This window comes from Schistosoma mansoni (genome assembly GCF_000237925.1).
Source record: "Schistosoma mansoni, WGS project CABG00000000 data, supercontig 0137, strain Puerto Rico, whole genome shotgun sequence".
NCBI lineage: Eukaryota > Metazoa > Platyhelminthes > Trematoda > Strigeidida > Schistosomatidae > Schistosoma > Schistosoma mansoni.
In genome coordinates, this window is record NW_017386040.1 from 438762 (window position 1) to 510850 (window position 72089).

At 32.9% G+C, this 72089-nt stretch overlaps 2 protein-coding genes across 2 annotated transcripts; one reads left to right on the forward strand and one right to left on the reverse strand.

Annotated features, from left to right (window-relative positions):
* Positions 1 to 3482: 3482 nt before the first annotated feature.
* Smp_204650 (unnamed protein product) lies at positions 3483 to 3770 on the reverse strand (the record flags this gene model as incomplete). Its single annotated transcript, XM_018788875.1, has 1 exon — positions 3483 to 3770. One exon carries the CDS (start codon positions 3768 to 3770, stop codon positions 3483 to 3485), a length of 288 nt encoding a protein of 95 aa, XP_018646507.1.
* Positions 3771 to 4936: 1166 nt separating this feature from the next.
* Positions 4937 to 32681, forward strand: Smp_156820 (normocyte binding protein 2a, putative; the record flags this gene model as incomplete). The annotated part of the gene is made up of 9 exons (XM_018788886.1): positions 4937 to 4972; positions 11582 to 11812; positions 14170 to 14419; positions 17223 to 17341; positions 19228 to 19369; positions 20303 to 20439; positions 21084 to 21185; positions 23190 to 23291; positions 32460 to 32681. The coding sequence occupies 9 exons, from the start codon at positions 4937 to 4939 to the stop codon at positions 32679 to 32681; spliced, it is 1341 nt and encodes a 446-aa protein (XP_018646508.1).
* Positions 32682 to 72089: the final 39408 nt, after the last annotated feature.

Genomic DNA, 72089 nt, shown 5'->3' on the forward strand with positions numbered 1-72089 from the left:
TTTTTGTATAATTATTTCAAAGGATTGAAATCATCCCATCAACACTGGTGCAAATCCATCCAGTTGACGAGTCTCAAGTACGACGAAACAAGTCTTCTTGAATCACACTGTTAGACATATTCTATCCATTCTATAAAGATTAACACAGTTATTTCATTCTTCTATAGTACATTATTTACTATAAATGGCTAAGAAATACCCACTGATTACACAATAGAAAAATGATTATTTAAAATTATATACTAATGGAAAATAGCAATCTTCACTTACTCATTTATTTTCTATGTATGAATTAAATTTAATTGAATGAAAAACGAATGAAAATCCGAAAAAGCGGCATTTAATCCTAATCTTTTATATTAAATGATTCTAATAATCATATTAGTAGACTTTTGCTAATACAGTTAACTATATCACCTGATTACAAAATTACCCAAAAAATTGACTTTTGACCAATCACTTTCAGTTATTGTATATGCAAGTACATACTTTGCACACAAGCTAACATATACTAAATATAACTATTTGTAGGTGCATTTTTTGTCATGTGAAAAATCAATTAATTTTTTGAATACAAAACATGACCTAGTTTGACTTAATTGTTGGTGAATAAAACCCTATATCTATCTATCTATCTTCTTATTTTCATGTTTTATTATTTGGGTACATTATTTTGTTGTTTATAGGCGTTGGTACGAATATCTCTGAACGAAATCTCTTGACGCCTAGAATAATGTAGAAGACGTTTCATCCAGTCAGCATTGAATGAAAGCGTCTTAGAAACATCTAGATAAAAAAGATGGATTATGTAACACATTGTGATTGGATAATTACAGCACTTAATATGCTTCTAGAAGTTTCTAGAAGACCATGGTCAGCTAGAACTCTATAAATATACCCGATTTCCTAGAAATAGATTAATTTTAGAATAGAGCTTTTATTTATACTTTGCTCCTTTTTTCAGTGATTTGGAATCAAGTATAGAATTAGTCCAGATTTATAGGCAAGAGCCAGGAAGCCAGTAACAAACATTCAAGCAACAGACGTGTGAGCATCCCGCCTATAATTTTGCTTCTGATAGTAACCAACTAATGGTTGTTTTTTGAATAGTGATTTTATAAATACCAAAAGAAAATGTAAGAATCATAAGGGGTTTTGCGGATATTATAGTGGTGACCAGTGGAGTTCTGTTGAGAGATAGTAACTCACTGAAGACAATGGTGGACAGTTGCTCAAATTCGTGGGTCGGTTGAAGTTAGACATTAACACCGTTGGATGCCGATCGGTTCAGTAGTTTAGAGGTTAAGCGCTCGCGCGCGAGACTGGAAGGTCCTGGGTTCGAACCTGGCGAGGCGGGATCGCGGATGCTCACTGCTGAGGAGTCCCACAATAGGACGAGATGGTCGTCCAGTGCTTCCAAGTTTTCTACGGTGGTCTAGCTTTAATTGACTCATGATCTCAACTATTGAAAATGTAAGAAGTAAACACTTTATTGTTGGTTAGCTTGATTTAAACTAGAACATTTAATAGTAAGGAGTCAAGATAAATTTTCTTTTTGTACCACATAATGTAATATCGATTAATGTATAGTCTAGTAAAAATGGCAAATCAACACCACTGATGATAATATATAAAAAAACTGAATTTGTCTACTTTCATTTCGTACGTTTTTTATTCTTATATATAAGTCTTATTTGCCTTCAAAGTTTTGTCTGAATGTTCTTTTAATCTTTCTTTCTCTCTCTCTTTCACTAATCTTTTCGTTTCTCACTCCATTTTTTTATCTTTATCATGGAATTTGTTTTTAATAAGGGTTGATAGTGAATATTTTTCTTTAAAAATCACATTTTCTTTTAATCGTGGTTCTCGTTTAACTACTGTTATATTTATGCACCGGACTAAGTGACCGGAGGAGGTGGAGATAGAAGGTAAATATAAACAATGTGGGAGTTTTTTTTTGTGCTTAAAATGTTGAACAAAATATATATGGATACAGGCACATGTTTTAATCATTAAAATCATATATTCTATACAAGGATTTTTGATTTTCTGTTAAGATAAGTAAAAAAAAATGGAATTTAATTTATAACAAAATTTTTTTTGGTATAGATGATAGTTATGATGCTATATGTTCCACATCACGGACTGACTTTTTCTGGAAAACTATTGAAAATAAGGAAGGACTGAACAGTTATTTTGTTCTAATATGGAATTACTCACTGGCACCACAATCCGATTGGGAATCAAACCTTGGACTTTCAGGTCTTTAAACTATCAAGTAAACTTCGGATTACTGATTTGATATGTAATACTTTATATTTCCATTACTTCAATCGACTTGTGATATTGTGTAACAATCATCTATTACCTCACTCTTAATATGACTGAGCACCACTGGTCATTGCTTCTCACTTGAACTCCAAGAATTAATTCTCAGAGTTAGTCATTATTAGTGTTTGTCAGGGTAAATTATTTTGTTCATATTGTTTATAATAACAATCTTTTCAAATTTTTATGATACTTGTATTTTTCTTCCTATTTTTTGTACAGGTGCTTGTGTGCACATGTTGTGTCTATTATTCAGCTATTTGATCCTTGTAAGCAACTTTTCAATGACAGTACTCATCCACGACCCAAAATGGGATTGAAGTATGAGTAGTCTAATGATGAAAGCTATAAAACTGAATGGTAATTACGAAACATTTTACTGGTGCAATAACAAGAGAATTGTGAATTCAAAAGCGGATTATGAGAAAAAAACAATCAAGAACAGGCAGTAGTTTCAAGAAAGAAATGAATGGCTGAACGTAGTACATAGACTAAATATGTAAACTATTAATTCACTAAAGTATCTGGATTGTACATGCTTCTTACTCATGCTCCATTCGTTCCAATTCGTTTAACTGCTTAGATTATTTTGAAAAATAATTCTGGCAAGTCAGGCAACATGGAGAAAGTTGTTGATATGTTCATGTATTGAACTGCCAAGTGTTCAGTAAATGATGTGGTCGTAAAGTCTCTTTGCTTAATTATTCAAAGTTGTAGCATACAAAATTAACAACTTTTTCTCAGATATACGGGGTTTATGGGGACTATAGAAGCGTTATAGCTTAAATGTCGAATTATTCTCTGTTAGACCACTGTGGTAAGTCAAAAAAGCACTGGAAATCTGTTTCATCTTAATATGGGACTCCTTAATGGCAGGTCGGACACGCGCTTCCAACCTAGAGGAACGAACCTAGGAACATTGGCTTTGTATACAGACATGTAACCTCTAGACCAACACCCACTAAGGTACATATTCAACTTCAGCTAAATCAAAATATTACAGGATCATCTTCCACCTTTCATTTTTTTAATTATTTCTATTGTGCATCATTGTTTTCGTAAGTGACATTGATTTTGGACATACATTGTTCCCTGATTTACAGCAACATGACCCATATTGACTTTTCCTATTCAAAATGTGAATAAAAACATTCTTAACATATGTTAAGTCTATATAATATCAGTTTAGAGCGATGATGATCAGTTTGTAAAAACGCATTTGCCGAGCAGTTTGACCGTCTAACGCTCGCACGTAAATAATCATATCGATGAACAGCCGTATAGATTATAGCCAAATCTGCCTTCATGATTGTTGGTGCCACTATTGCTGTTACTGTAACTGTTGTTACTAGTGATACTATCCATATGGTGGAGTTAAACCTATTTTCAATGATGAACAGAAAGAAGAAAAAATACAATTTCACATAGAAATTCCGCATCATTTATTGCAAAGAAGTCACAGAGTGGTGTCAAACTAACCAAATGTCGAAAAAATGCCTAAAACTTTCAGGTATAGCAATAAACAAGCCTAAACGTCATGTTCAGTTTGCAGACTAAAAAAACAATTTTACTGTCAATTATAATAATTGTACAAATGAGAATAAATGAAAGTAATGCATTGATTTCTACTGACTTCATGTACATATTGATATAAGGAATGAAAATAAACTTTCGAACTATCCACATTTGTGTTTTTGATTGTTTTACCGGTAGATAATGTATGGGGTCTCGTACGTGTTACTGTAGTGAGGAGTAGGGAGTCCTGACAATCAGATAAGTTTAACCAGGTAGACGATCCGATTGATTACAAAACCATTTGATCATAATTGATTATTGTTAGCTGTAAACAACACAAAATGACACGAATCCTACTTCTGTCGAGTGTAGGTTCACCGTCAAAGTCATCAAGGTATTATCATTCACGCTCAACAATTCCCAATTACAATCAATTAGTTTTATAATCTATTGTGTAAAAAACTTTTACATCTAATGATTAAGATCAAACTTTTCTGTCAGAAATCAACCTTATCTTTCTATCTTTAAATATATATATCATTTATACCAGTATGGACAAACTGCACTGACAAGTTACAATTAATCAATAACTACCAATCGGTTATAGTTTTCTTAAACACAACATACAAAAGTATGCCGTGCTTACTAACTTACTACGTTATTTCTTTTTTTTTTAAAAAAAATTACAAAATACAAGTTACCATGGTAACCGATTTCGTTTAATATTTTATTATTATTATATTTTCAAAAATACTTAAAGTTTTTACTATAACAAAAAGTTTGTTTTACTCTGTGATGTTTTCATTTTTCAAAGCAGATGGATTAGAAATAATAATGCATATCATTAGTCAATGAATAATGATGATAATCACGATATAATAATGAATTTGTTGCTATATGAATTATATAATATATAGAAAATTGAAGAAGACAGATATATTGTCTTTTGTTTCCAACAAAATTCCCATTAAATGTATATATATGATATATATTGAATAAGTTTAATATATGTAAACATACAGTTGAATTAAACATTCAATATTCAATATTCATTATTGAAGTTATCATTTTGTTTCTATGAGATTTTGTTATAATGTCTGGATTGTATTATCGTCCTAGTACAAGTGAAGTAAGTCATTTTCTTTTATATATACAGTCTGTTTATTGGTAGTGGAGATTTGTAATTCAAGTGGATGATTTTGATGGAGTTTTGTTCTCTGAGCTAGATGATTTGATCGTAGAGCTTTCATCGTCCTTCTGAACGACATCATTAGTAGAAACTTTGGGTCGTTTAGAAGGATGATGAAAGCTCCACGATTAAACTATCCAGTTTATTAGTAGTTTTTGTTCATGATGCATAATTTATTTACGTTGCTCTATTTGATAGTATTTATAACTTAAAATATGTTTACACCATTTATATCATAAAGTAACTTAATTTAGGCAATTGGTTGAAAATTAGGAAACATTGGATACTTCAGTAATGTATATCAATGAATCTACTATAGAGGGTTGAGTTTAGAATCTCTTAGTCTTTTAGTGATCGTTACATCTCTAAACCACTAATTTGGTTTGTATTTCAAATTTTTATTGATTTTTTATTTTGTGCAACTGTGAAACATTGTTAGTGGAAGAAATGTCTAAAACCTGAGACGATTGAAATCTAATGGTCATGAGTTCCGATTTGAAGTTGTGGGATTATTTCTCGAAATTAATTTATAATTGTGATGTTTATTAAACCTGGAAATTTGTAATAATTTCAAAAGTCTGGGACTGGATAATAAACAATAATTAAATGCATCAGAAGTGATAACGCTGTTGGTAAATAAATACATGAACACTTGAACATAGGTTAATGTTCAAATACATTAGATTGCTCAGTTGAATAATGGACATATTACGGCAAACAGAATTATGGTCACTGATACCAAGTCATGTAGAAACTTGTAAGTGAAGATGATCTAGTTACTCGAGTAAAGAAAATCTAAGGTCTAAATGATGTTCTGTTCGACTAAGATAGTTACAATTGGCTGATCACTGGATTTCGACTTGTGTCAAGTGTGTTTAATGCTGAGTGTTAGCTGGGTTATATTGATCAAGCTGCGACGTGGCTCTTCTTTTAAATGGCTAGATTGCGACTTTACGCTATTGGAGGTAAATGGATAGGAACCCATAACCTGTTTAGTTCTCGTGATGGGAGGTATATGAAATACCATAAAAATTTATTTGAATTGCCCTGAGACTCTTTAGTGACAAATAAGATTGTGCCGTCTGTGATTACGAAAGAAATGGAAATACTTGCGGGACAAAAATATTTAAAAATACTAATTTAAAGTCTTTATTTTAACTAAGAATAGGGCCTCCAGTTAAAACGGTCAACATCTTGTCATAAAATGTTATGGCCATCCTATGTTTCTTCCAAATTTAGTCACCAAGATAGGAGTAGGGTAGCTAGTGTACACTGTTATCAATTAATTACTCTTGATTAAAAACACTATATATTGGAGATATTCCAACAAAGTCACATACATATTAGCCAATTATTGAATCGAAGGTAAGGTCATGTTATTCAAGCTTTACTATTCATCGATACGATGAAATATTATTATGAGATATCATTAAGTAGCAATTTTCACAGAGTTAAGGAAACATATAGTATGTTGGTGACGACTCTTCTTAGTGTTTATTCACTTAGAAGTGGATCGACTAAATACACAAAACCGGTTTATACACAGATGGATATCGTTTGGCTAAGTTCCTCATTGAGAAAATTAATTATGTAGCAGATGGAAATTACAAACTGTTCATTAATGAAACGTGAAATAACATTCATAAAGGTTTTGATAAAATGTGATAAAGAGAACGTATACAAGTTTTGAGATAAATGACGTTCTGGAGATTACGACTACACTTTGAATCTTAAATGATTTTATATTCAAATCATCTGTAAAATGGTTCCAAATAATACATTATCACATTAACACATTACAACTTCATTTGGAAGTAGTATCAATCAGTTCGGATGTCGGTGTATCAAAGGCAATTCTAGTAAGATTGTGATAAAGTTGTAATAACTGTAAAAATGCAATGTCACTAATAAAAAATTCTAAGATAAAACGACCTATGAATGACTTTCATTCATGAGACTCCTCAGCAGTGCATATCCACGATTCCGCCTAACGAGATTCGAACTCAGGACCTACCGGTCTCGCGCTCTAACGCCTAATCTCTAGACCACTGAGCCGGCCAGCATCCAATCGTGTTAATGTCTATCTTCAACTAATCCACGAAATTGAGCAACCGTCTACCATTGACTGATAGGTCCTGAGTTCGAATCTCGTGAGGCGGAATCGTAGATAAGCACTGCTAAGAAGTCCCGCGATAGGACGAAATGGATGTCTTGCGCTTCCAGGTTTTCTATGGTGGTCTAGCTTCAATTGACTCATGAATTCAACTATAAAATGTGTTTTACTATGAATTAAAACTCATTAGATCTCAATATTTTCTTTGTATTGGTGATTATGTTAGAAGTTATTTCTTATCAATATTTAAGATCATTTTTTGTTTAAACTAAGTGATCACTTATAATTGTACGGCAATACAAATCATCAAGTAGTTCTTATATTTTGAATAAATAAAAACACCTTATTATCTAACATTTCAAAAAAAAGAACTAAGAGCTCTATAATCACTTTAAAAATATAGAACTGTTGTAATGGTGGAGAAGATTTGTAGCTCAGGTGGATGATTCCGATGGAGTTTTGTTTGTGCTGATGATGTCGATCAGAAGGACGACGAAAGCTCCACGACCAAACCATCCAGCTCAGAGAATAAAACTCCAACAGAACTATTGTAAACACAAAAGCTGACAAGGGCAAGACAACAGTAGTCATGAATAAAAAGGAATATGATACTAAAGCTTTTCAAAGTCTTTCCACTAGTCCATATCGAATGATTGATTCAAAATATCTTCAAATAGTTAAAAATAAAGTCAAATAAGAGACAAGTCAACTTTTGAAAGAATTAAAACTAGTCATTGGTGTCTTTTTATGGTTTATGCTATATCCCAAATCATGCACTAATTGACGTCACATTTTTATGGTTTACTTCAAATTCCTACTAAGACCTATAGTAGGCTTTACAAACACGCCATCATGTACACTATTTAATTATCTGGACAGCATATTAAAGCCACTTCAACATAACTTACATAATATAATTAAAGAGTCCGATGATTTTAAATCGAAAACATCGGAATGAATTATCGAAAAGAATGAAACCATGGTAAGCTATGATATTGTCTCATTATACGCTAGTATTCTTATTGATAGATACTTAAAGTTTATTAGTAGTTTACTAGAGAATGACAATATTTTATCTGACAGATATCCTTTAAGCATCAGTCTAATTATGAAATCCCTAAAATGTGCTTAAACTCAACTTTATTTACTTTTAACGGGGCATTATACAAGCAAACAGACAAAATAGCAATCGGATCTTCTGTGTAACTGATTGTAGCTGACCTGTTTATATCACATATAAAATTAGATATTTTCGCCAATGATATTAAACCACGAATTTGGCTCAGGTATGTAGATGATACTTTTGTTGTCATAAAAAAGACTCATCTAATATCTTTTTCTAAACTGATCAGTGCACTCTCATCTCACATCAAATTTACGTATGAAAATGAAAATGAACACGGTAAGCTACCTTTTTTAGATTCTTAGTTAAAAGAAATCTAAGCGGAACTCTAAATCTAACCATTTACGAAAAACCAACGCACTCAAATAACTATATGGATTTCAATTCAGCACATCTATTCAGTGCAAAAATCTCTCTAGTCCTATTTCTTTTTTGAAGAGAAAACAAGATTATTACATCTGAAGAGAACAAATAGACAGGACGAAAGCACATAATTAACATCTTACAACTTAATAATTTTCTTATGAAGATTATTAAAAGTGTAATAAGGCGAGACGTGTTACTGCTAAATAATAATCTAAATGAAATACCATGCATTGGTACGGTAGTTTTACCATACCGCCGTGATACAAAAGAATAACTCCAAAGAGTTTTAAAACAGCACAGAATTGAAGTATATTACAAAACAATGCACACCCTTTGAAATGCTTTAGTTCGCACAAAGGGTTAAATTCCTTTTGTGTGAACATGAAATTGTGTCTAAAAATTAGGCTATGTTGATTGCGATGTCTTCTATATTGATGAGCCATCTCGTGAAGTCTTGACTCGAGTCAATGAACATCTTAAATAAACAAAGAAACCTCCTAACAATCCTGTAAAGCTGGAAAGACTCCAAATTAAATCCGTAAAAGCAGTTCATGACATTTTCAATAGCTATCACGTCGATGGTAAAAACACCCAAATAATACAAAAGGGCTTTTTCAACTACAATGAAGGGCGAGTAGCTGAAGTACATTGAATGTGTCCACCATTGAAGGCACGGGTGATTGTTGTTATTATTACCCAGTTTCAGAAAACATGATGAATTTAAATTTTTCTTTTGGCTGGACATAAGAGTCAGTGTGAAAAGTTATTGAAAGTAATTCTCATTTCCTTTTTTTAATCAATGTTTCACTGAATGATACTATCGAGAAGCCAACGTGGCTTTATGAAAAAAATATTACAAGTATATTACATGCATTCGTATAGGGTTTATGTTCATTAAATGCATGTAAAATGCTCGTAAAGAGAAAATAGTGATTGATTTCGACCTTCGAGATCATCTGGTCAAAGGAAATTACCTAGATGTTATGAATCCATATTTATCTGTACAACGTGATTCATAAGTAAAAATATCGTTATGTCTAGGATGAATCAGTGATACTTTAGAGACCTAAAGTACACCACGACCACAGAAGTTATTGGTGACCTACTTTAATCTATAGATCAGGTTCTCTGTTGGATGATAAAACATTTTTAGCCTGTGATCAGATTAAATTAGTATTCATCTTCCTAACGTTTTACTGACTCAGATATGCAAAAGTCACAGAATGCACAGACAGCTTTATTGTCAAATGCCAAAAGACAAACCTTGCAACTCACGAGTATTTTACTGACCGTTAGACCGATCTAGATGGTCATAGCAAGGTGAATAATCCCTTTCCTCATGGTTCATCGACCATACTTACGTCTCATCTGCCATACGTCCTCGACATATCTCATATGACTTATTTAGGTTTGTTTAGCAAGTAGAAAACTTGATGTCATAGGTTCATGATTTCAGTTCTGAAACCGAATGCAACTGACTGCAAAACTGTTCCGTAGAGCTCAGTAAGAACTTAGATTTAAACATTGACACACTACTTGATATCTACAAATGATCCTCATATGCATTAACTGTGTTTCCAAATTATAAATATATCAAAATCGAAAATAAAACATTATCTGCTATCCAACATTCCCTATTGTGATCTTAGATGGTTGGAAGTAGTTGATAAAAAGGCATGCTTCTTCTAAGTTGCGCAAAATTATCAGTAAGGAGCACCTATTAATCTCAAGTGAACTAATGCTTCTTATTTTCCTTAAACCCAGAACATACAGTCCTCTTATACAACAGAGATTCTTTCAATTCATATCAATACATGATAGTGATCTGTTTTTAGATTTTGCAGGTTACCACAACACACTTTTGTCTGGATATTTAGATTACTTTTGATTAACTTCAACACAAGTTTCAAGTATATATTCATCTATATAAAAACAACACGACTTATTAATGGATAATAATAATGCAATACATAAGTAGGTATTAAGTAAACCAATATTTTTGGAATAGTCTATATCGCTGTGTGTCGTCTTCCAGCTTGAAAATCTGATTATCATAGGATTATTATTGCCTATGAAGAAGTTTATAGTTTAAATAACTCATCTGATTTTATTGAAATATGGTCTAATAAAATACTTACGTAACCAACTTTCTTAATTCTGTTCAACCAGTTATCTAAGTATAGTTGATCTTTCCTGTTACCAAGTAACTTGTATACGATATTAATTATTCAGAACTTTTGATTAAATATTGTTAGCGTCAACTTGAACATTATTGTGAAGATGATTTTTATCACAGAGAAAGTATATACTACTTGTATTATGTAAGGAAGTAAAACTTAAATTTTAGAAAACATTTTTTTCACTGGGTTGTTGATGTTTGATATAAGAGGTTGACTATCTAATGCCGTGGTTAAGATAATTAATTAAATTCTTCTAACTTTTAATGAACAACTTTAAAGTGAACAAAAGAGATGGAAATATCACTTTGATGGATGCTAAAAGTTATTCAGATGTTATACGAGCTATTTTTACTGTACATCATATAGGCTTATAATTGACAATGCATGGTATGCATGCAATATCATACTTTGACAAAAGTTAGAACTGTAGACCATTAGATATCAACACAATGGTTTAAATATGAGAGGCTTTCTTCAAGGTCTGAAGGTTTTAGATTCGATTTGGAAGGAGTAGAAGCTTGTGGGTGCTAATGTTTTTTTAGGATTCGTTTTAATTATCATGTTCAAACAAATAACGGAAGATTTTCATCAGTCATGCGTTATCTATTCTTGGTTCCTCAAGGTGTTTGCAAACCTGAAAATATTCTATGACTAATTTCATACTACTTTAGTAGTACAATCACAACACAAAATAAGCGACGAAAATCTAATTTAAAAATTTGCCAACGCTTTTGATGATTTACTGATTTTCTGTTTTATTGACATAGCTAAACTCAGAAGTGATGGACCAAGAAGGAGAAGATGATGAGAGCCCATTAAACAGTTTACTGAATGATGTCCCAAATTATATGCAACCTCACCCTATAAAATCTAAACATAATTCAGCTGTGAAACCAGATAAAAAGAATATCAAGGATAATTCAGTAAATATTAAAAAAATTTCTTCTCGTTCTAGTGATCAGCAACGTCATCATAATCAAAAAAATAATCCAAATATTGTAAGTTCCGTGAACTATTCATACAGAATTTGTTTATTCATAGTCTTTTACATTTGTGTTCTGAGTTCCACTGGTTCCACTACTAGCCACCAACCAACTCTGCTTATAATACCTGGGACGTAAAAGTAATATCAACGCAATTCGTACGAGATGCACATATGTTAAAGGTGACTTATTAATTGTAGTCTTCAACATTAATGGGGAGATTCAAACAACCAATACAAATGAATCAAATTTCACACCATTGCAAAAGCCAGTGGTAATCTATGCTCAGTAGCTAAGCGGATGACACGATGTCGTTTTAAGTGGGTCCCGGAGTGAATGTCAACACTAAGATATAGTTAACCACATCTGACGAGTCTAAAAAAGAATGAAACGCTCATCCTGTATTCCACTGTTAGCCACTGTTCAAGGTGATTCGATGAATTGTCCCACATATGGCTAACCAGTAAATAGTGTACACATAGATTTTTTAATTTTGTTGCTTGATCATACTTCTTTGAAGATGTTTAGACTGAACTACCGAAAAAAACGTTGGATTTACTTAAGTTCAGTTCTTGAGATTCTCAAAAGTATAACTTTCTTGCTTAATATCTTTCATTAGCCCAGAGCCCAACTAATGGGAAAATGTTTGTTTAAGTTTAGACGAAACTTTTCATGGGTTATAATTTAAGTATGAACATCAGCACTGATATGTAACCATAGTCATTTGAAGAGTCTTAAACAGAATGAAATAAGTGTCCTCGATTGCATTGGTATTCACTTTACTTAAAATTGATGTATTTGATAATGACAATTGGCTTTTAGATGGTTGTAAAACAAACTGGGAACAGTAGTTATTTAGTATTTTTAGTAGGTCTGTATGTGATTATTTATGCATATTCTGACATTCTAGATAAATTTAAAAATCTTCCGTTATAGAAAATCTTCTTGTTGAAAACTGAACAAAATCTCACTAACACGAAAAAATAGTATTTTAATGCATAGATATGAGAAATGTTTTATTTAAATGTTAAAAACATGACGAGTTTACAGTTGATTGATTATTGAGTGTCGACCAATTTCATGTTTGCCTACTTCGGTAGTGAGTCACTAAGTTATAACCCAATAAGTTTAATGATAACATCTCAAAATGTAGAGCTGGATGATACTGGTTCGAAACGTCAGTTTCTTTAAATATTGTAAGTACGCCTTGATGATAAGTGACAAATGTCGCAAAACCTAGATCAATCAGGGTTTTCTGGAAATTATCTTCGGCCACTTAACACATTATAAGTTTCTTAGATTTGTGAATATATGTTATTATCAAATGTTAATGATTGCAGACTCTCCAGGTTAGTAGCTTTCTGTCAATCAGATTTTGTCATTCATTATCACACCACATGAATGACCATGTCTTTTTGTCTAAGTTATGAATGAATCGATCGATGATGGATAATTATTTACACTGAATTCATTTCATAGAGAACTTATACAGTTGGATTTTTTTCTCGTCATTAATCGATGTTATTTGAAGAACTTTTTAAAACTAGGTAATATTAAACTTTGTTTTACCATAGTTAGCGATTGATTTACATCATGTATCCAACACCGCGGACGTTATTAAATCCACTGGTTTTGTTATAACTTGTACCTACCTATAAGAGAGCAATGATTTATCGATCGGACCAATAACACACGAAACCCGTACGAGCAGACTAGAGCACTTGTCGATCCTGCTATCTGCCTAGCCCAGCCAGTTAAGTCCAGAACACCAATAACAACCTCTGCAATATGAATCATTATTCTCAAACATACTGGGTCTATATGCCAATCAAACAGACCAAATCACACCATGAAATAGAAAATAGCATTTGTACAATTTCCAGCCAAATGTAGCTGTGAATGTGGGAGGCAGTAATCAATAGACTTGGGATAACTCAAGAACGGTAAATCTCATAGTAATAGTCTATGAGTCAAAATAAAGCTCATAATAAGAGGAACATAAATATGAATAGTTAAGTTACTTAACAATTATACAATAGGAAATATACATATCATATTGGTCCATAAATAGTCCTCAAAAGTTACCATTCATAATTCTCTTCGAGATATAGCAGGTTCATGTTATTAAGACAAACTAATTAGCTTTCAACCATTGTATAGAATTCCAATAAGATTACTATTTCCAAGTTCATTCAGATTATATTGTAGTGAAATTTAGCATCCAATATCATCCGAGAATTAATGTCTTATTATTGAAGTGGTTGATTTTAGGGAATGGATCTTTTAATTAATGACAATTAATGAAATTGATCTTCAGTTTTTATGATTTAATATTGTTGAAAATCTTTTCTATCGTATATTATAACAATTAGGATATAGATCAATCACATGGTATTCATGATTTAAATGAAAATCGAAATCATTTATCAGAGAAACCATCATCCGTTGATAGAAATTCTAAATATTGGCCACAATATCTTAGCTCAGATTATTTAGGTCCAATCGAAAGAAATTTTGAATTAACTAATTGGGATTGGTTACGATTAAATGTACTTGGATCTGGTTGGGAAGAAGCGCTTAAAGAGATACCAGTTAGTCGTCGGGAAGCATTAAATTTACTTGGTAAATTTTATTTTTATATGTTTTCTCTTATATATTGCTTATATAAATATATCAGAATTTATTAGATTATATGATTGGCAGCCTGTTTAAACATCTGGGCTACCTGTTCCTGTCATCTAGATATTTCAACAATTTATCTAATTTTGTTTGTTTTAATACATCATTATGGCTATTCATCGCACAACCTATTCATCAGGTGCGTTTCTGAAAAGTGTAAAACCCTTGGCTGTAAAGGTTACAGAAGGTGTAATCAGAGATATCGTCGGTTGCTGGCAATATGCAGCGAGAAGAATGTACATTATTCAGATGTCGATTGACTGGGCTGCTAACTTCCAACTGGCGATCATTCAATATTTACCGTCAGGAAGTACGAAGAAATAAGAAATAGAAACTTGTTGAAGTACTTTGTGCTGAGAATTCTATATTGTACCAAAAATGTAATATTGAATAAAGCTAATAATAATAAATAATAAATAAATAAATACTTTAAATATACAGACAATTAACATCATGGATTGACTAACTGGACTATATTGTAAATCAGAAAGAAGTGAACAATTATTTTATCTTAATATAAGGATTCACAGTTGTATACTTACGATCTAACCAATAAACGGTTTCAAGTTATGATATGGTCATCGGTACACCCTTATCAACTGAACACTTGACCCTAAGAGTAAAATACTATTTTCTTTTACACAAAAAGGAAACATTTTTTGTAAATATCATGCTGGGGGAACAAATAAACAATTCAACTCATTAAACTATGAATTAGGATAGTATCTTCGAGTGAAGTAAAAAGATATCAAGGTTAATGATTAGCAACAATTATTGTTTTATTATGATGATGATTCGATTTTCAATAAATGGATTCGATAATTTACATAATTGTTTTGTTGAAATCATAGCTTGTTAGTTTTGGCATAGATAGTAGATTTTCATAGAGGGTTAAATAATAAAATGAACAAGGTGGTGAATTGATAATCTAGAAAAGTGTTATAAAGGTAGGATACTTGTTATAGCGCTAGGGTTTCTTGTTATAACAGTCCTTTCACTTTATACACGTATGTGGGATGGTAATTTACCTTAGACGAATATATACACTAGATTTCCCACCCAGTGTCTGTTCTACAGGACTTTAACACAAATCAGATCAAGAACACGAGATAAGCCTGACTATAACGTCAATATATTTCCACACGAAAATCTGACACAATCCAACAACAAGAACAATCAATCCATAATAATAAGGATAGGGGAATATATATAACGCATATAACACCTGTCATCCTATTTCCACACCAAAATCGGACACAATCCAACAACAAGGAACAGTCAATTCATAATATATAAATAGCTGAGACTGATTAGTCTCTGTTGGTTGCTAATAAGTCACAAATAGGATAAAAACTGAGTTTTGGATTTCCACATACTAACCACTGATCAACATGATTAAAGAAAAAACAATAGTTTAGAAAGAATCATATGAGAATACTTTATTTTCTTAGATGTCTTACCAATGTTTTAAAATCCATAGTATTTTACTATCGACATTACGAATAGACTTTCATTCACAGATAGATTATTTATTAGTAGTTAGATTAAGTAAATATTGATTTAAATGAGAGAGAACCATAAGAATTCAAGTAAAGTGAGGATGTGATAGGGTATGAAAACGATATATCATATTCATAGGGTGTTTCTAAGAAAACTTTGGTGAAGTATTGTTTTTTCTACCAACTTGTATTATTCTATGACTATAAAACATAGACAATGGAATTGGAAGATGTGCATATTATTTAATGTTTGATCATAGATATCTTCGAAACACCATTTACCTATTATGGAACAATAGAGAAATGTTGATGTTTGGCTTAAGGTACTAAGTATAATGATATGATTTGCAGTTCCACTTTCCTATTCTCTCTAGCTCCGATTACTTCAAACATTCAAATCTTGCAAGGAAGCCTTATTTGATAAAACCCCAGAAGTACTAATTCACATTTAGATTTATTTAATTGCATATAGATTAGATCCAATGATTATTTACGATAGAATTTATCAAACTGAACAGTTGATACTTAAACGGGAAATTACAGTGAATGAATCGATCAAGATGGCAATGCCAACTAAATCTACACAAAATTAATACAGAAAATCTCACTTGAAAATCAATACAGAATCTTACGATTTTTCTATCAAACATAATAAATTGATCGATGAGGCTGTGTACCTTTATTAACTAAGGTATCTGAGGTATGTGCTACGTTTGCCTAACCAACTAACTCGACGTGCAATAATGACTAGATTAATAATAAAGTTGAAGAATGTTAGGACTAGCCAAAGCAAGATTTAGTATCTATTCATAAAATCATTAACTTGTAGTCTGAAAATTGTTGTTGATTGTTGACCACTCAGTTAGAGACTAAGTGGTTGTGACCATTGGTTTGAGACGTTGAGTGACATGAATCAGAATCGATCGTAATCATGCAAATGAGTTCACTCTTTGCTTCTCCCTAGGTCTTGATTTTTGAATATTTCATTTCATCTTCTTGAACTATATTTTCAATGTTTAGTCTCTCATATCATCACTGCTTCAACGGTTGTGTAATGGAAATCAAATTCGACAGGTGAACTGATAACATACACTATGTGTGGTTTGAATGCTTTCAGGTGAATGACCAATATTTTCTGTTGTACAGTTTCTATATACGAGAGCCAGAAAACTGTTTTAGGTTAATTTGTGTCGAATTGACAATTGTTGTACTAACATTCAATTAAATTCTCATTTTAAATCATTTAGTGATTATGAAAAAGAAATTACTTCGAGCAGCAAGTGAATTAACATTTTACAAAGAACGTGTTACTATTTTACAAGATCAATTAATTCATCAAAAAAGAAGTGAAGAGAAATTGATTCGAGTAATTTATATATATTCATGAAATTCATAAATGTTCTTATATATATGTATGAATGGTTTATGTATCTTTTCACTTATAGAGAATTCATCATCAATCTCGACTATATAGTCAGTATCTTCCTTGTGGGGAAATGACTTTTTTAGTTATTCCAAAAGTTGAGGTCATGGGTCTGTTGAAGCTAGACCATCAAGGAAAACCTGGAAGCACTGGACGACCATTTCGTTCCATTGTGGGACTCCTCAGTAGTGCGCATCCACGATCGCGACTTGCGAGATTTGAACTCAAAGACTACCAGTCTTGTGCGCGCGAGCGCTTAACCTCTAGACCACTGAGCTGGTCGGCATCTAACGATGTTAATGTCTAACTTCAACCGATTCATGAAATTAAGCGACACATCAACCATTGTCTTTAGTGAGTTACTATCTCACAACAGACCCACCATAGGACGAAAAGGCCGTCCAGTGCTTCCAGGTTTTCCATGGTGGTCTAACTTCAATTGGCTCATGATCTCAACTATTGAAATTACTACAATATCTACAAAAACCCCTTATGATATTCCAAAAGTGTTGTATCAGACCTTTTTTAACGACCTTGTTTGTAACTGTCTATTTTCGTAGATTTTACTGTTTTCATTTTTGCCGACTGTCTTTGTTGACTGACTTCTGTCATAGGGGTTTATATAGTGGATCTATTTCGATATGCCACAAGTTAAACTGACAGAAATAGTCAGTATAAATGGAGCAGAAATTGGATGCTACAGAAACTATGAAGACATCCAATTACAAGCAAGGTCATCAGAACAAACTGATATAACATTTGTGGAATAATTGGAAGCCTCACTTCTACTTGAAGTAGACTATGAATGTGTCATACAGAGTGATGAAGAAAGCACTCAAATTTCGCTATTTAGTTTAGAGAACAATACATCACCAAAAACATCTATCTTGGCTAAGATTTGTTTTTATCATTTCAGTGATTTTTATTATCAATTGATATGAGTAATATGGACATTTCTGGAAACGAGTGGTGGTTTTATTTCAATGTGGTATTCCCAGTTTATCTGATAAAACCCTCTGATAATTTTAATATTAGGCTTCTATAATAAGGGTTGAAAAGAGGTTGAAGTTGTTTTTATGGATGTTCATTTAGTTTGTAGGTTGTTCTTGTTACAGATCGCTCTCACTTGGGGTACTATTAGAAACTAGGTAGGATTGAAAAGTTATTTTGACCTGGTACATGAACTCTGGTAGTGTTGTAGTTGTGAATCGTTCTTCAATTGTAATCCGATTGAGATCAAACTGTGACGGATACAACTTACAAATCAAATAAATATCCACAAAATTCCTTTCAAATAAACAATTGTTTTTGTTAACTAAACATACATAAATTTCTGGTCAATAACTTTATCTACACTTTACTTATAAGTTCCAGAATATACGTTATAACAGACTTCACTAATATTTATTGAAATCTTACTCTATAGCGTTTCTTTGATAATAGGGCCTTAGGTCGCGCTCAATGTCATGGATTGATCGAAGTTAGACAATAATAAAGTTGGATGCTGACTCAGTAGTCTAGGGATTAGGCGTTCACGCAAAAGACCTAAGGTTCTATGTTCAAGTCCGCCTGTTGGATCGTGCATGAGCACTTTTAGAGAGTCCCATACTACAAAAAATTGACCGTCCAGTACTTCCAACTCTAACTTAAGTTGATTAATGATTAATTTAATAAAATTCAATAATCTTCGCAACCCCATATTGAAAATGTGATATTATTATTCTGCATGAAAAGCGCTTAGAACTTAACATATAACACTTGAATCTGTTCAATATTTAGTAGATACTACAACTACATTTTTATTTTTCTTGTGCATCCCTTGTGTTTAGCTTCAAGCTGAATTCAAATCTCAATCATTGGATTTAGAAAAACTTAGCAAAAATGCTTCAAGAGTTCCATTATTGGAGAGAACAGTTAAACAGCAAGAAGAACTTATTTGTCGATTAGAAACACTTCTTGAACGTCAAAGAAGTAAGTCAATATAGTTTATTTTTTTAAAAAGTACATAACTTAATCAATATTTGAAAGTGACTAAGCATATGGAATTCCATTTACAGGAACCATTCATATTTATGTTGTCCAAGGTTAAGATTGCTTAGTAGTTCCCATATGCAAACACGACTTCATATAAGATCAAGTCTAGAATTTTGTTATTAAAATTTGCCTAGTTCCAACTAATAAAAATTTGATCATAATTAAATGAAGAACGACTAAAGAAAAACAAAACTGAAAGGTTAATCACTCTTCATTTCCGTTATCAAGGTAGTACAAGATGAACTTGAAAGCTCAAATTTTATCCCTTATAAACAAATAAAACCCACAACACTTTCAATAGAGGCGGGAGGCAGAGTAAATCTTTTTATTAGTTATTTTCTAATGTTTTCATTGTATTCACTTCTAAGTATAAATACAGTTCATTGGTTAAAGTTAGACATTAACACCATTGGATGCCGACCGGCTCAGTGGTCTAGAGGTTAAGCACTTACGCGCACAAGACTGATAGGTTTTGAGTTCAAGGCAATATCGTGGACGCGCACTGCTGAGGTATGCCACAATAGGGCGAGATGATCGTACAGTGCTTCCAGGTTTTCCATGATGATCTAGCTTCAATTAACTGATGAATTCAACTATAAAGTTGATTGTCATTTGACATTTGATATATATCTATCTATCTTTTCTTTTCTTTATTAGAACAAAAATTAAATGTAAATCTTTCAAATTATTCAATGAATCCATTAGATAATGAATTATTAGAACAATCTTATAATAAATCAATAATCAATAATCAATCTAATAATTCAGATCAATCAATGATAACAACCGTTACATTAAGAAATTTATCTAATGAAAATGAACAATTACGTAATACTATTATGGAATTAAATAAAACTGTATGTAATTTAGCTAAACAACAACAAGATAATAATGAATATCATCAAAATATTGAACAAAAATATTATGAAGAAATTCAAGCATTAAAAGAACAACAAAATCGTTTAGAAGAACAAACAATTATTAAAAATAAAAAAATGGATCAAATTGTAAGTTTTCTTTTGTTTCCTTTTAGGGGGGGGGAGATTTTTAGTCATTTTTACAGTTGAATTTATAAGTTAATTGAAGGTAGACCATCATGGAAAACTTGGAAGTATTGGATGGCTGTCTCGTCTTATTGTGGGACTCCTCAGAAGTGCGCAACCATGATGCTCACTTCAACTAACCGCGCTCGCGCGCGAGACTGATAGGTCCTGGGTTCGAATCTCACGAGGCGGGATCGTGAAAACGCACCGCTGAGGAGTCTCAAAATAGAACGAAACGGCCGTCCAGTGCTTCTAGGTTTTCCATGGTTGTCTAGCTTTAATTGGCTTATGAATTCAACTATTAAAAATACATATTTTTTAGTATAAGATTGTGGAGATTGTTGAGATGAAATGTTCGCGCGTGAGACTGAAGTGATTGTCAATTATAAATCGAACAAATCTCAGCAATTGCCCACCACATCAAAATAAATATATACTGTCACTTATATTCTTTAGTAGCTTAGAGATACCTTGGGTTTTGGAAAAGTGGGATAAATAGCGTTTATAAAAGAAACTAGAAGAGGAGAGGAGTAAAAAGTGAACCCATAACTTAGTATACACAATACATTCATTTTAATGAAGTTATTTCAAATTCTATTGTTCTTCAGGAAAATGAAAAGTTTCGAACAGTACTTGCAGATAATGAACGATTAGAATTATTCAAATTATTGGATAATGCTGAATTGAGAATTAAAGCATTAGAAGAAGAGGTAGGATTATTATTTATTGCCATATATATTATTGAAATAAAATGAGTAAATGTTTGTCAATATATAAACTAATAGTTTGTCAGAAAACGGGTTCTCAGTGTATAGAAGTTATTATTTCTGTAAATTATATTTTAAACTACCTCAGCAATTGAGATCAAAGTAATCCTAACGTTTCGTCAAGCAAACTTGTCCAAACGTCTTCAGGTAATAATGCATAGGTATTTTGGACATTTTCAATAGTTCTCCAACCAATGCCAGTCTGTGATGATAACCATCAAGTAGTCCAGACACGTTTTTTGAATGAAACATTGGAATTATTCGAATTTCAATTGTAGAGATTATCTCAAATATAATTTTCATAGATAATGAATAAAAAGTGAGTAGTTTACAAAAAATCTACATACATGTTTATAGATTGTTATAATCAGACAATGTTCTTTGCGGTGAAAAGTTATTTCATGCATTCAAAGACTGAGCTCATCATACAACATTTCAGAATAAAGTCATGGTATTGTAGATGGCATCGAGATTCGATTGACTATGATCACCACTACAATAACATTACGCGCCAAAAAATGATTTGGTTCCTTTGATAGGTCGAAAACCAGAAGGCTGTAATTGGTCCAGATAAAGTATATTTATTGTCGATCTCGTGGTATAGAAAGAATACCGAGACGTGCCAAAGAGTACAGGCAAAATGGCAGAGCGAAAGAAAGTTCGAAAAAACAAGATGGACAACGAAACGAAAAGTGATTTTGATACAGTTAAACAAAACGAGTACAGTAAAACAATCACTGGTACAATTGGTTATAATTGTTTCCATTATACAAATCGCGTTCTCGTCAAGAAAAGCAGGTCACTACACTATGAAGTTGGGTGTTCTAATTCATTTGAGTGTAGATAATTTTCTAAATATAGTAGTCTACAGTGAAATAGAGTATTGGACGTAAGTCTACTTTACAAAGAATCTTTATAGCTTATGTAAGAGGTGAGATCAAACTATATAAGGAGAAAAGGTAGTAGATATACGATAAATTACTTTAGATGATCTATTTCTGTCTACTACAAGACCGCTAACGACCAAGTGTTTTAGTCATATCTTAGGTAACCTATAATTGTTAAGTGTTTGCTGAATGGATCTGGACAATGACAAGCTATAATATAGAATCATAAAAAGGACAGTATTTGGTTTATTGTCCTTCACCGGTAAGTGATTTCTATATGGTAACTCAATAAGATGTTAACATTAACTTTCGTTTCGAACATGTTATAGTTTATGAATAGTATAGTATAGTTTGTTACAGTGTGATAGAATATATATATTGGTTCATAAAGATTTTTTGAAAACTATCTTTTTCGGTAGAAAACTACATGTAAATACGCTATTCATCTAATAGCATTAAAAATTTCATTTTCACAGCAAAAAATAATTATCAGAAGGAGTTTTGTGGAGATTTTAGTAATTTTATAGTTGAATTCATGGGTCGATTGAGGTTAGACCATCATGGAAAACCCGGAAACAGTGGATGACCGTTTCGTCTTATTATGAGACTCCTCAGCGGTGCGCATCCACGATCCTGCCTCGCGAGATTCAAAACCAGGACCTATCAGTCTTGCGCACCCGAACACTTAACTTGTAGACCACTGAGAAACAGCGACTAGTGGAATTCAACCGGGTCTGTTGTGAGATAGTAACTCACTGAAGACAGTGGCGGACAGTTGCTCAATTTCTTGGATTAGTTGAAGTTAGACATTAACATCATTGGACGCTGGCCGGCGCAGTGGTCTAGAGAATAAACGTTAGAGCGCGAGACCGACAGGTCCTGAGTTCGAATCTTGCAAGGCGAGGTCGTGGATGCGCACTGCTGGAGTCCCACAATAAAACGAAACGGCCATCTAGTGCTTCCAGGTTTTCCATGGTGGTCTAGCTTCAATGTGCTCATGAATACAATTATAAAATTAAAAAAGTAATTTCTAATAGCTATTCTTATAACTTTATTTCAGCTTGAACGTCAAGATATTAGAGTACCGAGAAATTCTAATGATACAGGAGTTTCACGTAGATCTAATTTATCAAAAGAACCTTCTTGGAAATACTCTGGTCCAGTAAGTTAAATGTAATATTAATATGTATCCTAAGATATGCGCTTTCATCATGGTATTCTTTTCTTCCTGTAAATAGTTATATACATGGAATAAAATTTTACAGTATTTTAACATTTCACAAAAATATTAAACATACAATTACCATATTGTTATGACTTTATAAAAATAAGAGGACGTATGCTAATCCGTTATTGATCTTATGTCCGGTTTTTACCACGTGACTTATCCACCAATCCAAATACGACTTTTCCAGTCTTAACACTGTGCCAATCAATGATGTTCAACTGGTATGAGGAGTCTAGCTTCCTTATGGGTCCCTTGTCCGCCTAATCCTTCCAATTGAGTCCAGAACACCAATTACAGGTTCAGCTATGCGAATCTATGCGAATCATTTATTTCAAGCATACTCTGTTTATATACCAGACAGCTAGACCATATCACACCATAAAATAGAAAACAATATTTGTACAAGATCAAGCCAAATATGGCTGTGAACGTGGGATACAATAATCAATAAACTGAACATAATTTGGGAACAGTAAATCGTACAGTAATAATTCATAGGTTAAAATGAAGCTTATAATGAGATGGATATAGATATACACAATCTAGTTACTCAATAGTTAACCAGTAAGAATGTGCATAGAATAATAGTCCATTAATAGATCCCGGAGGTTACCCATACTTATGTCTTCGCTAGGATATAACACAAATAACTGTATATTGTCTTAATATAAGATTAAAAAAGACTTTGAAAAATTGTCCAAAAGTCAAAATTTTTCAAATTTTATCATTTATTTCTTTTATCTCTCTGTTATAATGTGCAGTGTCTATCAGTGAATAATACTGTTCACAAGGAAGACAAGTTGAATTCGTTATAATTGCCATCATAATAAGTATGATTTATGAACAGACCAGTCAGATTTAGGATAACAGGTCTTGAATTTTGGTATTAAATTCATTCATCCATTTGGCTAAATAACGTTTTTGGTATTTTAGTTGATGTCAGTTCGTGATGAAAACTTTTAATCTACTTCCTAACCCTAACCATCAATTGTTAATCATAATTCTAATTACTCACATTGGTTTATAACCTTAGTTCTAGTTAGTGTATGGACATCCTCAAGGTCACTTTGGTGTCGCTGAAAGGCCGTCCATGAATTATAGTCTCATCATTTTTCATATTGAAAAGAGTTAACAAAAATCAAGATAGAAAAAAAGAGGAAAGTATACAAGACAATCGGGTTTAGGATGATACATTGTTATTCTCAAGTAAAAAAGCCTTAATTATATCATAAATAGCTTAGACTTACTTTGGGTTGGTTGATAAATAAATTCAGCATATCACTCCAGTTACTAGATACTTTTGAATATCACACCTCTCTCTTTTATATCAATAATTATCGTTTTAAGTTAGTCAAAATTAGAAATATATGTTGTAAGAAGCCCATACTAATAGTTTTAAATTTAAATTCACTTCTAATGGTAAAACGTTAGCTTCTGAGGAAGAGTTGGGTGGCGACTAGCAGTGAGATACAGGACGCATGGTTCATCCTATTTGGGACTTGTCAGCTGGGTGTACCTGAACCAAAGTGTTGTTATTCGCACTGCGCGTTTATGTGCATTCTTGATTCCACTGCTAACCACCATCCAATTCTTCTTGAAACGCTAGTGACTTAATGTCAGTATTGAGGCAGTCCTCACAGGATACACATATGCTCGAAGAGATTGATTTTAGTCCATAACATTAACGGAATGATCTAAATGAGTTAACGCTTTACACTTGATGAACATACCTCATCATAGTGGATTCGAAATTCAAAGTATTGGATAAACTAGATTCAGCTAGAAAGCTTGATCAACGATCAATTTCTTAAAGATACTCTCACTCAAAATTTTTTTGGTCAGTTGATCAATTGATTACTATCATTATTCAATCAGGGAATAGGGGTTCTAAGTTATTGTTCCAATTAGGCCGCCCACCAGCATTCTCCATCCAACTCTGTCCTGGAAAGTCTTTTTCAGTTGTTTTCAGTTGCTATTCATTCTCTTAATGTCTGCCTCTTTTCACTTTACTTGGGGGATTCCAAGTTAGCGCTTGTCTAGTGATGCAGGTTGATGATTCCTATAACGTATGTGTTATCCACCTGGAGCGTCTTTTCCACGTTTTCTCTTCATCTGGAAGCTGGTTTGTTCTCTCCTACAGTAGGGGTAGTTCTTTTTCATTATGTACAGTTAAAAGCTTGATTTTGCTACTAGAACATACTTTTAGCTAGATAATTTCAATATAATTAATTAAAACCAATTATAAACAGTAATTGTTCTCAAAGTATTTTGATTATCTTTTCAGATAACATCCTAAAATTAAACGTTTATGTAGAATAGATGGAATTTCAACTGGATGGAAGTTTAACTGCCCACTGAACCATGTGTTGTAATTCCGAACATACCGTTTATCACTGATATATTGACACAAAGTTTTGACATTTTTGTGCTATTGAGCCTTCTTTAAGCTTTTTGGGAAGCATTAAATAGTCAAATTATATTTTTAAGAAATAAATTCAGGTGAGAGTCACGTACACTGTCACAAAACTCAACAGCGGTAGATGATTCGATGACTCAAGTTTGTTAGACATTCTTTCCATTTTATGGTAGAAACTAACTCTCAATTATTATTTTCATCGCTCCTCAGGTATTAAAATATTCGATTAATAACAAAGGTATAAATAGAAGTTAAATAATAAAAATTTTAACTCACTTCTCTTACCCATTAACAACATATTTTGGTAAACTGGTGTGTCAATATTCCTGACTGAGAATTTAAGACGGGATCTTCAGCTAGGAATAAAGTTGGTAGTGGTCGGAAATAACAATATTTGAAAGAAATGTACTAACAAACGTCAAACACTATTAATATTTGCATGAATTGAAACGTCTATGAAAAAATTTACGTATTTCTAGTACTTGTTTACTACTGAAACCATTGAGTGTTACTACATTATTTGTATGATTCATTATTTAAAAGAGATAGAGTCCGTTCTCGTTTTATTAGTTGGGAACGAACTACCTAGCCAAAGGCCGAAACATCTTTACGACACAGCTCCGGGGTAACGTAAGGGATATGTTTCAAAAAATGACACTGTTGACTGGATAGAGATCAGTCTAGTTCACTACTCTTATCGAAGCACGGACTGAAACTTCTTTACTCACGGTATTCACCAAGGGTACCTGGGTATACATCATATATGCCTATGTGTATAATATGGAATTTATGAGTCTTGGACTTGTGTATTTCTGGTATGCATACAGAGTAAACTGGTAAAGAATGTCCTTGGGTATTGCTGGTGTTCTATGGAAACTACTATTCTGCCGCAATAGTTGTGCTACTGAGTAAATAAAAAACAAAATATCCAGATAAGCCAATCTACTCTACCAATAAACTTCAACAACTGGAAGGGGTATCTGAAGAATCGGTTAATTTATATTTAATTCCTTAGGAAAACACTAATAATAAACAAACCAGTTGGCGTCATAAAGATCTTTTGATCAATTCATATTATTCGTGTTAATATTAACACATGGAATAGTTGGTTAGTTAGTTCAACCAATCGTTGCTTTTCTTTTTTTCCATTCAAATAGTCCAAAGTACCACTTGGAACAAGTGATATACATGCACGAAAATCCCTAGAGAAGCCTATTCCAGAGTATGATTCATACTAGGGGCAATATTAACAAATCATTTTAATTATTCAAATTCATTTTTCGAATTGGTATGTATTTTTATTCTGAATTTATCAGTAGTTTTAATCCCATAGAGTTAGATTTTTAATTCTTTGTGTTTGGCATAGTATGGTAAATATTTCTTTAACTTCTTATTAACTACTTATGAAAAAGTTAGTAGCGTTCGAAAGTTTTGACAAAATAATGGGTATTTCGAAATTTATATCACAGAAAATGTTATGACAAAATTATGAATATCAGTCAAACACTTGCCCAAATTTTTTGAATTATAAGTGATTGTTGATAGTAAAAAATCTCACTCATAATTTTCATCTCACTAAGAATTTCTGATGATGAGCAAAACATCTTTTTAAATTTCAGTTTAACCTCAGTGAGTGCACAATACACATGGCCGGCTAGTCTAGTTGAGAGCTGAGTACTAAGATTGAATTCTGTGAATAACTTTATCCAAATATATCTGAATAACAGGAATAATATATTTCTAAAATCTCGGCGAATGAATTTGAAGTAAATCCAACGTTTCGCCTGGCAATCTGGTCAAAGCTTTTTCAAGGAATTATTCCTTGGAGCTTTCATCGTTCTTCTGAACAACAAAATCATCCACCTGAGTTACAAATCTTCTCCGCCATTGGTTAGGAATTTATATCCTTAGTTGATCGAACTATTTTGTGTGATATATATAACAGACAGACATTGGAAAAATATACATGAAAAACCAGAAAGCACTAGACACTTGTCTCTCCACAATATGGGATTTTCCAGAAATAGGCAACCATGACCCTATTTAACAACTAAACCCAGGACCCTCAGGAATCGCTGCCAGTGCTTAATTCCTAAACAACTGAGTTGGTATCTTTAGAATTGAATTTCTAAATTCCACTACTCCGCGATGACGTACACCATGAGTGAACGCCAATGATCATGGCTTTTTACTGGAGTTCCGAAATCACAATTGAACATTAACTATTAGTAGTTGCAATTCCAATCGTTGGATATCAACTAAAAAGGTAAAAAAAACTATGTTCTGGCAATAAAACCGTAAGTTCCTGGATTCAATCTCTGGTAGAGCCATTGATTGATACTTCTGAGGGTTCCCATACTAAGATAAAATGGATATCCTATGCTTTCTAGATTTTAGTAAGTGTATAACCAAAATCAGTTCTTGATGCAAACTATTAAATTATATATTCCCCATAAACCACATTTCCTTTAGGCTCTTAAATATAAATTTGATTTAATGAAACTATTGTAGTTGTCATGTCTTGATGTTTGGAGAAGAACAGATTGATCCAAACAAATATTGAGATTGTTAACTTGTTTACTACCATCCTACGGCATTTAATGTTTCCTGAAATGGTTTCCATTTAGAAAAAGAGTATTTATTATTAATTCATGTAACCAGTTAGTGTTTAATAGTTGAGTTCATGAGTCAATTGAAGCTAGATCACCATGGAAAACTTGGAAACACTAGATCGCCGTTTCGTCCTAGTATGGAACTCCTCAGAAGTATGCATCCATAATGCAGCCTGTTGAGGTGTTCCATATTAGGACGAAACGGCCGTTCAGTACTTTCAGGTTTTCCATGGTAGTCAATATTTAGCTGGCCCATGTATTCAACTATTAAATTACTATAATATTCACAAAATTTTCTTTCTAGTTAATGTTTGCTTTACATTTTTTGTTGTTGAAATGTATATAATTAAATGTTATATCCATTTAAGCCTAAACTATTCTGTTTTTTTGCTAAAAAGATAATTCAATTTAGTTCCTATAATGAACTCATACAATAGTCATTATTGTAACGGATGTTTAAAACATAATAATTTAATCAGTTCTTAACTTCCTACTAGTATAGAGAGAGATTGATTTGTATTAAATTTTGATATTCGAAAAATAATAATGATTGATTAGTTAATTGAAGTGTAAATCATTTGAAATAAACTTTATTAACCTATTTTTTACCATTTATATGTAACTAAGGCTTATAAATATATACTCAGCTTTGAAATTAAAATAGATGGGGCTTGAATTTAACCAAGTGAAATATGATAATTGTTTAAATTCACTTGGTATTGTTTGTTTGAATCTTCCCATAGATGTTTAGGACTACAATTGATCAGTCTCGTATCGGCATATGCGCATACTGTGCATATTGCCTCGATATAGCCTTAATTCACAAGCATTCTAAGAAGAGATGGATAGTGGCTATCAGGACTCAGTAGCTAAGTGGATAATACAATGGCGTATGAAGCGAACAGTACTAGGTTTGAGTCCCAGAGTGAGAATCGACTTTGAGTAGCAGGTACGTTCAGCTGACGTGTCTCAAGTAGGACAAAACGCGCATCCTGGATTTCACTGTTAGTCACTATCCATCTTTGCTTATAATGATAATTATATGTTCCAAAAACAAGACAAAACAACAGTTAAAGTGGAATAATTTGAATTTATTGTATTTCGTATTTTCTCTTCACCTGCTTACAACTGTATGTTGTATTAGTGTTCTACGTTTGGATTACAATGTAGTATGAAGTGGTTTGATGATGGTTGTAGTAGTTCTTCAAGTTTCAGATCTGTACAGCAGAACTGTCTTGGTGTTCGTACTGAAGATTCTGACTTTGAAGTTGACTGACAGTTGTTTTGAGTTGCAGATATTCATTAATTGTTGTAATGTTACATTTGCTTTAATAATCGGTGCCTTCATATAATGATTTTTTGTGGTGACCAATATTTTGGACTGTCTTTTTGTTTCAATCATTTAGTGGAAAGTGTATGTTTTATTTGATAGTGGCGATTGTTGTTTTTGATTTTAAAAGTATATCTGATGAATCATTTTAATCTTGGTCACCTGTGTACGACTCAACTTACCCATAGCAATTTCGGATGTTTTCATGTCCATTTAGTAGGTGAAAATTGAATATTATAGTGTAGTTTTGACTAAAGACTTCTAGACTTAACAGCGGTTGTCTACTATAAACATGTCAGTGTAATTCAGGCGAGAATACCCGATGAAAAGCAAAAGTATATTGCTTGAAATAAAGTCTTTAGTTAAAATTATACACTAATATGAACGGATAAATAACCCAAAGTGCTGAATACAATTAACTGAACATTTATAATGCTGCAGATATGTTCAAAGCTTGTTAACTAATTCTGTGGTTTCAAGCAATGAATAATTTGATTTGTGAAATCAATAAAGTTTCATTATGATGGATACAGTATTAATGTATTCATACCAGTCAGTCAGTCATTCAAGTCATTCAAATACAAGGCAGGATCTGGTACGTGTACACATCGGTTCAACTTGTTATACCATATCAGTATAGCAAGATGAAATTATTAGGGCAAATCCCATAGTTGTAGAGGTAGCAACAGTATTAGTGGTGATAAGAAAGATTAGAAATCAATGACACAATTCAAGAAGATAATATAAATTAGTTAAATCAAAAATATGGAGAGTTTAGTAATATAACATCCAAGAGAAGACAAAGAGTAGATGTACCGATGCCATTGTGAGAGATTTTGAGCCTTTTCATTCAGGGTCTGTAACAATTGACTACGATAATCACACAGATCTCAACCGATTTGACCTAGTGTAATTGTTAATAACTTCGTGGACTGGTGCCATGTTTTGGTTTGACCGCCTCTAGCTTTCTTCCAACCTACTCCTACACCAGACAACATCGCTCGTTGAGATAAGCGGTGGTTGAGCATACGCAGAACATGTCCCAACCACCTTGGCTGACGAAGATTGACTACCTCGCAATTCAATTCGCCGTATTTACCTATTATTCTGTCCGAAACTAAGTTATTACTTACTCAGTGAAATCAAAATGTACGAGAGATGTCTTAATTACCGGTAAGCTATGAATATCTCCTGTCATGTTTCACACCCATAAATTAGCACAGGGAGAACTGCCGTATTTATATATATATATATATATATATATATATATATATATATATATTCATTTAACGACAAGACATACTTCAAATTCCTCTAACAATGGACTTTGGATGTCCAAAAGTAAACCAAGTGGGAATGGTTAGATCCATGTAATTTATTGTAAAAATTCCTTAAAACCAAAAACAACATCTGAGAATCAGAACTTTTCCAACCAAGTTTAAGAGTACTAAACGAAGCCCGTTCATTTATTTTGGTGTGTGCTACTTATACGGACAGATGTAATTAGCATGTATCAAGAATTGGAAGTAAGATTCTTACTGACAGAAGAGGAACATGATGAGAACGCAAAAGCAGGAGCAGTCCGAGTAGCATGATGATTAGGAGAACGATGAAATTTGTGCTCACTCTTGAAGAGTCCCATGATGGTTCGGAATGGCCATCCAATGCTTCCAGGTTTCCACTGATGGTCTAACTAAAATCAGTTTGTAAATTGAACCATAATAATGAATATACGTTTGAAATGAAAATTTTTTGTGGTACTTTTAGCTCCAAGAATTCATAGACAGCACTTCAGCAATATATATATATATATATTTCGGCTGTGTCAAATGTGAGACACCACTGGCAACCAATGTTCATAATATGAAGCGTTGGCGCTCATGAAATGTTTAACTTTACACTAAAAAAGTTACTTTTTTAAAATGAATTGACAGGATGAAAAACATCATTTGTGATTTATGAATAGTGATTCATCATTATTAAAAAACAGATGATAAGTTCACTTGTCGGTTATACACTGTGTACTTACTTCATGCATTTCATTACAATGATAGCTGACATTTTGTCTCTGGTGTCAAAAGGGAACATGTAAGTCAGTAGTATGACGCGAATCACTGCAATATGTTACGAACTTGCATAACACTGTAGAATATTAAGTTTACTGGTCCTAATGTTTTTCTAAAGTGACACTTCAATAAAACAAAAGAAATTTTTAGTCTCTATCTTGAACTGATCTTAACTACACCTTCACTGTAACCAGGAAGCACTGGACGTCCATTTCATCTCTAGTAGTATGGGCAATTTAGAAGTAATGATACGTGATTACGCAACTGGGGATTAAACGAAGGATATTTCGGTTTCACACTTGAAAACTAACCTATGGACTACTAGGCCGGTATTCGACGATGTACATTATCAAAGTGCAACCAATTCACGATATTGTGCATCTCTCACCTGTTACCTTCAGTGAATAATTCTCACACACCCGACATGGTTAAATTCCACCAGTCACGGATTCTCATTAGGATTCAAGAAATTGTAGTGTGAAACTCATCACTAGTAAGCGCAAGATTATTATAAATAGTATAGAGAGTTTGTAGAAGAATCACATGTTAGGACTAAACGCTCGCTCAGTACTTTCATGCTTCGATAATGGTCTAGCGACCATAAATTCGTGATTTAAACTATGAAAATCCTACAATCTCCGTTCATACTCTTATATTATTATTTTGTTTATATTTTAGACTAAAACTATGCAATCTTTCCCACTGTTAAATAGAGAAAAAGAACAATGCCATCTTCTCCCTTACCAACAAAAATATGTAGACAGTGTATATGCAAAAGAACCATGGGAATCCTATGAATCAATTACATGTTTGCCTAATCAATGTACACCTTCATATCATATACAATATAAAAATGGACTGTATCCCAATCCTCATATATACAATAATAATAATAAGTAAACCTATGATTAAAACAAAGATGATGACAACTTTTAATATTCTAATATGAAGATATTCTATCTTTATTTTTGTTCTCCTTTTTTGTGCTTTGTTCATATTGTTTTTTTGAAATTGATTAAAGCTTATTTTACTAAATAAACTTAAATGAACTGATTACCTCAGAGATGATATATGCGTGGGTGGTTTTTGACTTTCACATCTTCACATAGCAACTACTTGTTTGAGTGACTTATTTTGTTTAATTTAAAGAGAGAAGAATAATATTAGACTGTCAACTATGACTTAATCAGAAGGGGTTTTCTGGATATTGAGTATTTTCATAGTTGAAATCATGGGTCGATTGAAACTAGACCACTATCGAAAACCTTGAAGCACTGGACGGCCGTTTCGTCCCATTTTGGGACTCCTCAGCAGTGCGCATCCACGACCTCACCTCGCGACATTCGAACCCAGGACCTACCATTCTCTCACCAGAGCACTCAACCGATAGGCCACTGAGCCGACATCCGATGGTGTTTATGTCTAACTCCGAAACGGCCGTCCAGTGCTTCCAGATTTTCCTTGGTGGTCTAGCTTCAATTGACTCACGCTTTCAACCATGACTTAATCTAAAATTAAAAGAAAGAATAATAATGTTTTGTCCACTAATTTGTATAGTAATGAATCAGAATGTAAAGATGAATAATAGAGATGAATGGGAACTTATTGCCTTGGTAACTATTTAACTGAATGTTTTGACTGAGTTCAATCTGTTCAAAGTTATTAACTATCTTTTTTTATAAATTGTACATTGTGCAATGAACTGTCTTGTTTAAGATTCATTTTTAGTTATGTATGTTAAATGGAGTAAACTAACATAAAACTAACCATTGTGAATTTTAAGCGGAATCATTTGTGTGGTTGGTTAGTTGGTTATGGAGTAGTGGCTTAGTGCTTAAGTATTTCGACTTTTATTCACTAAATCCTAGATTTGGAGTCTCATTCTATCTAATTCGATTTGGGCTGACTGGAATGTCACTATCTTATACACATATAAATTATGGTTAGAAGCAATACCAATTGAAGATGAATGGTTGTCAAACATTTTTAGAAAACGTTTTATCGTAAATTATTTTAAGTGTTTAAAAGTTAAGTGGATATAAGATTGAAAGCTGTAGGAATTATATTTGTCAACAGTGCAGACATGAAGTTTGAACTTTTGCCAATCTACTTTTCTAGACAACGTTCAATTCACATTGATAATGATGTCTTACAACAAGCTCAGATCTGTTGATACAATGACCATAAGAACCAATATGAAAGCTTATCGAATGCCAATGCCTTCGTTTGCCTGTTAAATGTAAAGACACACGTCTAATTTAATGAATGTGTGAAAAGTTTCAACTAAGTAGAACAGTTTTCAGGTTATGTTTGGATCTAATTTAAATTACGGATGTACATCATTGGAGTCCCAGTCAGTTATCTGAAGTTTGAAAGTTCACCGCGAGACCATAAGATTCTAGATTCGACCCACACTAGAACAAGATAGATCTCCAGTACTTTCTTATCTTTAATGGTTGTCTAACTAATCTAAGTTCAAAATGTGAGCAGAAAAAGTTTCAAAGCCTAGTGATTCCTGGGATCATAATCATTGGCTAGGTGACTGACATATAATAATAATGATAATAATAATAATAATAATCACAATAATAATAATAATAATAATAATGGAAGCTCGACTAAAGACTTCTCTTTGAACTCAAGGCTAGGGAAAGAGAAACACCTACAGATAGGAGTGTAGGTTACGATAGCTCATGGTTAGTTGTCCCGCTTCGTAAAATCATATCATGCGTAAAATCTACGAAGCTAGACCACAGACGGTATAGTAGACGTGCAATAAAAAAATTATATCTGGAGTTCTGTTAGGCTAATTTAGGACGTCTCAAAACATAAAAATATCATAATAGGACAAAACGATTGTCCTAGTGCTGAGATGTAAACTGGTTTTAAATTGTACAATATCTATAAAGCTCATAATTTAATCAATTGGTTTCTAGTTACTTTTCTAAACTGTTAAAGTTTTTTCAGGTAGACAAATTACTTTAGGTGGATGCTGTTGTCACTTCGATCTGGTCCTATTTTATTGTGTAACAATCGTATAGGCACAGTATTTATGATAAGCAGTGTAAGACCTATTTAACATGTCCATTGATCGTTATCGTGTCTTACATGTAAAGATTGCAGCGAGAACAACATATAAAATATATCTATCATCGCCATCAACACAATGTTGTGTCACTTAAACTAGTGATAACGTAACAACATGATTTATAGAGTTCCATGTGTGGGGTCATGGGTGTGCATTGTTGAGAAGTCTCATACCGGGACGAAATGGCCATCTAGTGCTTCCAGGTTTTCAATTGTGGTCTAGCTTACATTGACTCATGAGTTCAACCATTAAAACTAATGAATTCATTGAAATTTTCTAAGGGTTTTTCTACCTGTTATTCGAAAAATATGACCTCATATGAATTCGTCAATTCGAACATAGATTATCAGTTATCTCAGACCTTTATAAAGATCCAAATAGATTTTTAATAATCACCACATTTTTCTGGTTGGGGTTGGAAATTATGATAAGCTTTTAAACCATGAACTGACATTGCTTATAATTCAAGAATGCTTTGTATCCATAGAAGTGCATGAATCTAAAGGGGTATCTTAATTCTAGCTGGTACTCTCATAAAGTGTAGTGTTATCGGATTAGGGATTTTGAGTAAGTATTAGAGATTCGAAGTCAGTATTTAGGGATAGGGTTTATTAGCGTGTTATATACAGGTTACATGAAAAGAATTCAGTATTTGATATAGTTATTACTATCATTTTGGAATGTCATTGGTATCTCGAACCTATGTGAGTCACATATTCATAGAGGATCAGAAAGCTCGGATATCAGTCTAGAAATAGGAGGCCAGAAGAAAGTATTAAAAACTTATCCTATATAAAACGTTTAAGTGTTACTGCCATGGTAGAATGAGAGCTTGCAGGTGTTGGCTTATTTATTTTCAAGTGTGTAAATATTTCGAATAAATTAAGCTTGTCAGTTTACGGGTAACTGGATGTAGCAAAATGTGACGGATTAAATCATTACTTCAATGTATTCTGCAAAGATGCTCATTTTTGCCAAGACTTTCTGGGATACAAAAACACATTTAAACTGTTTTTTGTCAGGTGGTGTTCGAAGATAGTCGACAAGAAACCTTGAACCTAGTTTTCGTGATACTTTGGACTCATCAGCACGGTGTGGAAATTGATGCTCCCTAGAAAATTTGACACCGTATCCCAGAGATATTATCACTGAGCTATTAAGGTAGCGGTTGACCTCTTGTAAAACAGAAATATTATTGAAAATTGATTGATTGCTGAATAGTGACGAATGTCTTGTATATCAGTTCGATCTCAAGAATTCAGTCATCATTAAGAAAGATTTAACATAAATGACATTGGTGGTTGCCAATATGATCAGTCAATTGTAAATGTCTTTTTTGTTACGAAAGTGCGGTTAATAAGTTCTTTGATGATAGTTATAAAATATTTTCGGGAAAACATTATGTGATTATGACAATTCATTGAATAAATGAGTAACAGTGACATTAGATTGAATTATAGACGTGACAAATAGAATTGATACAGTATTCATCATTCGTTCAGATAAACACTGAAAATTAACAGTAGTGTAACATTTAGACATTGTTACTAAATAGGAAATAGATATAAAGTCTGATATCATAAGTATTTATAAACACATGTCTATTCAAGATACCCAGTGTCCGTTAGCCGGATATCATCAGCAGAAACCTACTATGGTATAAAACAAACCAATTTCTAGCGTAAAACGAAATTAGGAAAATATGATTAAGATGGACAGCATATATATTGCAGAAATCATCAACATGTATCACATGGCAAGCGCTAACTTCGAATCCTGAAGGGAAACGGAAAAGAGGATTACATTGTGTTGTGAATTGGAGGCAGAATGAATTGTAACTGGAAACAACTGTAAAGGAGAACTCAGGACAGAGTTGGTTAGAGAATCCTGGTGGCTGCCTTGCTCGTCGACGAGGGGTAACAAACGTAAGTAAGTAAGTAATTGTTAATTTTATTGACACAAATTATGGGGTACTTAATTTAGCAGCGGATCGTTCGCAGGCTAAATTGATGTCTAAATAAACAATTTAAGACTGCAATCTTGACAACTGTAAATCATTTCACTGTTATATGGTATATGTTGGGGATTCTTATATGGACATATAATTTAGTTAAGTCAAATGAAATCTCATGCGACTTTTTCGATGCAATGGCTAATAGTTACATTTACCTTTATCAGTTAGGTTGAGAATTTCGCTGACATCATTTTAGATCAAATTTTCGTCAAACATGTATCACATTGGATTTCTTTCTAACATCCAAGAATGTTTAACACACAGGCTGTTCTATTTTATTGTAAGTTAGTTATTATTTGCAAACTTTTTCAGCTTGAAGTTCGTTTAAAATATCTGACTTTTGTTTTTTTAAAATTTATATGGTTACAAATAGGATACTATTCAGTTCATAATTGTTGATGTTAAGTCATAAGTCAAGTAGCTCTAAAGATGAAGTCCTATTTTGATGTGGTTTGTTCTCTGAGCTCAGAGAACAAACAGACATCAAAATCACCCACCCGAGCTACAAATCTTCTCCACCATGAAGTCTTATTTTGTGTAAGAAAAAATGTGTTGCTGGTATTCATGTATTCCTCAAGAAAATTCAGAGGGGCCCTGAAAACTCCGCGAGACATTTTATCCAATCAGCGTTGAGTAGAAGTAATTCAGAAACATATAGAAAATGAAGATCCACATGTCACATTTCTGATTGGATCATTACCTGTTCTGTCACTATGTTCATTATGGTTCTTAGAACTTTCCAGAAGTCCACGGTCATCTTAAGCACCATCAATACCCTCGAGTATTTTTGTACATAACCTCACTATGAAGTAAAGAGTTCTTTTCCCACTTTACACCTTTTCTCTCGTGTTCAACTTACTGTATAGATTTAGCTTGAGGTTGTTGCAAGGTTTTAGGAAACCAATTCAAACAATCAGTTAGAAGACATATCATTAGTTATCAATGCCAAGGTTGGATTTGATAGTTTCAAATAATTTGAGCATTGGGTAGGAAGTTAGAAATAAATATTTATTTTTTGTTATATCCCATCGAGTAGAAAAGTTGTATTTCTGACGTTTCGTAACCTGATGTAAGCTATTTCATCAGAGTAAATCAATAAACGAATTGAATTAACAGCAGTTTACATAGTACAATAATAATGTAGTGAACAAAACACGGGTCGTGGACAATCGAATGTATTAGAGCAGAAATTATAAACTCTCTTATTAAGATCTGGTAACCATACAGCAAATAATTTGCAAAATAACAATCCATTGTCTCAATCTTCACTGTTCCTTCTGTAAATATCAATCCATCTTCTCTAATTTCATTGTTTATGCATTTTCCTACCAATTGTGCTTCATTTCAGTTCTTTCCCTATCGGTCTTCTGCCCGAATACATTCTATGTCTGACCATCACCATATACTACTTATGAGGATATAAGTAGATCACACCACAATACTATCTTACGTATATAATTTACATATAATACCAAATTAGTATTTAAACAATATGTGCACAATGACGTAATAACAGTAAGAAAGTAAGTTAGTGAGTCGAAATGCGGCATTTCATTTTGAAAAAGTCTATTCAGAATAGTTTATATATCAAGTCATTAGATTTTAGTTCTCACTTAGGTCGTTTGTTTGTTTTTGTTGTTTTACGGTGAATAATCATGAAATATGTTGTTATGATAGCGGAAATTATGTAGGCGGAAATTTCAGACATAGATTCATGTTTATTTGTACATTCAATTGATGGGAGAGAAATGTTTCTGTTATTTGGCTAATTTATTTTAAAGTATTGTGTATTTTAAAATAGGTTACTTAATTACGTCTGTTACCCCTCGTGGAGGAGCATAGACCACATAACAGTATTCTCCATCCAACCCTATCCTGGGCAATCTTTTCCAGTTCTTTCTAGTTTTTATTCATGCTTCTAATGTCAAAATAGATTGGTGTTATATTTGTGTCACCTTTGTTATCTACTTTTCAACTCTGTTGTATCCACAGTTTCAAGAACATGTAAGGCTGGTACAATGAAGATTTATTGGCTCACCAACAAAAACGCGTCCCTTGAACAAGTTGCCTAAAAACTTCATCATTAAATCAAATGCACTCATATCATGATTTTACAGAAAGCTAATGATCACTTACTAAGCATCACGTAGGGGAAAAAAACACATAACGTTAGTGTACAACATATACAAAATTCATGGAATATAATTGATATACTGGACAAAAGTTCACACCTCAATGAAGTTTACACTTAATCGGTACAAACATATTGACCTGAAATAATGTTACATTGGAAAATATAAACTCATTATCATAATGACGAAGATGAATAAAACAAGTCGGAAATCATTAAGAATAAAACTAATGTCATAAAGTTTTACATTAAGTTAGAGAAAACGTGAACTCACCATCGTATTCCATTTTATCAAACAGTAACTACAAAATTTGTAGAATGAGAATAAGTTCATCATTCTGTTACACGATTTCTCTTTGGCTGCTAATAAGCTAAGATTGTATGGCACAAGTTCATAGCAGTGTATTCAGAAAACCTAGCGTAAAGCCCTCACACTGTTATTCCTATATACTTGGTACATAAGTTACAACTGGATGTGATATTGTAAGGGTTTGGATCTTCCTTTGAATAGTTTGACCGACATTCAAGTGATATATAGGGGAAGTAGTTAAACTCCGGAAATCTTCTCTTTAATGCCTCTGATTCTTTCTGAAATCTTAATCGTTTGTGGACCTGCGTTTTTCCGATGGTTTATTGTTAATTTTACTTATATTGATTATTTTGAATATTTCCATCGATGTTTAGGATTGTGGTTGACCAGTCTTTTTTTAACGTGTGTACATCATGTGCAGATTGCTTTGGTATTGTCATTATAAGCAGAAATATTTGTTCATAATTACCTCTTCTTCATATATCATACAAATTTTCCTAAAGTGTACATTAGTATATGATTGTTTCCGAAAATTTTTACTACATCAGGAACATATATCAGGTACTTCTTAAAATTGTTCCATCAGTAGGTTTAATAAATTAGTTTTAGATTGATATCATGAATGGATCAATGCTAGACCATCATTGAAGACTTGGATAGCATTGCTTCTTAGTATGGGACTCCTCAAAAGTGATCATCTACGATCCCGCATTCGGAACTCGAACCCAGGACTTTCGGTCTCAACAATCTCCACAACCCTATGCTGAAAATTAGTTTTGATTATACACAACTTTGTGATTACTTCGAAAAGCTCTCTTACTTGAATTCCTTTTTCAAAAAAGTCTGTTAAGATTAAAGTTTAAAACGACATCTTATATCTAATAGTGTCCTGATGTTCCCTAATTTTATGTTAATAAATGTACATGTTCTAGCTATTGTAATGTAGGTTTATTATCAAATCATTTCTTTTGCATATCAATTTTGTAAGAATCGTTCACACTACTTATACTTTTTCAGTAGGTAAATAATGCACCTTGGTATTTTGATTTTGTTATAAGGAATGTTGTACTGGTTTAAGAATATTTGATCAGGTGCAAAGGTAAATGATCATGAAACATTATTCTGAAATCCCTGTTTAGATAGAGAATATGATAAATGGATTTTCCTGAAAATGCTGGAATGCTACTTAACATAGTAGCAGTGTAGTAATCAGACGATCAGAAACTCTACATGTGACTTTTCACCTTTTGTGATGTTTCTAGAACAACTTCTAGTCAACGCTGATTAAATAAAATACTTCTGAATGTTTCCTGAGCCTCTCTTGTCTATTTTTTCTGGATCACCCCAACAATGAAGTATTCAGATTTTAGTAGCCCTATATCTGACTCCATGTCTATCGTTTCCGATTGCTATCGAGATATACATGTCGCCAATCCTCGTATGTAATTATCGACTTAACTCGCGTTGCTGAATAACGGAATTAAATAAGTCAAATACGAGAATGAGTTTCGAATACGTGCATTTCATACAATCGTTGATCCAGACAAACAATTGAAGAAACGAGGCAAAGAAAGCAAAGCCAAGAGAGCGGACTGAAATGACGTGCACTGGGAAAGGAATGTGAACCAACTCCATTTAATCAAGCGTTAATCAATATTCATAGCCAGATAAAAATAAGTTACAGACATATGATGAATAAGATAAGAAGTACACACACATAGCTTACATAAAACAGTTAGAGTGGATAAGTGAATAATGAACAAGGTCAAATTGTGACGCTAGAAGAATGGATAAATTGGCCTGTTCAGAAGCTAGAATAAGTTATGTGAGCTTAACTTAGTAACCGACAAAAGATTTCATACTAAAAAGGTTTTAATTATTTTTATGATATGAACTAATATTCATGGTGTATTATGGACTTACATTTAGTGTAAATAATGAAGTTTTGATTTCAATAAAAGTACTAGATACTCGGCTAGCTTCCGAAGTATTCTGGTTGTCAGTTAGTATCTACGCATAGACGTTAATATCTATCTTAGTTTAATTATAAAGTGTTTGCGTTATTGTTAACTTCGATTTATTTTTAAATCCTTTGAAAATCCTCTTTTCAAGTACACAATAAATATCCGTGAATCATCAATAAGGTGCAGAGTTCTAATAATGTATTATTTGGTAGTTGAAAACTCTTAATTTATTTATACGTAAATCAATAGTTGAATTCATGAGCCGATTGAAGATAGACCATCATGGAAAACTAAGAAGCACTAGACGTCTAGTTCGTTCTAGTATAGGACTCCTCTGCAGTGAGCATCCGCTTTATTTCTAATGGTTATTAGGGGGGAAAGTTTTTTGTCAGGCGACTATCGTCATTAAAATTTTTTAAAAACATCAATCATCTAAGATGATATTTCACTGTTTTATATGATTGTCTAGAACTCGACATCACATTTCAAATAATTTCCAGGATACATTGTATTTTAGTGGCATTCAACCATGAACTCACATGTTATCTAACCAAATATTAATCCAGTATTTTGTGACATTGCCTAAGGCGATATATTCAATCACTATACTCAAGTTTGTGTTCTATTCAAACTGTTAAAATATGTAATGTTATGTAAGAGATTCATTATCGAATGTTACAGTTTTTAGTTTACTTATCCGATTTCCAACTGACATTATCGAAGATCAATTAAACAATACCCGTAACTTTATTTTGTAACGATGGTTATCTTACTAAATTCATCCATAAATACATGAATAAGATAGAAATCACACCAATGATAACAACTGTTCAAAAGAAGTCAATTCTTTTTTAAAAAAGTAACAGTTTCAAAAAAAAAAAGGTGTTACTAGGTAAATACCAACACAAAGATAAAAGAAATTTGTTCAATAAAAAAAGTCACTGTAGTCAAACTATATGGGATTATTTAAAATTGTCAAATATTGAAACTGCCAACAATGAAAAGATGATCGAAGTCACCACATTTTATGTGTATTTATACAGAACACGTTACGTAAGGTATACGATTTGACAAGTCTGTCATTGTATAGCTTAACACTGTAGAGACTTGTTGAACGAAAGATAGTTAAGAATGATTAGGAGTTGTATTTTCCCTTTACTTGGTGGATACGATATATCAAGTTGGCTTGATTAAAGCTTCAAATGTTATTCATTGTATTTCATCAAATTTACCACATGATTTATGAGTTCGTCTTTTGCATGCCATTGAAGCTGTATGAATACGCATTCGAAAACGTAGATTTTACACTCAAAAAAATATTTACTCAACCCTTCTCACTAACTTTGCCATGAATATAAGACTGGATTATAAATGATCTTTGATTTAACTTATTGTTTTATAAAAAATTTTCTAATTTGTTCTACTTTTTAAGTTCTAACAGGACTTCGATATTCGTCTCTTGATTCCGTTACAAAATTAGCTTCTTATCAACATCTTTTTTTAACACTTACTATGTATTGCGTAATCAAACAACCGCTCAATCACATGTATTAAATACTTTGTTTATTATAAATGCCGCATTCTTGTTCTAATTAATTATTTGGTCACTCAGCACTATTTTCATAATATCAGTATGGGGTTATGAAGACTGTTGAGTTTTGACTGAGATCATTAATCGATTAATGTTAGACCATCATTGAAAACCTGGAAGCACTGGACAGTATTTCGTGCTAGTATGGAACTCATCAACAGTGCGCGTGCACGATCCTGCACATGGGATTCAAATCCAGGACCTTCGGCTTCGCATGTGAACGCTTCATCTTTAGACCACTGAACCGTTCGGCATCCAATGGTGTTATTGTCTGACTTCAACTAATCCATGATATTGCACGACTATCTTCCTATTTTCATAGTCCATTTCAACGAAAAGTTCTTTCCGATCAAATAATCTGAAGTTACATGAAGTATAAAAAATTACAAACAAATAGCTTCAGTTTTGTTAGCAGAAGTAAAATGATCCAAAAACGTACTATTTCTAATAGGTTTACAGTATAATATTTTATATAGTCCCATTTCAGATTATGATACTATAAAATGTAGTCAATATGAATAGAATTAGTAATGATGGCTAAACTCTTGTTTTTACATGAAAAATAAAAAATAATAATCTTGATAATGTCAAATTGGGTCGTCTAGATTTTTGTCAAATTTTCTGTATTATAAAAAGAATGATACAATCCAAAAAGTTAGTCAATAATCAGACTACTAACAAGTAATGAAAGCATGTTTCCGGAAAAAAACAAACAAAGAAGGAAGTTCTTTTTTGTTTAAAGTTAAACATTATTGATCGAATATAGTAGGATGTAGTAATTGTAACTGAATGTAGAATAGGTGAACAAGACAAATACTACTCACAAATGTTATCTATATACTACTTGTCAAATTTATCACTACTAACAAAATTATTCATCATATATTTCATGAAGAAAAGATCAAAGAATATAACGAGATTAATAAGATTTCTATGTGAGTAGGTTGAGCTCATGAACCAATACAATCTTCAAAGTCAATTAAATAGACACTAAAATACATCATAACAATAACAAAAGTTATATATTATCTACAAAATCATTTGCAATAACTCTAAGAATCTATACGATTTTTCCATCTTCATCTGGTTGAACACTATCAGAATGTTCAAACTGCTCCTATATATGTAAAGATAGATAGTGGCTAGCAGTGGAATTCAGGACGTGCATTTCGTCTTATTTGGGACTGATCAATTGCAGTCCTAAATAGCAATGGGAAGATACAAGTAAACAGCACCAAGTGAATTCGCTCCCATATATGTCGACTTATCTCGATAGATATGTCCAACAGATAGATCAAAATTTGATCGGTTTTTTTCATATATATATATATGTATATATATATATATACCCAGGTAATTATTAAAATAGTGATACTTGTATTTAGCATTATAGAAAAAGAAGACAAAATTAATCGATAAAGGAAAAGAAGTGATAAGTAACTTATATGTTTAAAGGCCAAATAAAAAAAACGTGAGGTCGAAACGGTAAAAGCGTGATGTAAGGGCGAGTTTAAAACAGTGACAATGAATTTTCAGCTAATCTCTAGGCAATCAGGATAAATAGCTTTTGTAAATGGTTAGTTGGTGGAAAAGAAAACAAAAACATTACAATGTGTAGATAGATTTTGTACATTTAATAAATCTATCTAAGTTTTTCACAGATTAATCTGCTTGTCAGTTGAAGAATCATTGATATATGAACTCATCTTCATAAATGCATGTTATCAGTCTTCTTAAACTCTTACAGGGATTCAAGTCCTTGAGTAAAAGTCAACTCTGGGATGCAAGTGCATCCAACTGATAAGTCCAAAATAGGACGAAACGCGCATCCTGGATTCCACTGCTATATGCTTATAATGTTTAAAAAATAAAGTTTCACTACAAAAACCATCAAGATGCGAGAACATAATCTGTAAAACATGGTAATCAAATAGCAAAAATTAATATTTTTACTACAATAATGTGCTTATTGAAAACAAGGAAATATAGAATAAAATATTTTCATTATTAAGGTTTGTATTTTCCCCACTGTTGAAACTAAAGACTAGACTTGATCAGTCTCTATCGAGGTTTGTGAATTCTGAGTAAATAACCTTTGTAGAACCATTTAGTCACAAGTTTTTATTTAAGTTAGATCATGGCTGAAAATGGAATTCAATATACCTAATAGCTAATGACTATCTCTGCTAGGTAGCTTGGTAGGTGTATAAAGCCCAAGATACCGGGTTGGAGCCTTAGTATGAAAATCGGCACTTGAATGCAGGCTCAATAAACTAATGAGTACAAAATAAGATTAAACACATCCATCATAAAACAGTACTCATACGTTGATAATCCATATCGGTAATATGGGACAGGGAAAACAGGGTTTTTAAGATAACTTTATATTCTGCGCAGAAGTAAAAAAATTAAGTAAGAATATATTTTTATACCAGCATACCTTGACCTTAGGACACATAGCGCAGTTAGCAAGCTTAAAGCGATAAAAACAGACCAGTCAACGGAAAATATTATGGTGTTAAAATGAACTGGAGAAATGTCATTTAGGATATCCTACAAAGATAGCACTGACAAAAGAAAACTAGATAACCTAGTCTTTTATTAGTAGTCGTAATTAACTGATGCTTAAATACAGTTAGTGCAGTGTAACTTCTATTAGTTAGACAGTTATTTTATAGATTACCTTAGTAAGTGACATTAATCAAACAGTAGTTGTAAACTAGGACACAGTAACTGACTGTTTCATCCTATTATCCAGAGTCGATTAACATTAGACTTGTAAAGTGTTATATGTTGATTTAGCAACCTAAAAATTAGGGGCTCACTGTGAAATCTAATAGTCGTCCAGAGTTCCATCTGTTGTATACTCGTGATTATAAATTATTGAGGAATTCCATACTATTGCAGTGAACAAGAACACTAGTGAGGACAATCGAATTTATTCGGACACAAAATTACGGAATATCTCACCAAAATCTGACAAACATACAGTAAACAGTTAATTTGCAAAATAACAATTGTTTCAATCTTGACTGTTCCTTTTGGAAATATCAGTCCATCTTCTCTGATTTCATTGTTCATGCATTTTCACACCAATTGCGTTCCTTTCCGGTTCTTTCCATATCAATCTTCTAGTGAAATACATTTTAGGCCTGATCATCACCATCTACTACTTATGTGAAATATAAGTAACGCACACCACACTATGACTAAAAATATATTTTGTAATTTTATATAGTTGAAATCATGAGTCAATTGAAGCTAGACCACCATAGAAAACCTGGAAGCACTAGACGGCCATTTCGTCCTACTATGGGACTCCTCAACAGTGCGCATCCACGGTCCCGCCTCGCAGGATTCGAACACAGGACCTATCAGTGCTTACTGGTTTCAAACAATTATTATACACTTTATTATACAAAAATTTAACAATTTCAACAAATCACTATATCAGAAGGGGTTTTGTGGAGATTTCAGTATTTTCATAGTTCAAATCATTAGTCAATTGAAGCTAAACTGGTTAAGTGCTCCGACACGAGACTGGTGGGTCCTGGGTTCGAATCTCGCGAGTGCGGAATCGTGGGTACGCGCTGCTGAGGAGTTCTATAGTAGGACAAAATGGCCGTCCAGTGCTTCCAAGTTTTCTATGGTGGTCTAGCTTCAATTGACTCATGATTTCAACTATGAAAATCACTATATGCTGACATTAATTACTGTTCTTATCTAACTGATATATGTGTTTTTTCTCTTTTTCTTTTTTTAAAGAAATCACTTTGCATTACATAATTCAGGAACATTGACTTTTTTTTTGTTTTTTGAAATGGAACATTTCATAGTTACTAAAGATTGTTCTTTTTCTCATTGTCAATATCATTTAGTAAATAAAAAAATCTGATTAGATATTACATGATTTTGATAAAATCTCGTTTGTTTTGTTGGTGTCGCTTTTTCTTTTTTTCTCTTTCGAATATATGAAAGTTTCCACTAATCGAAAATTCAAACAAAAAAAGAGGTAGGTCCTGCGTTCGAATCTCGTGAGGCGGGATCGTGGATGCACACTGTCAAGGAGTCCCACAATAGGACGAAACGGCCAACCAGTGCTTCTATGTTTTCCATGGTGTTGTAGCTACAAGTGACCCATGATTTCATTTTTATATAAAAAGTTACTAAAAATCTCCACACACAAAAGTAAATACTTGATTATTCAAGATTTCTCTCATAAGATAAGGATAACTTTCTGTACATTTCCGTCGTATTTTTCATTTCACTATGTTTTTTTTTCTCTTTTTTTGGAAGGGGGTTAAAGTCTAATTGGAAGAACTAAATACTTGAAGAATGTAATTTGAATTGAAATTTATCTTCATTTAATTGTTTTAACAATTCAATTATAATGTGGTGTATACTACTTATAGTGACAATTATAAGTAGTATGCAACACCGATCAGAAGTAGTATACCTGTCAAAAAAAGGTTGAAAAGATTGAACTAAAGAAAACAGAAAAAAGAATTGATGATTGATTGAATTATGAAGAATGTGAAGGATAATTGATGGGAGATTTGAAAATGAAGTACTTTTTATACGGCTGTCACATTTTACCAATGAAGTTTGTAAGTTGACTATAATAATGATAATACTGACAATTCAATGATAGGACGAAACGGCCGTCCAGTGCTTCCAGGTTCTCCATGGTGATCTAGCTTCAATTGACTCATGATCTCAACTATTGAAATTCAATAATTAATAGTAATCCAGTGGTAATATTTGTTGATGAATCACTTCTATCATAGATTGGAATTAATTTAAATGTAATAGTTTTTGTGAGTAATTCCATATTATTCTATTTTAATTTTCAACAAAGCACTTATTAAATGATGATAAGTGAAATGCTTAGTCAGACTTCATCTTCATGGTAAGATACAGTACTTGTGAGAAGTACTATGTAGAACAAAATGACCACTCCATCCATCTTTTTCAACATGAACACCAGATTGTAATAAAATACCATTTTGATAGATTTATTTACATTGATGGATGTAGGTAACTACGTTCATGAGTTCGATAGGGAAAATGGAAAAATATTGAATAAAGGAATCACAGAGTGATCTTAGAAGCTTAGCATTCAAGTCTATCACCAATCAATAGACTTATAGAAATCGACCAAGTCAATCAACCCATAAAGAAAAGAATCAGAAAAATCAAAGTCAAGGATACGATCAGGGAAGTAGACATTCATGACAATTATGTGAATGACAACTGCATAGTTATGAACGATGGTTATCTGAATTCCAGGTCATAAGAAAACTGTTTGACTGCTATGGAGAAGTTTTGAAAGCCTAATTCTCATGAGGTATGTAGAAATAAGCTTGTCCGAAGAGATAATGAAAGCTTAAACACTTAAGTGGTCACTTCTCAGAATACAACACATTCATAATGATGCAGTGAAAATGTGTCAGCCAATATAGAGGGTCATTTACATTTCCATGATGAAGTCAATTATTGTTTTCAAACTAGTTTATCAGTAAAAGAATAAATATAATAAAATCACAGTAAAATACCTTTAGAAATAGCAACTAACAATAAATTTCAAATGGGTTATTCCTGTTAACTTTTCGAAATACTACAACTTATCTGTTGAAGGATATCTTTTGCTGTTCCTGGTCTTACCATATTTATTGATTCTTGAGAGAAATTATCAACACACAAGAGACGTTCAGCTACGCATTATTCTTTCTCCATTTCATCATTTAAATATTATCCACACAAACAAACCCTGATGAGAAGCATTCTAACCAATGATCCTTCGTAGCTTATTAAATAGAAACTAGTGAAGTATAGATAAAGTCTACTCTATGTGGCCTTTTGATAAATATATCTTACCAATCGACCATATACATCACGTTTAATATCAAGAAACAATAAATGAAACATTCGTAATGTTCACATTCCATTATACTCATACGGATGTTACTAAGTCATACTATTTATTTCAAGTCGGATGATCCATTGCACGAAGCAAAAAATTATTCAATTTACTGTTAGTGATAACAATCAATTGATTGACGAATTTTCTCTTCTGAGACGAATGTCTGAAAGTTTACATATTTTCAGAGTTTAAATCTTGCACTGATAACCATTTAAAACAAAGAAGCATGTGACAGCTGTTCTGTGTTACTATGAGATTCTTCAGGATCACATATTCAGTATTCTACCATAGATCGAACGTGGAACCTCCAGGATATCTGACAAGAGCATAACACTTATGCCACTTATCTAGTATCTAATAGCGTAAAACTGGACGATTTAATTGTGAAGCTTTCATTCTTTTTCTCGAAAAGATCATCAGCACACGCTTTGATAAGAAATGAATTATCAGGATTTTTTTGGAATTTTGCACTTGTTTCATTTACCTGGAATTTCGTTACTTATTGTTTATATCTTTGTACACCTAATTCAAAGAATAAAATACCTATATTATCAATGTTTTCTTTATTTAATTATTTAATGATCACAGAATTCTACTTCTCGATTCCACAGCATAAAATTAAATGTACCAGTAATCATATTACAATTTAATCAACAATTAGAGGACTGGACAAACATCACTTCGGTCACTTTTGAAGTGGACAGTCACTTATAATTTCTGATAGAATATTACAAATTGTACCGAAAATCATCTCTTGTTTTATTTCTTAACTAAAAAACATTGTTAATGAACATCATTAACCGATCAATTTTAGACCACCATTGAAAACTATGGGAGCATTAGACAGCCGTTTCATCCCAGTATATGACACCTCAGCAATCCTTATGTACGATCTCGCACTAAAGAGATTTAAACACAGGACCTTCGATCTCTCATGTGAACACTTAACCATTAGACTATTGAACCAGTATCTAATGGTGTTAACATCTAAATTCAACTAATATTTCATTGAATTATTGAAATGTCATATTTTACATGATCACAATGATCAATGCAATAAATATAATTTATTTTAGAAATAATTTACCATATATAGGATAGACTGACTATTGTTTCAATGAATAGATTAATTGCCAATGTAAAATCTGTTTTATACCACTTTTTTATTATATTTCATTAAGAGGGAAAAAAGAGTAGTTTAGATAGAAGGACAATAACAGTAGGATACATTAACAAATGTGTTCTGATTAAAATCATGGTTATTTAATTGGCTTTATAGAGATTAAGCTGTGAGAATTTTATGCGAACATTAAAATAAAAACCAGAATGAGCTGAAGGAATATTAATGAACTAGTTAAAATGATGAATGATATATATATATATATATATACCTATCGACAAAGAGCCTTCACAATGAGTTTTAGTATACGCTTGTATTTAAGTGTGTGTGTGCATGATGCGTTGAGCAATAAATAGAAATGAAGTCAGAATAATTTAGCATATTTTAATAGTTCAGATCATGAGTCAATTGAAGCTAGACCATCAGGGAAAACCTGGAAGTACTGGACAACCGTCTCATCCTATTGTGGGATTCCTCAACAGTTCGCATCCACGATCCCGCCTCGTGAGATTCGAACTCAGAACCTATCAGTCTCGTGAGCGAGCGCTTAACCTCTAGATCACTGAAACGGTCGGCATCCAACGGTGTTGATGTCTAACTGCAACCAATCCACGAAACTGAGCAACCGTCCACCATTGTCATCAATTGACTCATGATCTCAACTATCAAAATTACTATGATATCCACAAAACCTCTTCTGAAATTTAGCACATATAATTAATGAAATTCATTATAATATACAATTATATATATAGTGTTTTATGAGAATAAAGATCAGATGTGAGATTTATAGGTTTGCTTCGTTGTTTACTCATGGATGCTCATAACTTAGGGTGTTATGATAGGATGAAGTAGTTGTCCCGTGCTCGCTTGTTTTTTGGTTGTTTATTTCTTACAGTCAGTCGGGAAGAATATTTACATAGTGGTATGGAGTGTCAATCAGATGTAGCTTAATGAAAAGGTCAATTGATGGCAATCAGAAGTGACATAAACGTCAAGTACATTTCATTGGGGTTAATGGGTCAATTTTTAGAGATAGAGTGGTATATATATGAATGAGTATTTGTGTATGTCATTCGGTAGTCGAATATACCTTCTTATTCACTCTTGTGTTATCGATCAAGTAGTTAGTTGTAAGAGGGGGTTAGAGAGTAGCATACTGTATATCGGTATCACATTTCGGACATCGCATGTCACACCACATAGTTTATGTTCAACAAAATAATATTCAACAAATCACAGCTGATAAAGTGGTGTATTAACGTAGTAGATCATCGTGATGACACTTGACTGCAATGATTTTATTTGGTGTCCTAGTTATCAAGTTTAATTTAACTCAGAAATGTAAGTCATTATCATAAACCATTTGTAATTGTTATAGCTTTTAACCACCTTGACAGGATGAAAGTGTTTCATTGACTAAAGGATATTGCGTCAGTGGAGTCCTAGTATTGAAACTGTTGATTGTATTTGTTTATATTAGATTGTAACCCCTCAGAGAGCATTCGTTCGTGTTGAAAATCTTGCCTGTTGTTTTCATAAGTTCTATTTGGAGCAGAATATTATTAAGAATATCTTACAGAAGTATCAATGTAATTTATTATTATTATTGCCTATTAGACAGTCGTAAATGGAAACAGACATGAGAAGAATGAACAAAAATTGGATAAAACTAGAAAGGAAGGCCCAGGACAGAGTGGATTGAAGAATGCTGGTCAACGGACTATGCTCCACTGGGAGTAACAGGCATAAGTAAGCAAGTAAGTAAGTATTAGACAGTTATAATTAAAATTGTTCCCGAATAACTGTTATTATGTACTGGGGATAAGAACTTGTTATTTATTGATTAAACTACTATCCTATGTCATTATTCGTTAATTCTAATTTTACAAGGTAATTACAATTAGTTACTCACCATGGATATGATATGGCCACGGTTGACGAAGTTCACATTCTAATGGTAAAGAACCAGATTTAGATCAGAATGATAGTTCAAGAACTTAACATGTGAACTCGAATTGGTACCAAAAAAAAGAAGGACAATCTCATTATTACATACTTCAAAGAGAATTAGGCTTTCAAAACTTCTCATTCTTTCCTTTTCCAAAATGTTTTCTTACTCAGCTTACACATTTGAGCATCCCTGCAAAACATAGGAAGAAATTCAAGTTTAATTTCCTATAATGTTTTGAATCCATTAATGTTATGTATCATTGAAAAAATAAAATTACAAATGCAAAAATGGTTCTTCTTTTATTATTATTTACAATTGAAAGGTCAGAAAAACAAGTTTAGCGGCATGTAGGAAAAGTTATTCCATAGGGATTTTAAATTAATTGTCAATTAATAGGTAGTTTTATTCTTTTCTGTCACATACTACTCTTTAGTAATGAACCATATATGGTTTTACTGTTTCTATAAGAAAATTAATATGAAAATTCAATGGTATTTTTAATTGAATGCCGATTAGTAGTAGTAGTAGTAGTAGTAGCATTGTAGTTAAGAAAAACATGAGTGAAGACGATCGAATGTATATGGACACAAAATTACATAATATCTCATCAAATTATGAGAACCGTATAGTGAATAGTTAATTTGCAAGATATCAACCAATTTTCACATACTACACTTTTCCCTTTGTAAATATTACTCCATTGTCTCAGATTTCATTGCTTATGCATTTTCATAACAATTGCGTTTTGTTTCCGTTCTTTCCTTATCGATCTTCTACTGAAATACATTTTATGCCTGACATCGTTGTATACTACTTATGTAGATATAAGTAACCCACACCACAGTAGTAATAGTGGTCATTTATAAGTAGAAAAGATTAATGTAACCGATCATATGATAACTTCTGATATTTGGTTCCTGAAGGAATGACGATATTCTATGAAATCTACGGAATGTATTATGTATATTGACTGAAATAAATGTAATACAAGTGAAGTGATTATTATTATTAGTAAAACTTGATGAATAAAGTTTATCGCTGGGTATCGAGAAATATACCTTTTGAATGAAGTTCTAACTAATAATTATATTTGAGAATCACTTGAAGCTAGACCATGATGGAAAACCTGAAAGCGCTGGACGGCCATTTAGTCCTATTGTGGGACTCGAAAATCGCGAGGCGGGATCGTGGATGCGCACAGCTGAGGAGTTCCACAATAAGACGAAACGGCCGTCCAGTGCTTTCAGATTTTCCATGATGGTCTAGCTTCAAGTGATTCATGATCTCAACTATTAAGATTACTATAATATCCACAAAACCCCTCCTGATATTAATTATATGTTATATGATGAGTGTATTAGTTAAGCTTTTGTTTAAAATTTGATGAAATAATAACAGTAAACAATAAAGAATAATTGATTGTAGACATGATTTCTGTTATGTCTGGTGGTCGACTGATATAACTGCATCACCAATTGTTAGATCTGATCGTTGTTGATTGTTATATCGGAATCGTTTATCACTTATACTTGTAAAACGAGGAACCACTGAAATTCCCACGACGTGAAAATAAGAACACAAAGACTGGTACAAGTGAAGATTTATTAACTTCAACACACGACGACAAATCTCCTTATCGAGAATACACTCATTTATATATTGATTTGTACACCCATTTTGATTAAGAATTAGGATGAAATAACATATATGAGAAATACTTAGAGTTATAATAAATCACATGCTACATGCTAAATCGAATTAAGGCACAACAAGGCAAGGCAAAGACTATTAATAGGATACACGCACATATATACATGAGGAAGAGAATAACACATCGAGCAATATTTAGGCTATCAGCATTTCAGCTAGAGAAAAGTGTGCGTAGGCTGTTATGTGATCGAGCAAACACGTTTATACAGATATGATAGTGATCATAATAATACAAAGAAATAAATGAGTTGTTATTGTTCAAATACCATTGTCTGTTAAGTAAATTAATAAAATGGTTTAACCAAAATTAATCATAATCGAAATTGATTATAGAACAGTTACTATAACACTATTTAAATGAAATAATACAGTTTCTTTTGTTTTCTATAAAACATATCCAAAGTTCATATATATAGAACAAATTCTATTAGGCAAAGATGGATAATGGCTAACAGTGGAATCCAGTTTGATGCGTGTTTCGTCTTATTTAGGACTCGTCAGCTGGATGTACCTGCATCTCACAGCTGATGTTCACTCTGGGACTCGAATCCAGTACCTTTCGCTTCGAACGCCATCACATTATCCACGCGGCCACTGAGTCCTTATAGTCAATTGCTTGTGCAATGAATTGTTCTTTTTTTTTATAAAAAAAAGATTTCAACTTAATTTTTTTTATTTATTTAAATAATTTTATTACGTCATCAAATTTTCATCACTGTTTTTTTTCTTTTTTTTGTTATCTCTGAGTGTTATATCCATTACATAGTGAATATTTTTTTGCTTTTTTTATTACGTAAGAAAAACTCAGATTTTTTTTCTAAGTTTCATCTTTACACTTAGAAGTCGGTAACTTTTTATTTAAAACATTTATCATTAAGAGAAAAAAAGAGAACTTGGTTACGTATTGAGGGTAGATTGTTTATTGATTCTATAGCTGTTTTTTTTGTTTAGCAAATGGATAATAGGACGAAAAGGCCGTCCAGTACTTCCAGGTTTTCCATGATGGTCTAGCTTCAATTGACTCATGATTTCAACTATGCAAATACTGAAATCTCCACAAAACCCCATTCTGAAAATGGATAATAGTTTTTAATCTTCCATGTAGATTAGTATAGATAAACTCAAAACTTTAACGATATGATTCTTTAGTAAATACAAAAAACTATGGGTAAGTTCAATTGTTATGGCATTTTCTTCACGATTATACAAATGATACTACTTATGGATGTTTATTCATGATATCAATCTAAACTTAACAATTTCCATAACCTTATACTGATAATTATTATGTATTCACTAATGACTAGATTGAAGATGGACTTCCTGAAGTTCTAATGAGTGTTGACCAGTGAAGTTCAACTATATCTGTTGTAAGAAAGTTACTGACGGTTGCGCAATATGGTGAATTGATTGATTTTAGACATTAACATTACTAGATGCCGGCTTGATGGTCTAGAAATTAATCGTCCCAGTACGAGACCAAATGTATTGAGTTGGAGTCCATTTGGTGCAGGATCGTGGATGCTCACTGTTGGGGATTCCCATACTTGTTTTTAAACGTAGTCTATTTTTAGCTTAGTTTGTGATTTCATTAAATTTTTCTATTAATTATGAAACGGGATAAAGTTTAAGTTTAGAAGTTGGTCAAGTAGTACTCCTTAAAGGTCAACAAAATTAACAGAATAAAAAAATCAAACTTTATAAAACGTTTGATTACGACTAATTTTGAGACTCATCTTTACAGATAGGAAGCGTAAAGCATCTTAACTTTGCCCTTACTTTATTTATTTTTTTTCACAAATATCTCAGTACAATTGACAGTCATTTTTTCAAAAGTTGTTGTGAATTGAATTATGGCGATTGGAAGATCCTTAAAATACAGAACAAAACATTCAACAAATGGAACATAAACTATACACATAAATTGAACTTTATTCAATTTGTCTTCTATTGAATAATTCTATTTAACTTCAGTCAATAGTTTATTTGAAATAAATAAAAATAATATATTTATAATATCCCACTCAGGACAGAGTGGGTTGGAGAATGCTGACCGGCGGCCTATGCTCCGTTGGGAGTAATAGGCGTAAGTAATATCTCAATGTGTGGAAAATTAGATTTTCTGACATTTTGTGACTTAGTGTAAGCTACTTCTTCAGTGAACAAATCACCAGAAATGGCTTACACTGAATCACGAAACGTCAGAAAATTTAATTTTCTATTCATTGGAATGTTCGAAAATGAAGAATATTTGAGTGAACAATTGTTTTCAATAACTTCATCATCAGGCTCTACAGTTATAAGTCCATAATTATGATGATATTTTACAAAGGCCAAAATGAGGCATGTATTAATGAATTTGACAATGTTATATGTTAAAAAATGGTGAACGTTTGCATCTGTTACGACATATATACTTCAAAATTGTGATAGTTGTAAATTAGAAAGGTCATTTAATAAGGGTCGAAATGAATTTGTAGTGAACTGTCCACTCACAATCAATATAATAGTAATTTAGGAAAAATGAACACCATGGGATGCCGGCTCAGTGGTCTATCGGTTAAGGACTCTGGTTCGAGACTGGTAGGTCCTGGGTTCGAATCTCGCGAGTGCGGGATCGTGGATGCGCACTTCTGAGGAGTCCCATAATAGGACGAAACGGCCGTCCAGTGCTTCCAGGTTTTCCATGATGATCTAGCTTCAATTGACTCATGATCTCAACTCTATAAAATTACTAAAATCTCCACAAAACCCCTTCTGATAAAAATGAAAATGCAAAAAATTGTATGAATAAAGTTCATAGTAGGATAATTTCATCTTGTCAACTGAGATAATAATGATAAATAGTAATAGTAATAATAATAACAATGTTGTTATGTGAATATCGTACATAATAAGAGGGCTGTTATCAAGATAATTACAATAAACGAATGGGGAATAATGGATGTGAAGATTAAGATAGGAGTAATCAAAAAAGGGAGGGGAAGAGGTTAATAATATTCAGTTTAGGTATCCGGTGATGCAGTCGTAGGCTAAGGTAAACACAGAGGCTGGATAAACCTTTTCTGAAAAAATAAGTTTGGTTTTCTGGAGTTGATCCAGATGGCTTCGGTTATGTAGAGTTACCATAATCTAGCTCCTCGAGGTAGATTTTTCGGAACTTGATATAAAACAGAGAAAGCTTCCTCTGTTTTGATATGGTGATCACTGTCTACTAAGTGAGAAAGGATGGTGCTGTTAATGGATTTGGTGACTCCTTCTTCCAACCATGCTGGTACTTGTTCACGAATACGCAAGGATAAAGCCTTCTAAGTATGGCCTATGTAACTAGCTCCACAGGAGCAGTTGACCTGGTATATACACATGCAAGAGTTCAACTTCGGTAACCCATATTTATTTAGTTGTGTGAAAATTCAAAAATCATGTGAATAAAATTCATAGCAAGAGAATTTCATCTTGTCACTTGAGATAATAATGATAAATAGTAATAATGATAATATTGTTATGTGAATATAATACGTAATAAGAAAGGGGGTTTTTCAAGGTAATTACATTAAAACGAATTGGGAATGATGGATGTGAAGAGTGGGATAGAGTTAATCAAAAAAAGAAAAAATGGGTATACTGACCCGTCCATGTATTCTTTTTAAATATACTTCGTTTTATGGAACCGAAATCATCAAGTCAAACCATAGTAATGATCTAGCGAACAAGAACATGGGTGAAGACAATCGAATGTTTTTAAGCACAAATAACAGACTATCTCACTAAAATCTGATAACCATGCAGTAGACAGTTAATTTACCAACCATCAATCAGTTGTCTCAATCTTGACTGTCCCTTCTGCAAATATCAGTCCATCTTCTCTGATTTCATTGTTCATGCATTTTCATACCGAATGCGCTTCGTTCCTGTCCTTTCCTTATCGATCTTCTGCCAAAATACATTCTATGCCTGACCATCACCATATACTACTTATGTAGATATAAGTAGCCCACACCACAATGATACCTAGTTTAAACAAAACTTCATCTCCATGTTGCTGCATGTTTTTCTTTTTTTAAAAATGATGTATTGATCTCCCAATATCTTTATTTTACAAGTTAACATTTAGAATATTTATTATATCATTTACTTACTTACGCCTGTTACCCCTCTTCGAGGAGCATAGGCCGCCCACCAGCATTCTCCATCCAACCCTGTTCTGGGTAATCCCTTCCAGTTCTTTCCTGTTAACAGTCATTCTTTTCATATCCGCTTCTATTTCACGGCATAATATATTCTTTGGCTTTCCTCTTTTTCGCTTTCCTTCCGGATTCCAAGTTAGGGCTTGCCTCGTGATGCACATTGGTGATTTCCTTCATGTATGTCCTATCCACTTCCAACCACTTTTCCCAATTTCCTCTTCGGCTGGAAGTTCGTTTTTCCTCTTTCATAAAACGCTGTTGCTGATAGTATCCGGCTAGTGAATGTTAAGTATTTTGCGTAGACATCTGTATATAAATACTTGTACCTTCTTGACGATGATTGTAGTAGTTCTCAACGTTTCAGCTCCGTGCAGTAGGACTATCTTGACGTTCGTATTGAAGATTCTGGCTTTGATATTGGTTGACGATGCAGTCTAGTGTGTCATTTAATATAGAATTATTTTATTATTATAACAAAATATGAATATTGTATTCTTGAGCATGGTTAATATTTGTTATTCACGAAATACTGTTTTCTCTTTGTTATTTTTTGGTCACCTATTTATTGTTTGACAATGAATAATTTGACATTCATTTCAGTTAGTATGGGCAATTTAAACGATGTGAAATAAACTGTTTCACTATGAAATATAATAGAAAAAAGAGGTTGTCGGTTGTTCTTGTTGTTGACCATATAGACGTTTAGGACAATTTCACTCACTTGTTTATCTTTCACTATACTTTAAAAGTTTAGAATGTATAGGTATCTGTTCTTCACATTATCTATATATGAACTGAATGGATATAACAAAGTCTCAATGTTTAGTTAATTAAAATGAATTTAGTGGAAAAAATTTTCTAATATCTCATTTTATTGATATTCATGCCAAATTTAGACAACTACCAAGAAACTATTTAACACGCAACTTTAATTGAATAAGAAAGTTTGTCGAAATTTTATTTTTATAGTTGAATTCATGTGTCAACTGAAGCTAGACCACCATTGAAAACTTGGAAGCACTGGACGGCTGTGTTTGCTTTATCGTGATACTCCTCAGCAGCGAGCATCCGCGATCCCGCCTCGTGAGATTCAAAGCCAGGACCTATCAGTCTCGCGCGCCAGCGCTTAACCTCTACACCACTGAGCCGGTCGTCATCCAACAGTGGTAATGTCTAACTTCAACCGATCCACTTAATTGAGCTACAGTCCAACATCGTCTTCGGTGAGTTACTATCTCAAAATAGACCTGGTTGAACTCCACTGGTCACTGTATCTCACTGGAACTCCGGGAAATACTTCTTGAAGCTAGTCACTAGTGAACATACGATCTCGCTCGCGACACTGATAGGTCATGGGTTTGAGTCTCGCGAGTCAGGATCGTGAATTCGCACTGCTGAAGTATCCCACAATAGGACGAAACGGCCGTTCAGTGTTTCCAGGTTTTCCAAGGTGGTCTAGCTTCAACTGACTCATGAATTGAACTATGAAATTACTAAAATTTCCACAACCCACCATTCAAAACTTTATTATTGATAATTATGAAGAATAATTGTTATTATTTAATGAAAAATTATTTTGACTAGATGGGAAATTTAAAAAGAAAAAGAAAAAAAGTATCGAGAATAAATAGTGACTTGTTTATCGGCAATCGTTTTCATGTCAATATTATCTTCGGTAAAGAAAAAATTTATATCTTACTGAGTCAACTACTGTTATATTGAAACAAAATGTATCGTTTTATGCTGAATTAAAGAACTTGTGAATTACCATGAAGAGTCAGTATTGATTTAGAAAAAAAACGTTAAATAGATAATTAGTTAACACTTTTGTTCTAAAAATATTCAACTTCAAGGCCCAGAGAGAATGAAGTGTTAAGTACCTACGCCCGCTGACCGTCGTGAAGAAGCATAGGCCACTCACCAGCATTCTCCATCCAACCATATTCATTTGCAAACCAATTCACGAAGCAACTAAATGAAAATGTTTGGGATCGTTGTTAAACCCTTGCACAGGAGTATCAGCCACTCACCAGCATTCTCCATCAAACCCTATCTTGGGAAATCCTTTCTAGTTCTTTCTAGTTGCTATTCATCCTTCTTATGTCTCCTCCCAGTTCCCGACATAGTGAGTTGTTCGGCCTTCCACTTTTCCGTTCCCCTTCAGGATTCCAAGTTGCTGCATACTTCGTGATGCAGTTTGGCGATTTATGTAATATATGTGTTAACCACTTGAAGCGTGCTTTCATAATTTCCTCCTCAACTGGAATGTTGTTTTGTCTTCTCTGACAGTTGGCTGTTACTGATGGTATCTGGTCAACGTGTATTGAGTATCCTGAGTAGATAACTGTCGATAAGTGTTTGCACACGTTTGATGATTGTTGTAGTAGTTCTCGAAGTTTCAGCTACAAACAGTAGAACTGTGTTGACGTTCGAGTTAACATTGGTTGGGAGTTGTTTTGAATTCGATATGTTGTTCAATAGTAGGATTGCTGACCTTACTATGCCAATCTTCGCCTTTACATCTGCATAAGATCCTCCTTGTTCATTGTGATGCTTCACAAATACGTGAGAGTTCGCATCTGTTCTAGAGTTTCTTCATAAAATGTGATTGTGTTGGTTCTTTCTGTGTTGTATTTGAGTATCTTGTTTTTCCCCTGGTGTATGTTGAGGCCTACTTCTGCAGAATCTGCTGCTACATTGGTTGCCTTCATCTGCATTTGTTCGAGTATGAGATAGAAGTGTTAAGTATTTGAGTAAAGTTGTTTTATATGGTCAAAGTAATAAGGATCACAATAAATTTTTTCAGTGAAAAGTTCAATGCTATGTTTGATTTTGAGCAACCTTTGACTGATAATTTATTTTGCACGTTGCAAAGGTTTGGGTATAAAGAGACTATTATGAAATGGCTTATTAGAAATGATACAATATAAATGAAATTATCAACTTTCAAAAGTTTCCTTCACTTTATATACAGAAGTCAGATAAACAAAAATAAATCTACTTTCTCCTGCTCTTATTCAATGAAACTTTTTATATTGCTATCTAACTTGATCAGGTTTGTTGACAAGTAAGTAGTGACGTCACTTTGTTTAGTAATATATTGTTACTAACAATGACGTAACTATGAATTGGTCACTGACAATCATGTTTACAAATTAATAGTTCTAATGAAATTGTACCTATCATATTATAGTTGAAAAATTGATTATTAAAACTGACAATCCACAGTTTAAATGAAATGTACATCAGACAGTTGCTTGCATTTGTTTATTGCTATAATTCAACTTATTCCAGTAGGAAACATGATTATATAACACAAGAACGATCTATTAGTTTACCAGAATTCAGAGTGTGTCCAACTTTAAAACGAAACATGCCTGTTTAATAGAGATATTTCTAATCAAATAGAAACAAAGTTTACTTTGATTTGGAATGTCTAGAAGGTTTGTATATATTGTACCTGAACACTACAATGAGTTTTCATTAAAATAATACAAACTCTGAATGCATTTCAGTGTACACAACAGTGATGTTGTTTGGTTACGGATGAATAATGACTAGCAGTGAAAACCAGGAAACACGTTGCGTTCAGTTCAAGACGTCTTAGATGGACTTAACTGTATCTTGGTGTTACTATTCATTCTGAGACTCAAACTCATTAATGTTTTACTATTGAGTTCAGATAATCATTCACTTATTTAACGGTTACGGATTTATAAATGGATGTGATGTTTCGAGTCTTTTAATTTTGAGATTAAGGGTTGTATTTGGTCAGTCTCTGTTAAAGTATGCGCTTCCTGAACGGAATATCCCGATATTATATTTTAGTCACAAGCTTTTATTGAAGTTGCATGGTGGCTAGCAGTGGAATTCTAGACATGCGCTCTATTCTATTTGGCACTCGTCAACTATTTCTAACCACCTAACAGTTTATTAAGCTCTGGATTTAATTTATTTTATATTCAGTTATTTTTTTGTATAATTTGTACTGACTACTATCATAATTTTATATGATTAACATACTTTGGTTTGTTTTAATTTTCATTTGAAGTTTGATTAAGGGGTTATGTTAATCAATTCAAAAACGGAGATGTTTAAAACCTCTTCCTTGATTTAATCATTCATCTATGTCAAATATGACAATAATCCCCTTATGTATCATTTTCATTCTTCTTCTATAGAAATATCTAAATTTAATGAATTGATAGCAAAGTAAAACACAGTGATAGTATGATTCATTTTTGTATTGTTTATTTAGATCTTCTCACTGATGTTTAGGACTAAAATTGATCGGTATGTTATTGACATATTTGCATCCTTCACAGATTATTTCAATATTGCCTATGTGGATAACGTGATGACGTTGGATGGGCACACTACTGGGTTCAAGACCTGGACTGAACATCAACTCTAGGATGTAGGTACATCCGAATGAAGAGTTCTAAATAGGATATGAAATGATTGTCCTGGATTCCATTGCTAACCACCATTCATCTATGCTTACAGGTGTTTGTGTGGTTTAATTCATTCATGAAGGTCATCTTATGTAATTATATACACATTATTATTGAAAAAGCTCTTATTTGAATGATATAACTAAGTTTTAATAATTAGTAATACTGATAACATTAAAGTTATATGCTTACAGATAGCATATGTTCACTTGAATTAGAGTTTTAACTGAGATTGATTCAAATAAATGAATGTATATTATACAATATTGTATTTTTTAATAACCGGTGATCATTTTAATGGGAATGAGCCATTTACAAAGTCTAGTAGATAAAGATACTTGGTCTTGGTTTCAGCTGAAGGGCTAATAATTCTAGTTTAATAACTTAAAATTCATCCACCATAGTGTTTCAAAATTTCAAGAAAGAGAGATGATTTATATACGATTAACTGATGAGTAAACTCCGTTTGTAGCTCCTCCGGGGACTACTGCCGGTTGCAAGCCCGGATAAAGGTGGAGGGTTAGGCATGGGGTTAGCCACTCTATCCCGTAGAAAACTAACTCGCTAAAAAAACGCTAACCGGGAAAAATTATTTAAACTGACGAGTACACCTTACGAAAGCAGATCATTACAAAGGTGTGGAATAATGCTTCAGTGGCGTACAGGGTCACTATATCTTATAATTACAGTCCGAAAATCATTACCTTTCTAAATATTTGTCTTTATCAAGAATTCACAATAGTATTAATCTGAATATTGATTTCCTAGAATTGTTTGAAATTTGAAGACTGACTTTCACTTGGAGATTTAGATCGTCTCTAATCTCATGAAAGTCAGTGAAACTTCCATAATCAATATATTTGAAGATACTAGGCCTTATACTATTTTTTTAAAGATTCGTTTCGTTATATTAAGATCCTTAATGTAATACCTATAATTACCACAAGAACTGTAAACAATTTTAAAGTATATTGAATCCCTCGAAATGAGAAGAAAGTGATTGATGATATCCATTATCTGATGAATTTATACGAAGTGGTATATATCATTAGTATCGAATCACCTTAGTATTGAATAGACACGAAAAATCATTGGAGAATAATAATCTTTGATAACTTTTCTATGAACATCGGCTATTAAGAGCTATTTGAAAAGAGAAAGGATTAAAATTGCTTACAAAGCCATAATTCCTAATTTAAGTTTCTAACTTTACAAAAATTCAGTTGTTAGTAAAAACGAGATATATAGATTATCCAGATCAGTTTTTTTTTCTAGTTTTTGGAATCTATTTTTATTACTACTAGTCAAATTGTTTCCAGCCAAGACTAATGTCCCTAATTCTGTTATATGCAGTGATAATTTATTATTTTCAGAAGAGGGATTTTGTAGAGATTATAGTAACTTAATAGTTTAATTCATGAATCGATTTAAGTTAGACCTACATGGAAAACTTAGAAGCATCAGACGTCCGTTTCGTTCTAGTATGGGACTCTTCAGTAGTGCTTATCCACGATCTCGCACCAAAGGGACTCCAACACAGGACTTTCGGTCTCGCACTCGAATGCTGAATCTCTAGACCAATGATCCGGTATCCGACGGTTGATGTCTAACTTCAACCAATCTACCATAGTGCGCAACCGTCAACCATTGTCTTCAGTGAATAACTGCCTCACAACTCTATTGGTCATGGGTTCGCATTACGACTCCAGGAAATCCATCTTGAACACATGATGATTATTATCACAATGGGAGTCTTGTGGAGATTGTAGTAATTTAATCGTGGATTGGTTGAAGTTAGACATTAACACCGTCGGATACCGACTCACAGGTCTAGAGGATAAGCATCTGCACAAGAGACCGAAGGTCCTGTATTGGAGTCCCTTTAGTGCAGGATTGTGGATGTGCACTGTTGAGGAGTCCCATACTAGTACGAAACGGCCATCCAATGATTCCAGGTTTCCCATAGTGGTTTAGCTTAAATCGACTCATGAATTGAACTATTAAATTTATTATTTCCCAGTTTTTTAAATCATTTCTCAATATCAACTTTTGTCATATTTTTAATCAACATCAGTTTTAGCATACAGATAGGGTGTATTGAATGATTCCAAGTTTGTAAAATAATTATGGTAATATTAGGTAGGTTTGTTTTTTTCTCTTTCATAGTATCATTCTTTTTCTCAGAATAAATAGGGTGCCTTTTCACACAGGTTATTAACTGAACACTTAAGAATTCGATATGAACACACTTTTGATAAGTACGGTTACTTTATTGAAAAGTAATCTTGTTTCTTAGGAGCTAAAGTGTAATATAGCTATGAATTTTGTATTAGACAAAAATAAGTGACCATATTAATGTAAACATAAAACTGTATTCTTTCAGAATACATGTTTACCATGCAAGTGAGTTCAGTCATTGTTTCGGTTGTCAAGAGTAGAAACTATCTACGATACTATAAACAATCACTTGGTAAAATGTTTTCTACAATGTGACTCACTACTGTCAACAATATACAAGAAAAGGTAATTAAAGTATCACTATTGAATGCATATCTGATACAAGTAATTAGTGAACATTTAATTTTATGGTTAATAAATTTGATTTTAATAACTAATAATAATAATGGGAGTTTTTCACTGAATGGTAGAAAGAGACTTATCTTGACTCAAAGTCGTTGAAAACACTACTAACTTCTCAATAGGCTAACAAAAACGTACTAGTGTAGGAAACTATCTTTAATGAGTTAGAGTATCTGTGAAAAGTTTAATATTTGGATTCAGTTACATTCAACTTCTGAATTTCAAATAGAATGAACAGATCCTCTTGGCTTCCATAGCTAGCTAATATCCAAAATGTCGGTGCGAAAACAGTAACCATGGTTATTCCAGTGTTTCACATGACGACAAAGATCATTCATTTACATTTATAGGCATCAACGATACATTAGTAATAATAATAGTTTTAATAATATAATACAGGGTTTGTTTTTCCTTTTGTAGATTTAGAGAACTGAATTTTAATCAGTATTTGTTGATTTATATACATTCTTAACTAATTGTCTCGGTACTTTAACTAATCACATGTTTTTTGTAACATTAGATCGTGGCTGCCAATGGAATTTAAGATACACGTTCCTGTCGGATGAGTTCACCAGTTTCAGATAGGTTAAGGCATGAATACCAGTTTCCAATATCGTGCATAGTTCAAATTTTAAATAATAATAGTATTTTAGAGGATTTGATTTGATCTGATTTATTATGATCGATATTGACTTCCCCTACCAACTTTATCTGATGATTGATTCTAGTGTAAATCATGAATGATAAGCCCCTACTTGAATTCTGATAGTGCAAACAGTGATATATCAGTCTGTCGTTTGGTTAAAGCCTTTGATACATCATTAATAAATTGCTCAAAATGTTCTAAGTTCTTTTTAGTTTCGACAAATGAATACTATTACAGAAGTGATTGCTTATTTATTGATATTTGTAGTATTTATATTGGAACAAAAGCATCTATTAATGGAATAGTATCTAAGATTAGATATGATGTGTTATGTAATTAGTCATGAAATTGATTGATATATTACATTTCCTTCATTCTCGAACAAAATGGGAATAATAATACTCATGGAATTAGATTGATTAACTATTCTCCGTTAAGGTTTTTTTATCATCTATCGAGATAAGTTGAATGATTCTTAACACTGTCATGCTTCAGTTAGTGATGGTAGTGTAGTGTACGCTACTCACAAGATTGTTTGTAAGTAGTGTGCAGCGGAACGTGACATTGAAGTTGGAGTAAATGTCAGATGGATTGGAGAGTTTCAATGCATTGGAAGCACGGCATTGGCAGAACTCTACCAGAACAGACGAGAAGGCAGTTCATTCAGTTACCTCTATTTAACTCAGAATATTGAACGCATTATTTCGGTCTCACAAATAGATTAAAAAAACTGTTTATAGATAAATATGAAAATTAACACGATAAAATTGTAGGATCATAAAACGTTAGTTGACTCTCTACAAACGATGAGAATTGAATCATACGGTCAGAGGTCAATCAAACAGAAACAATTGACGAAAATGCAAATACATCTTAAGGTTACAAAACCTGCAAAAGCAACCAGCCACTAACAAAGTCATTAGGACAGGCTGATTAACACTTATGGAATAAATTTTTAACCTCATATCCATTTGATTTTGGCCTAAAACTCTCTTCATTACCATTTTCCACCAATATTTGCTTTACAAAAGGATAAAATGTCTGTTATTGTCGAACAAATATTAGGTCCGTAGAGCGCAGAATAGCTCAGTGCTAATACCTCAGGCTGGGAAGATGGGTGATAAGATATCGAGTCTGACGACGATCGTCAGTTCCTTGAAGATTGCAGGTATGCCTTTTTGATGAGTATCAAACTAGGTGAAATCTAGGTCTAGGGTTTGTTGTCGACTACTTTCAACCACTCAAACATCCATATTGCAATACTAAGCGGTAGATGGTAGTCGAGAATAAAACCTATTCAACCTATGTTTCATGTTATTTGACATTCATTAGCAAGGTATGACTGTAGTCTCGTGAGTTAGTCGACAGGAGCTGACCAGAACTGAAGATGGCAGGACAGATTTAAACTAGTCACTCATTACTTATTGATCACTCGATTTCACGTATTTCTTACTTCTACCCAAGCAAGTGAAAATGATTTTTTGAATGAGAAATATTAAAACCACTCGAAGTTTTCCATAATCAATTAGAGCAATATATCTAACTCTAGATACTTCCTGAGTCGTCATGCAATTTTGTTAGATATTTATTATAGTTTTATATTTGATTACTGTTATCGTTTTTTTTGTTGTCAGGACGATTGCTTGAAGTTCAGTATGAGATTACTAAACTTAAAACTAAATGTTCTCCTTAAATAGTCTTATCTCACCTTTGTATTCCTTTCAAAGTAATCCGATGAAAGACGATAAAACAATTCAGTTTTCATTTGATATTTCAATTTTTGTTCATATGTAAACTTTATGACTGGATTTTTCTGGACTAAAGTTTAAGTTCCCTTGGTATTGTTTATTTGAATCTTCCGATATGTGCATACTGTGCCCATTGCCTCGATATAGCCTTAATTCACAAGCATTATAAGCAAAGATGGAGAGTGGCTAGCAGTGGAATCCAGTTTGATGCGCGTTTCGTTCTATTTGTGACTCGTCAGTGGATGTACGTGCATCTCAGAGTTGATGTTCACTCTGGGACTCGAACCCAGTACCGTTCGCTTCAAACGCCATCGTGTTATCCACTTAGCTACCGAGTCCTGATAGCCACTTACTTGTACAATGGGGTCACATTTAAATTCCCTTGGTGTTGTCTGGTTGAACAGACTGATCGATTGCAGTCCTAAACGGCAATGGGAAGATTCAGCCAGTATTACGGGTGCTTTCATTATCCGGTTTACAACAATTATCGTAATTTGTCATTTCGTTCGATGTCGAGCGAAAAACGTCCCCGCTGTAGCAGAATTTTTCTTTCAACATATATTACATCGAATAAAACTTCGTTACAGTAGTCTATGTAGTAACCAGAAGTAATTTGAACCCCACCATCACAAATAAAGGAATGTCTCAGTAATCCTATCTAGTGTAGCCGCTCAACTATAACATCCTCCTTGAAATCCGTAATGAAGTCTTCGTACGCTAGCATTGGGTACTGAAAAAGGCGCCATAATTTTGAAATCTGATCAATTTCAATCTTTAGTAACAACAACGGAAAGATTCAAACATCTACTAACTTGTACGACAGTGTCGAAGAAATACAAATCATAAACACTGTAACAGTACACATTGTTAGTAATAAAATTCACTTTTGTGGTGTCAAATAATTATTTTTTCTTAATTATCTTTTTATTGATGTTGCATAGGAAATTGTGAAAACCATTCAGGTCGTTTATTGGGCTTCAACAGCAAAAAATAGGTTCACTCATTGTTGTGAACTCAATTAGTTCGTATTGTCTGTCCAGAAATATTATCAAACGGAAAATATAATCCCTCTTACTTACACATGCCTGTTACTCCTCGTTGAGGAGTATAGGCCACCCACCAGTATTCTCCATCCAACCTTGTCCTGGACAATCCTTTCCAGTTCTTTCCAGCTGTTATTCATCCTTTTCATATCTGCTTCTATTTCCCGAGATAATGTGTTATTTGGCCTTCCTCTTTTCCGCTTCCCTTCCGCATTCCAAGTTAGGGCAGTTCGGTGATTTCCTTAATGTATGTTCTATCCACTTCCAACGTCTTTTCCTAATTTCCTCTTCAGCTGGAAGCGGGTTTGTCCTCTCCCATAAAACGCTGTTGCTGATAGTATCCAGCCAGTGAATGTTGAATATTTTGCGTAGACAACTGTTTATAAGTACTTGTACTTTCTTGATGATGGATGTAGTGGTTCTCCACGTTTCAGTATGACTGTCTTGATGTTCGTATTGAAGATTCTCAATTTGAAGTTAGTTGACAGTTGTTTTGAGTTCCATGTGTTCTTCAATTGTAGAAATGCTGCCCTTGCTTTGCCAATCCTCGAATTTACATCCGCATCCCATCCTCCTTGTTTATCAATGATGCTTCCCAGGTACGTGAATGTTTCCACCTCCTCCAGAGTTTTGCCACCAAGTGTGATTGCATTGGTGTTCTCTGTGTTGTATTTGAGAATTTTGCTTTTTCCTTTGTGTATGTTGAGGCCTATTGATACAGAGGCTGCTCCTACATCTGCTGTCTTCGTCTGTATTTGTTCGTGTGTATGAGATAAGAGGGCTAGGCCATCTGCAAAGTCCAAATCATCTAATTGATTCTGAGATGTTCATTGTATTCGTGCTTCTCCTCAGATGTCGAGATCTTCATAATCCAATCAATCACCAAAAGAAAGAGGAAGGGGGAGAGTAGTTATCTTTGTCTGACTCCGGTCCTTACTGGAAATATAGTCCCTCTTATTACAAAATAAAAGTCATTTCTAACCGATAAATAAGAAGTGAATTGTTTTTCTGTGCATAGTAATGGAACTAGTCATTTCAAGGCTTTGATTGATGCTTAAGAAGAGCCTATTTTAAATTATTTACTTAGAGTTAGATAATAGAGGTAGGATAGAGGACAAATGTCTTGTCCTGTCATGTACTAGTCAGCTAGATGTATCTGGATGTGAGTTTTGAGATTCGATTCCAAAACTTTTCGTTTTCTAACGGTTAACGAGTTATCCACTGAGCTGTTGAGCCTAGATAGGTACTACATGGTGCAATGGATATGAATTTCATGTTTAAAGATTTTTATTTCCCCGTTGATTTTAAGGACTCCATTTGATCCGTCTCTATAAATAGGCTGCTCGAATTACCTCAATATCTTCATTTAGTCGTAAGCTTTCTTTTGAGTTGGGTAGTGACTAATGGTGGGATTCAGGACATATATTTCTTCCTACTTGAGAGCAGTCATTTGGCTGAGCATAAATCATAGTGTTGGTATACTCACTAAAGCTCAAATTCAATGACTTTCTCTAAAAAAGACTCGTAACTTGTAGTCAGATATATTAGCAATAGAAAATACTAAACATGGGATATATGATTAATGAAACGAAATTAAAGTTCCTAGATTATTTGGAAGCTTAAAATCTAGTACAAGCTAAAGATTGGATGCACCTACTTCATCGTAACCGATTCTGTTCCATGTCACTTATTGGTTACAATAAATATATGTAGCTAAAACGGGTAACTAAGAAGTTTCACAATGTCCACATATCCGCTACACAAATAATTCGGCTTTTGTTTAACCCTTGTAAAATATAATGAATTTCATTGAAATCAAAAACCCATTTAAGTTGGACAACTACTGATAATGTGAGAAAAAGCACAGGACGGTTATGTCGTCTTCGTATACGAGTGCGCATCCGTGACTACATAACAGAGAATCGAACTTATCGCGTGAGCGAACACTTAGCCTATAGACGACTGAGCTGAGATCCAATGATGGATTCATTTTAATATTCACTTTTTTTGCGATAGAACATGATATACCTCATTAAAATTATATGTTAAGGGTATATATCTATATTTATCTTATGACCATATGACGAGTAATGACAGAATTATATCATGACATCAAAATAGATGACATTTACGTAGGGAGAGATTATTTAAGACAAGAAAATTATCATTTGAATAATGATTATTATTACAGTATGAGGTGGAGGTAAAGGATAGACTATACTGAAATTTATATTGACAACTTTGACAAAATACCAATCTATCAACGAATTTAATGTTCTTTAGCTTGATGTATTCCACTTTTGGTATTCTTTAAATGAATGTTAAATATCAATTTACTTTATACATGTGCAAAAATGTTTTTATAAAACAGTAAGGGATTATTGATATTATTGAATTTCATTCAAATCATGAAATGACCTAAGTTTGGCTGTCATTGAAAACCTGAAAGCACTGGATGGCTGATTCTTACCCGAGGTCGGATCACCTAGGTTAAATTTCCACGAGTAGACTTGTAGATGCGCACCGCCACTGAAGAGTCTTGTGTTAGGACTAAACGGTCGTCCAGTGCTTTCAATCTTTTCAAAGACGGTCTAACTTAGATCGTTTCATACGTTCAATGAGATATAAAGACGTATTCAACATTTGGTTGGAAATTATGCGTGAGTGAATAAACAATATGTAATATTACATTCTATGATTTTGGGTTCTTGGTAGAACTAAATTAAAAAGCAATGGAAGTTTAAAATAATCGTCAGATAATAACCAAAAAATGTTAGTTTTTCTTTTGCTTTTGCATGAGGACTAAATTTAAATTCGAAGCTATTTAGAAGCATTTTAAGCATTGTATTCCTGGAAGTAATTGTACATAAAACTATATATCAAGATATTGTTAGGCTATGGCTTGATCCTTCACGAAAGCCACTATTTGAGCTAAATCTAATCTCGAAAATACTAAATAAAATATCTTTTATATTTGTTATAACTTGTGAGTGCGTGTGTGCCCTGTTTAATATATGAACGTGCTGATTCCCACCAACGAGCGGGCAGTGAATTTATTGATCGCCTAATGATACACAAAAGCCGTATGAGAAGTCTTAATTACTTATCAGTACTGCTTCCTGCCTAGCCCAGCCAGTTAAGTCCAGAACACCAATAACAGCCTCTGCAATATGAATCACCATTCTCAAACATACTGGGTTTATATACCAATCAAAAAGACTACATCGTACCATAAAATAAAAAATGACATTTGTATAAGATTTGGCCAAACGTAGCTGTGAATAGGGGGAACAGTAATCAATAGACTGGGGATAACTCAAGAATGGTAAATCATATAATAATAGTCTATGGGTCAAAATAAATTTTATAATAAGAGAGACACGAATGTGAATAGTTTAGTTACTTAAAAATTATATAATAAGAAATATACATATCACATTGGTTCATAAATGGTCCTCAGAGTTACCATTCGTAAATCTCCACGGGATATAACAATATTCATTGATATGATCTGGTCACAATATTCGTAAATTCTTTTATCAAAAGTGACAGTCTCACTTTAAATCGAATCGTTTTGTGACTTAATTTACAAGTAAGTTCTCGAAAATCTCGTATGATTTTCTTCAATCCATCCATGAGGTAAATTCGTTATCATGGTTTGTACGTTACATCGATAATTATCTATCATATACACTAAACATCCATGAATGTTGATGACTGTACGCTATTTCTAGTGAATCATAAATCATTATCTTATATCCATCATTCACTTTGTCGTCGTGAAAATGTACATCGAGACCGAAATCATTTTTATAACTAGTTAACTTGAAATGTAACTTGATATA